General features: G+C 49.0%; 1 protein-coding gene across 1 annotated transcript; it reads right to left on the reverse strand.

Annotated features, from left to right (window-relative positions):
* Nucleotides 1–4,324: 4,324 nt before the first annotated feature.
* On the reverse strand, nucleotides 4,325–51,733 carry LOC131095732 (serine/threonine-protein kinase PAK 3-like). Its single transcript, XM_058043792.1, has 11 exons — nucleotides 51,658–51,733; nucleotides 48,951–49,003; nucleotides 48,522–48,653; nucleotides 13,238–13,372; nucleotides 12,629–12,961; nucleotides 9,553–9,665; nucleotides 8,806–8,923; nucleotides 7,865–7,964; nucleotides 7,226–7,422; nucleotides 5,260–5,397; nucleotides 4,325–4,420 (listed from the first exon to the last, which is right to left on the reverse strand). Exons 1-11 carry the CDS (start codon nucleotides 51,731–51,733, stop codon nucleotides 4,325–4,327), a joined length of 1,491 nt encoding a protein of 496 aa, XP_057899775.1.
* Nucleotides 51,734–71,415: the final 19,682 nt, after the last annotated feature.

Genomic DNA, 71,415 nt, shown 5'->3' on the forward strand with positions numbered 1-71,415 from the left:
GGCATTCGCTGTCTTGGGCATCCCTAGGGCCATTAAAACTGACAACAGCCCAGCATATACCTCTAAGGAACTGCGGAGCTTCCTGCAGCAATGGGGAATAGAACATAAGACTGGCATCCCCTATTCCCTGACAGGCCAGGCCATGGTGCAGAGGGCCCACCAGAGCCTTAAGAAGATCTTATCCTGTCAGCAAGCGGCAGTGAAGGTGGAGACCCCCCACGTCCAGTTGTCGAGAGCACTCTACACTCTTAACTTCTTAAACTGCTCATTCGACAACCAAAATCCTCCAGTGGTCCGGCATTTCGGCAGCCACCAGCAGCTGCAGCCTAAAGCCAGGCCTCCGGTTCTTGTCAAGGATCCGGAGACCTGGTGGATAGAGGGGCCCTTTGACCTGGTGACCTGGGGGAGGGGATATGCTCCCTCATGTGTCCACTCCCTCAGGCCCCCGGTGGATACCATCAAAATGGGTCAGGCCCTTCGTCCCGAAACAGAGGACACAAAAGGAGGTGATACCACAGGTCCGGCAAGCGTGTTGGTGGCGGCGGAGGAAACCCTTTTACCGAACTCCATCTTTCTCTCCAGAACTCCCTACCGTGCCTGAGGAGCCCTCTCCTCCTTCTTCCCCCCTACCTCTCGACTTTCTGTGGCAAGCTCCATCCTATTCCTCCGCTCCAGCTCTCTCTCCCCTAATGTCAAATTTAAGTTGGTTGTTTGGGGCAGAACCATCTGTTGAAGTTTTTCGTGCTTTAACTGTTATCTTTTTGTCTTTTAGTACATCTCCCCAACTCACTTTTGAATTTCACTCCCCTGATCCGTGAGCTGGTACTGAGAAACTGACAGCGCGAAGTGCAAGCGAGTATCACATCGAACCCATGGAGATGAGCGACCCCTCTTCATCGACCTCTCTTCGGAGGCAGAAAGAGCCACGGATGAAGGGGGGCCACCGCTCCACCATCCAGCTACCCATGGGCCGATGGACTCTATCTAGAGAAGGCACTTGGCAAAGACCGGCCGCGGATCCCTGCAGTCTAAGTTTTATATGGACCTTTTCGTTCATTCTAATTTTATTTGGTAAAAAATGGGAAGATGTTGTAGTGTGTTGTTAAGTTTTTTGTATTGCTCCCCCATTTTGTATTGTTCCCCCCTTTCCAATGTAAAATGGTTCTGCCCTCCCCAGTTTTCCCGCCATAGCCCTCCTGACAGTTTTGTTGCTATGGTTACCCCTGCCCCTGGTTTTGTCAGTCAGTTAAGTTATGTGATTTCTCCTCCCTCATTTCTCCTTATAAGTGAACTTTTTCTCCTCCCTGGGCCCAGTCAATCACCCCCCACTCCTCCTAACTTTCCAGAATCTTCTCCTCTTTGGGGGTTGTGGTTGGCTGTGGTCCCAGGGCCCCTCCTTTACTTTGTATGTATTGGTTTCCACTTTATGTCAATTATGTTAAGTTCATCCCTCCACCCTTCATGATTGGTTTAATGTAAATCCCTCCTTTGCACACCCACCCCCTTTATAACCTCGTGTCATTCCCATTTCTTGGTCTCTCCCTGGGGTTCTCCCTTCAGTTCATTCCCCTGTGGACTCCTTGGAGGTCATCCTGACTTCTTCAATAAACCGGATTTAACCCCACCGAGAGTCCAGCTCCTTCATTCGCAGTCACACAGGCGGTGAGACCGGTTCGTAGTGCGAGCACAGCCCGAGGCCCTCAGACGCCAAGGGGTGCTCGCACTGAATTGCAGCAGGGTGTCGGCCTGCCCACTGCTGGCTGGACACTGACCATCCCAGGCCAGATACACCCTCGCCGCATGTTGATTTCCGAGTGGATCCCCTCCCGGATTGTACTGAGTTTCCGAGAACTGGGCCTGTTTTTATCCCTCTTTGGCTGTGGCTCTGGTTTTGGTTCAGTGATTTTTGATTGGTCTCACAAACTCTCAATCCCATTCAGATTGCTGAAATCAGTGGGGCACCTTCCGGCTGGGAAGGGGTCCACGAACCCCAAATTCAAATCACGTTGAGGTCACCAGAATTGTTAAAAATGATCAATTGTGAGCCAAATTTTCAAAAATTGCAAAAAGATTTATTAATCTTTCTGCATGACCGAATTATGGTCTTCAAAACAACCACAGCCAAAGAGGCAGCGTCAAACCTGGATCCGACCTCTGTCACATCGGAATCCCCCCTGTTCATGAGAACTGCTTCTTACGGTGAGGTTTTATACAGTTTATTGTGCCTGAGGCGAAGGAGTCCAAATTTCTTTTGTAACTCTTCACGTTCATCGCTGTTCCTTTCAGTGTGCAGAATGGGACAAAGATCATCTCCAGGTGGATAGTAAGCGTTGATGGGCTCTAGGGGAACCTTGTATTCAGATATATAATTCTGGCATCGCTGGCTATCTTGATTGATGCTATCAGCAGGGCAATGATCGCTCTTAGGCGGTATCCGATGACTCAAGGTACTGGTGATCATCATCCTGGAAGCGTCTATTCTTACACTAAAGCATTGATCATTATCTTAGCTGTGTCTGGCAATTAGTTTGAATCTGAATGGACATCTGCTCTCGGGGCCGTGTGTGGTCAGAGACACATTTTGGATTTTACAATCCTCATAACATACATTCTTTAATAGCATGAATTATTTCTACCATATATTACACTTTCTTTCCCTTGAATGAATTCCAGCTACCTTCTTAGAAGGAAGACTCTCTCTATCCTCAAAGCCAAGATACCCATTTGAACACATTAAGCACTGTAATAGGGGAATACAGGAATAAGTTGCCTGCCAAAGCTAAAGGAATTCACAAGACTAAGCCCCATTTGTTATTATACTTAAATATTTTCCCAGCACTTCTCCTTCCTATTGTGGGTATCAAACACAAACATTTTGTCATAAAGTCCTGCAAGTGCTATTGATGAATGAAGACACATCACAAATTTCTTTCTGAAATTAATGTAGAAAACACAAAATGCCTACTGAAATTATTCTGCTCCCTTTCTAATCACTACTCAGGGAAAACCCTCATGCACATCTCCCAGCAGCTCAGAGCTGCACTGCATAGTGCTTGCTGTGTGCCCGACAGCACAAAGCAGGCTGGCATGGAGGGCCTGAATATTTCTGCCAAACACTCTGCATCTCACACCTTTGCTCTGGCTCAGTGCAGAACTGCAGGATTGCAGGCGCTTCCTCCCAGAGCTGCGTGAGGCGCTGGCTCCTGCAGATGTGCCCTGCCAAGCTGTCCCTGTCTCACGCTGGCCTCGCTTCCCCTGGCACAAGAGCCGGGCCTGAAGGAGGCTGCCCTGTGCTCCAGCCTGCCGAGCAGCCCGGCTCCCTGCCCCGGTGCCCAGAGTGCTGCACACACTGCTGACCTTTGCCAGGAGTTGCAGGGCAGCCGGCAGAAGAGGAGGAATCCTCAGGCAGCCCAGCGGCCCTCGGCTGCCCTGGGCCTTTCTCTGCTCCTGGGCACCCTCCAGACGGCCAATGCCTCCAGGCTGGGCTGTGCCCAGCACGGCTGCGCTTCCCCTCGGCAGCAGCCAGCTGCCATCTGGGCTCTGAGAGCGGAGGATTCACCCGCTGCCAGGAACAGGCACCCAGGGCCCGGCTGCTGCCTCTTGCAGCTCCAAGGGCCTCCTTCCAGCCTGCCTCTGCCGGGGCTCAGCCTGCTCCGGCCTCTGCCGGGGCTCTGCTGGGGCTCCACCCCGGCCAAGGCCGGGCCCGCTCTCACCTCACAGCGCTGACAGCTCTGCACCACAGGAGACCTTCCCAAGCACCCTCTCTGATCTTTCTGCTTTCTCACTTGAGCAAGGCTCTCCTTCTGCCAAAGACATTGCACTTAGGGATACAAATCCAAGCGGCAGGAACCCAAATGCTCTTGAGTCACAACTCAATGCCTGAATCCACGCAGGGTGTTTGGCCTGCCCCTTTCTTCCTTTGCTTTTTCCTGCAAATGCCATTGCCCTTTCTGCCTCAACTAGAAATATCACAGCTAGGCAAAAACTTGCCAGTGGGTCCTATTCCAAAGGCAGTGTGCTCTAGGGAGGATGAATGAAGAAGAACCTTCTCCACTTGCAAACCACACTAAAGAAGCCGTGTGACTTAGCACCAGTAAAAAACAAGTGGTAATTCAGAAGAAAATGCTGAGCTGTCTGAAGGGGTCTGAAGGAGGGGAATCTTCCAAATGAGTTGATGTTTCAGAAACTTTATTTAATAATAATCCTACTCTATAAACCTAAACTATAAACTTACTCTATAAACCAAAACAACTCAACAATCCTACCCTAGAGTCCTACTCTACAATCCTACTCTAAATTGGTTATGGAGATAAGACTTTGATTATTACATTCTTTTTCTCCACTCCTCCTTCTTCTTTTTGATTGCGTTGATGAGCGGTGCTAGGATACATGGTGGCTTGGCTGAACGTATAAATGGATGCTGTCCACAGGAAAAAAAACAAAACAAAGGACATTGAACCATCACTTTCCAAGCTCAGTGCTTTAGAGACTCAGTCAGGGTTCCTCTAGATCCTAAAAAGACCCAGAAAGAGCAGCAATGGGACCATCTCCTCCTCCAGTCATCATGTGCATGACCTTGCCATCACAGGCAAACCTGACCTGCAATCCCACTCATCTGTTTATTATGATGTCTTCATCTTGCTGGGATTTTTGCCCTGCAGGTGCTCTAGAAATGGTGCTTTCTGTCCCTGGGGTTTCTTCCTTGCAGGAAACTCCAATGACTTACATAGGTCCCTGCCTTTGCAAGACAGGCACTGCAAATTTCCACAGGGACAGAAAGCAGTGTCTACCTTTCCATGCCCTGCTCCTCTTGTGCCACTTTCCAAGACTTCAGGGGGGTTTTGAAGAAAGTGAGGACATCTTTTTTAACAGGTCCAGTTACAACAGAATGTGATGAGTATTTTTAATCAAAATGCGGATCGAGTCAGACTAGGTCTAAGGAAGAACTTGTTTACTCAGAGCATAGTGCAATACTGGCACAGGCTGTCCCAAGAGCTTGTAGGTGCCCCATTCCAGATCAGGCGCCAAAGAGCTCTGAGAAACCTGATTGCTTTAAAGATGTCCTTGCTCACTGCACCAGGGAGGACCTCTACAGGGCCCTGCCAGTCCAGCCCAGTCTAGGATTCCTCACCATTTTCATTTGAAGAGCAGAAAGCGTGGAGGTGAGGAGGAAGGGGGCTCAGCTGATGCCTTGGACTTCAGTGGAGGAAGAGCCCATCCCTTAGAGCCTGTTTCACCTGCAGCCCCTTCACATTTTACCTTCAGGAGCTCCTTGGCAGACCAGCGACACCTCACATCTATCTGCAGGCAGCAGCTCAGGAAGTCACGCAGGCAAGACGAGAATCTGTTGGGCTGCCGCAGCTGTGGTCTCTCTCCCCTGGCTGTCAAGAGTTGTGCCTGCAGTAAAAGGAAACACCAGGCTGCACCTGCTACTTTCACATCTCTAGGTGCTCTCCCAGATCCCTTTGTTTAACCTCTGTTCTTCAGTGGCAGTTCCTGCCCTGGCAGAGACCCAGAGATGACTTTCCTTTACCAACCAAAAACACAGACCCCGATGCAGCCACAGCTTTTCCACCATCCTGCAGATCTTGCCTTGGCAGCTGATTTCATTGACTGACCTAGTTAGTGGGAAGTACATCAGCAAAGCATGTTTGCTTCCCTAAGGATTCACACCAGCTTGACAGGCTTTTTGGAAGAGGGACTTTGCTATAATAACTAATTTCAAGGATTAGTACATGAAAGGCATCTCTGCAGTGCTTGTTGGTCCCTGAAGCACAATTACCATAAAACAAATCTCATTGAGCTTCTTTTCCTCTTCTAGAAAACAGTGGTAAGTGGAAGGAAAGAAAGGAAATCCACCAGCTATTCCTCAAGAAAAGAAAACAAACATTTGGAATCTCATATTCAACACAGACACATTAAGATGCCTGCACAAATGTATTGAGATGAAAATGCCTGCTTGGGTGCACAGGAGCCACCTGTAGCTCTTTCTCTCAGCTGCACATTTTTGCTTCTTTATGTGGCAAAAGGAAACCTTTTCATGGTCAAATCAGAAGAAGAAGTGCCATGCCTATGGTCACTCTCTGCTCATTCGGACGCTCAAGTCAATGCATTAAAGGTGTGCCCATCGCAGAAGGTATTGGGTAAGAAATGGGAGGTTTGGCAGCATCTCCATGACCCCAGGCTGCGGCCTGTTATCCATAAAAATGTCCATCACAATGCTAACATCTCTGTGCTGGTGACACTGAAATAGATGGTGACCAAAGAGACTTGTTATTATCCTCTTCAACCCAAAGGAAAATTTCCAAGCCTAAAACAACAAACACATTCTGCTTGAGTATAAATAATTAGGACAGCTTTCTTTCTTTTTCCCACACCACCAGAGGTCGCAAAGGGGGTTTTATCCTGTCCCTCTGAAGCTGTGCTCAGCCACTGGCCATGGTGGGGAGCTGGAGTCCTCACTGTCATTAGAACTGTGCAGGCCAGGGATGGCCCTGCCCCTGTGGTAAAGAAACACAGCACCGGCATCAACTGCCCACGTTGGATCCCAGCCCAGGCACCTGCCTGCAAGCTCATCAACTTGCTAAAGTACCAAGAAACAGCCAAGGGTTTGGTGTACAATTCTAACTGCAGTTGGAGAAAAACGCATCCTAAACATATCCAGGCATCCCACACACATGACTGAACAATGTACAGATGACTTGAAAATCTAAAAGTTTCAAAGACCCACAGGATTTGAAAAACATGCTACAGTATGGAGGAAAATTGATGTGCTGTGGTTCAAAAAGGGAAAAGAAAGCAGAACTGCTTGGGCATTGCTTTGCTGGTTGTTTCTTTTTCACTGTTTCTTTTTCTGTAAAATTGAAACTGGGAAGACTCAACCTCCATTTCAAAGGATATTTATCACACATCCAACCATTCCACTGAAAAATTCTTGTCCTTCAGAGCCAGAGCTCCAACAGGGTTCAAAAAGCAAATGAGAAATGTCAGGCATGGCTGGAGGCCAAAATGGCAACTTTCTGAACTGGTTAGGTTTCTGAACTGCCACTTCCCTTCTGATGCAACCAAATCTATAGTGGGTGCTGATGTGCTGCAGGGACATTTTTAGAAGGGGAAGTTGGTGGAAGTGGGGCCAGCAGATGGCAATGGGATTTTGTCCAATGGCACATGCAGGACATGGGACAGGTGAGAAAGACACTGGGATCAGTCAGTGTTTGTTCCTTACCGAAACAGGAACTGCATTCCTGCAAGGAACTTCTCGTTCCACCATTTCGATGCCCACGATTCCCAAAGACCATATGTCCACTTTGGGGCCATATGGTTGGCCTGTCACCACTTCAGGCGCCAGCCACCCAGAAGTGCCGGCCACAGAGCTCCGTCTGCTCTGCTCAGGGGTGAGCTGAGCAAAGAGGCCAAAGTCAGCTGTGGGGAAAACAACAAACCATGAAAGCCAGCTCCAATTAGGAAACCAAGCAAAAGAATTCCCCATTCTCAGTCTAAGTATGTGCTCTTGAATCTCCCAGAGAACTGTCCACGCTTGATTTCCTTGGGGCTTTAGCCAAGGTAGTATGAAATTGGCCACATCCAAAAAAAACCCAGGTTTTTTAATGCTCCCTCCAGCAGTGGACTTTATTCCCCTGAAGCTTTAGATTGTAGCTCCCTCCCTCTGGAAGAGACACACACAGACCAAGAGCAGTCTTGACTGCTTGTGATTCCTTCTCATACCTCTGTGCACATTGCAACTGTGCCCTCAGCAGGTGTCCCTGCACTGCCACCAGCACCATTTTTGGGGAGCTGGCTGTCACTCAAAGCAGCCCCACACCGACATCCCTGGAATGCTGCACCTGACCAAGAATACACTGACCCAGCTTGACAGAACCATTGGTTCTGAGAAGGATGTTGCAGCTCTTCACATCTCGGTAGATCACATGGTTTGAGTGAAGAAAATACAGTCCTCGCAGGCACTGAGATAGAAAAGAGAAAAAGGAGGGCAAAAACAAGTGATGGGATTTCATCACACAAGAAAGGCAACAAAGAATCTAAAAGATTCCCTCTCCAGGGGAATGGGCAGTAACGGCAGAACACAGTGCCATTGAGAGGAAGAGCTTGCTGCTCCAACACTTGCAGAGCAGGACCTTTCTGAGGAAAGGCACGTCAGCTTTTGAAAGAGCAGCAGCACCTGCTGTTGTAGACTGTCCCCTGCAAACCAGCCAAGATGACTGCTGCTGCAGTGGATGTGCTATCTCCATGCAGAAGACAAATGAGGGTTTTGCTGAGAAAGTAAAAGTCCCTCCCTTTGGTGTGAAGCAGATCACTTTTGGGTGGGAGGCTGCCTGACGAAGGTTTTATTGCTGGCCTCAGCACAGACTTGGAAGTATCACATCAGTCACCTTCCTAAGTAAAGAGCATTTTGGCTGCACTACTATCCTTTTCAGCGGAGGACTGTAAGAAATGAGTCTCTCTTTTTTCTTTGCTGCTTTTTTCAAATCCTGCCACCAGCACCTTTGAATTCACTGGCAAGGAATGCAGTGAAAACAGGCTCCAGGAAAATGTTTAGAGAGGCAAAATGGAGAACAGCAAATACACATACAAGAGGAAGAGTCAGAGTACAACAGCAGGAGAGAAGAGTACTGGACCTGAGTACAGTGAATGCAGGGGCACTGGCAGGCCTTTCACTTGAAGTGCTTTTACTTGCCCATAGCATACCAGCCACACAGAAACAAAGCTTGGCACATGAAAACTCTCCTGTTCTGAGCCCCAGACAATCCTGCCCAAGCCCTCAGAAACACAGATCGGATTTCTGACCTCCTGAAAGATGGCTGCCGTCTGGTCTTCAGACAGGCAAGTCTTGCTGATGATGTCGCTCAGAGTGCCTCCATCCATGAACTCCATTACTAGCCAGAGTTCATCACCCACAAGGTAGCTGGAAGAAGGAAACAAGGGTGTGGAGATGAACATGCATGGCTAGGGTGTCTTCTTGATTGATTCTCATTTCCAGGTTCCTTTGTGACTAGGACAGAATCAAAGGAATAGACATTCCCTCTCAGCTGTGCATTGTTTGCAATCTGTGCAGTCTCAAGAAGAAAGGCACAGCTGTGAAAAAGGAGCTCAAAAGGCCAGCAAGTAAAAAATGCAGTTTATTAAGACATAAAAAACCTGTCACACTGTGTGTTTCTGGAAATAAGCACCTAGTCTTCCTGGCATGCAGAGCAATGGAAAAACAGGGGACACAATCCAAGGGAAATTTATATTAGTCTATCTGGATGGAAAAAGACACTTGATAAAAATCAAGCCCCAAAACAAAGTGGTGGCTGTGAACTTACAGGCTATTGATTTAATAAGATATGACTGATCCAGGTTTTTGAGTAATTTTCAAACTATGTATGCACGAGAAGACTCATGCAGACAAGATGCACTCTCTTCCCATCCATTAGAGATGAGCAGAGCAATAATAATTGGCCAATAATTACAGCTCTATTTTCTGCCACTGACCAAAGTGGGGTTTTAACTTGCATGTTTGCTCTCCGTAAAAAAACATTCACAAAATCTCACCTGTCTAAATAGTTGACCAGGTTGGGATTCCTATTAATTTTCATGACCATGAGTTCATTGACTTTTAATTTCTTCTTCCTCAGTCCTTTTAGATTTATTTTCTTTATGGCCACCTAAAATGACATTGAAAATCAGTAACTTGAGAAGTTGGTGGCACGAGACCACAGCGCACATGGAGCGAGTGATTTTGCAATGACACAGCTGAGCTGTGCTAAACTGCCTTGTGATTAGGCACTGCAGTAATTAGGAACTGACATTCCAACAGCCCATTTCTCTGCTCCCTTGGGGGCCAGTTACAGGACACCTGCAGCCACTGACGTTTTGCCTTGTCCACTTGGTAACAGTGGTTTCTCAACTATCACCTCCAAACCTCTGACCACAATCTCTGCTGCTTTGTTTGGGATTCAGAAGAAGTAATCCATGCCTTAATACTCTGTGGATACATCTTGGGCCACGGGCAGGGCTTAGGGCTTTTGGGGAAACCTTGCAGATCTCTCCCTATGTGCAGTTCCCAAGTGCAGCACTGCAGGTGGCTAAGGAACTACCAGTAACTTTCCGAAATGAGAATTCAGGGCTCTGAAGCTGTAGCCCCAAAGAGCAGGGAGGTGCTCCAAGGCACCACCTTTGTTTTAGCAATGGAGAGCGAGTGAGCGCGTCCTTCTCTGAAAGGAAGCGCTGCCCTCCGTGCCTTCCTCCCAGAAGCTGAGGAGGACAAACACTGGCCCAGATGTATTTTGCAGGCTGGGACCAGTCTGTACTTCTTGTGCCTTTTCAGCACGGCTCTACCCAAAGCTCCAGCCACAGCTCACACCAGAGGGGAAAGCCCCTCAAGAGCAGCAGAGTCTGCGGGGCCTGTGGATATTTACCTCTCCTCCAGTGGCATTGTCAACTGCTCTGCACACATCCCCAAAAGTCCTAGAAACAAAAAAAACCAGCAAGGAAAGTAGAAGCCATTTACATCTTTCAGGGAAAGCCAGCCCACTCAGGAGGTCTCTGGTGTGAGTGCCAAAAACCTTCAGGATGCAGGAGAGCTCTGCCAGAAGACAGATGATGGATTTTCCTCTCAAGTGCAGGCACTGGGCCTGTTCCTGAAGTGCTTGGGTTTACTGCCTCAGCTCAAAAATAGAGCTGCATCTTTCATCTCGGGTTTCAGTTTCTAAACTGTTCAGTTTTTATCCTGACCACAGAGTATTTCCTTCAGCAAACTCTCAGAAAGAAATGTTCCTGAGACCTATTATCTGACAGCTATCAGGGAGTAGGTTTCTCCTTCAGGTAAGCAACTTTCTTCCCTCTTTATTAGGATGGCAGTATGAATTGGAGATATAAAAAATGCTAAGGAAATTAACACAGAAGTGTCTCACACTTGAGAGATGAGATTTTCCAGGTCCTGTTCCCTGCTGCAGGCAAGACTTTGGCAGCATGGAGGTGTCTCTGACAGTGCCTTCTGAGCAGCAAATACACAAATTCTAAGCAGCACTGAGAGATGGGACACTGGGATAGATGGGTCTGTCCCTAGTGTGGGAACAGGGGATAGATGTCTGTTTGCAGCTTGCCTGACTTCATAGTGGATAGACATTCCACCAGAAAAACACCTGGCCCATGGTTATGTAGAAGTCACTGCGGTTGGACTCACCCACTGCCAATATATTCCAGTTTGGTGTATTTCATCCTGGGATTTTCCTTGTTTACTATTTTCCCTGAAGGAAACAAAATGAAGATGCTGACATTAAAGCAGAAACCTCAGCTTCCAGGAGATACAAAAGGCAGCCCCAGTGCTTGGAGCTCTGAGCCCTTTGTGCTCAACTGGGTAACAACAACAACAACCAGGCAGACAGCTCTGCAGCACAGGTGGCCAGCACAGAGACTGATTTTCTACAGCAGTTCCTGTGGGGACTCCTGAATGTGCCCGTGACACCAAACTCAGGAGAAACATTTGGTACGGCTATGCTGGCACCTGCACACAATGCACTGTCCCTCAGACAAGAAATACAGCAGACGTACTCAGTAGCTCCAGAGAATCACCCTCGACCTCCTGTTGCTGAGCAGCAGCTGGGTCAGTGCGGGAGGTGAACAAACTGCCCTGGCTCCACTTCTCAAGTCGGGGAGAAAAGTCTCCTTTAGACGATGCTGCTGCTGCTGCAGCAGGTTTGGTGACAGAGCCCATGTAGGTCTGGGACAAGAAATGAGTTGATGTCAGAAAGGTGGCTGGCAGAGATTACCCTGAGATCCCTTTTTGAAATGCAAGCCCTTAGAAATGTGCTGTCAGCCACATGCAGGGCTCTTAAATGGCTTTTTTCTGATGTCCACTTCTCAAACTGGATGGATCAAAACCATAGGCTAGTTTTACTCGAGTTCATGGCCAGATTCATGTTCCATTTTCATGGATTTTCCAAAGGATGACTGCCACAATCACCATTCTATTTCCTCTCAAGGATTCCCTTCCCCCTCCAAGAGCTGCAGACACACTTGCAACTCCTTGTTTAAGAGTTCTGCCTCCTCCCACTGCGTCCTCTTTTCCTGCACCATCTTCAGCTCATGTCCAACCTGCAGCACTTCTGGTGCGCACTGTTCCTGCGCCTCACTCCTAACTTGAGGCCCTTCAGTGGCAGACATTTGCTGGAAATCTTCACAGGCTGTCCAGTCAGATGTCAACACTTGCACCTCAAATGAAACAGAACAAAGCAGTCAGACACTACAGCTTTTTCCTGTCAGCCAGGAGTCATTGACTGTGAGGAAAGGGAAAGAACAGATTGACAAGAGATACAGACAGCTTGTTTCAATCCTCCATCTGGGTCACCATGTTCCACTGTAAAAACACATCAAGAAACAAGGAGAGCAGGAACAGGCCAACAGGAATCAATTTGGATGACTGCTGGCCAAAAGGCCAAAGGACAAGTTACATTATCCAGGGCAGCAGAAGAGATTGAGCACACCAGGAAATGTCCTTCAGAGTGACTGTGATACACACTTCAGCAGGATGGCATCACCCCACTCCCTGCTGCTCTGAGTGGAAAGGCAAGAAGGGCAGAAACCACCAGTTTGGTGACTGCAGTGACTGCATCTCTCATTCACTCACTTGCTTTTGTAGAGCCTGAGGGAGGGGATTAAGTTTCTTTCTGATGGTTTTCATTTCATCCTCCAGCCTCTTCAGCCTTGCCTTCATCCGAGTTTGAGCTGTCTGAAGCTCTGCATTCAGCTGTGCCTTAATCTTCTCTAAAAAAAAAGAGAGAGGATATTTCATGGGTGGAGTGCCTGCCACTTTTTCACTCACCTGGTTTTGTTGATCGCCCCTCTGCTGCTGGAGATTCTCCTCTTGAATACTTCTCAAGTCTTCCTTGCTCTTTCTCTTCATGTCCATGATGTCACTCTGAGCTTCGGGCAGCTCTGCTTGTGGCTCTGCCTTGATCTTCTGTACACACAAGTGCAGGGCAAGTGACTGGGAGCTGCCATCAGGCTCAGCTATTTCCTCTTGCAGCCCCAAAATCACATTCATTCAGCCACTTCTTTCTGCTTCTCTACCCACATCTGCTTCCAGTGTAACCCTCCTGTCCCAGGGCTGATCTCTGCAGATTCCAAGGCTCTGTGCTTCCAGTGCCTGTGGGATTCCTGGCCTCCTCAGTCTCAAGAGCTCTGGTTTATGCCCTCTCCGTGCCCTTCTCTCTGTGCCCTGGCCAGTCAGGCTTACCTGGCCATTCTCCTGTGGCTCTTCCACCTGCTCCCTGAGCTGCTCTTCCTGCTCTCGGGCTGGGAACAGCTCTCCCTGAGTCTGCCATGGCATCTCAGTTGAAGCAATCTGCTCCTGCTCTTTCTCTAGAAGCACCTGCACAGAAAGCAAGAGAAGATGGGTTTCAGCTGCCCATAGGACCTTTGTGGCCAAGACTCAAAGACTGCTGTGCTCACACGTTCCCAAAGCACTGTGCTGCTGCTCTGCTGGGTCATTCTCTGTTTGAGGGGAGGCACAGATTCCAAAGTGACCCTGGCCCTACAATCAGGGGCCATCTGGGACTGAAGCTCCAACAGCCTCTCAGGCAGCTGACAGGGAAGGTGTGGCATTTCTCAAGGGTCTGATGAGGGCCTCCTTCTGCTTCTGCCATGTCCTGTTTGTCTTTCAGTAGTGAGTGACACCCTGCCCTGTCCCACAGCTCCATCCTGGCTCTGCAGGTGCTTCCTGGGTGAGTTCACTCCTTGTGAGAGACACTTCTAGAGTTCATATTCTCTTCACCACCTAAAACATGGAATACTTCACCACTCTAGGACAGGCAGAAAATCAAAGAATTAACTGGGGGCTTCAGGGAAGAAGAGCCTGAAGGAGAAAAACAGCTCTGAGGGGAAAAAAACCACAATATCTGAAGGGGGAGACATCTCTGCCTGCTCTGAATCGGTCGAGGGAACATGTCTCCAATCCACTCCTGAAAGGGATGCTTTAGGTGACCTTTGCACCTCCAACTGTCTTGGAGCAGAGTCGGCTAAGATTCAATTATGTAAAAGTTACACAGCGTAGATAGATAGACAGACTGACTGATGGATATCACCACTATCATCTCTGTTTACTGTCCTCTGTTGCTACACACATCAACACTCGGTCGCAGAGCCCTGCTCAGCAGCAATCCTGAGATTGCTTTCCTGTTGCTCAAAAACCACATTCTTGTGGAATCTGGAGCATGTAAGTCCTTGTGGAAAAGGATCAGGCTCAGGGCATTGCACTGGGAACTGCACTCTTTGTGCATCTGTGCTCAGGCAAGTTCTTCTCTTGCACTTGACCACACACATGGTGCATAGGGAGCTGTAATCAGCCCCTCCTAGCTGCTCTGATCTCTGAGCACCAGCTGGAATGCAAGGGCATTGATTTCCTGCCCAAATCCAGGCACAACTAAAACTGCATACCTGGCCTGCAAAAAGATAGAGGTACTGTTAATTTGAATGGGAGGTGCAAGGTGTAATTAACTACCCTGGAACAAGAAAAGTTCCATATGCACGAACACGCGTGTCTCAAACTAAGTGTTCTCATGCAAATGTATTGCATCTTGAAGAACTGTCAACAGGCAAAACAGAATTTTAGCAGAATTTCTAATAGTGCTGGAAAATGGAAAAAAAGACACAGGAAAACCAACACAATCAGCACCGTGCACCTTATAAAAACCCAAAAGGCCAGAAGAGCATGTAGAACTGAAGACTTCCTCAAGAAAAGTGCAGAGCAGTTTCACAAGACAAACACACCTTGAAAAAGAGTAAAAAAAAAAACAAACGAAGCCCTCTGACCTGCAGCACTCCAGCACTACTGTGCCCTCGGCCACAGCGCTGCAGAAGCCCAGAGACAGAGCTTCCCTGAGCCAAGCAGCCAGATGTTCCCCCAGAGCCAGCAGCCCTTTGGGGCCTTAACATCACAGGTCAAAGGCCAAGTTTTGCAGTCGCTACCGGCAGGAAACCCCTAGCTCCTGGCAGCACTCCAGCATTCAGCATCCTCAGCCAGCAGCAGGAAGCAATGGCTCCCCTGAAAATTGCACCTCTGCATTGCACTAAAGACAGCACCACCCACAACTGGCACTTACAGGCTCGGAATATTCAGGCTCGGCTGTGACCAGTGATGGAAGCTGGAGCTCATCCGACTCAATTAGCTCCTCTTGGGCTTCTTCTCCAAGAGCAGTGGGAGCTAGGAGAGAGACAGCCGTTGGTTCTGTCAGCTGTGGAGAAGAGAGAAACATGAGGCACAGGCTGTGCCCTGTCATTCAGAACCTCATTTCTTTTCAGATCTACCACCACATCTTCTAAGGAGAAATCAGAACATCCCGTAGCGACATAGAGATTGTAAACGCCATAGATAAAATTTTAATGGGCCAATTCAACAGAATTCTAGATGGATATAGGGCTGCTATTTCTCCCTGGCTGCTAAGAGCAAGCAACAATGTCTCTGTAAAAGGCAGCCTTTAGTTCGCAAAACCTCAGAAAAGGAAAATAAGGAAAGCGACAGCAACGCCTTTGCTACTGCTGCTGCAGACTCGAAAATATCCAAGTGGATCACAATCTCATCCAGGGCTGGAAAGGGGCAGGAAACATTGTGCAGAGTAATCTTTGGTTGCTGGAAAAAGGGAAAATGAACAGGCAAACCTCTCCTAGAGAAACAACAAGCCAACAAGGCACAAGAATGAAGTGTCACCCACTCTAGTGTTGAAAGCACTTGGTTCCACGGAGGGCATGTTTAGTAGGGAAACAGCCCGTGTGGTGAGTAATGTCACATAGGGATTGTTGGAAGTCTGCTGAAGGTCCCTCCTATGCCTCCCATTGTCCAGGCTAAAGCTCCCTCAGCACCTCCTCACTGGGCCTCTGCTCCACACCCTTGCCCAGCTCCTGTGTCCTTCTGTGCACATGCTGAAGCCCATCAGTGACTTTCTGCTTCCCAGGGCCCACAAGTGCACACAGCACTCCAGCTGTGGCCGCAGCCTGTTCCCCAGCACAGGGCCACGCTCACTGCCCTGCTCCTGCTGCCCCACTGATGCTGACACAGGCCACCATGCCCTTGGCCTTCTTGGACATCTGGTGCCAGGTTGGCTCTTCTTCAGCTGATCTTCTACCACATACCTGGGTCTTTTGGACCCACACAGTTCTCCAGTCAAAGAGTTGCACATTTGACTTCAAATACAGCATCAGCCATTTCTAGATGGCCTTCCTCTTCTGAGCAACATAAGGCATCAGTCAAGGACTTGCAGCTTCACCCGCACTCCACCCTCCAAGGCACTTGCTAAAACTCCAGACTTCATTACTAAATACATCAACACAAACTCGTCACTTTTGCTTTTGCCTCACCAGGATGCTTCATAACTACTCACTTGTTTTCTCTGGCAACACAGAAAGAGAATGGCCCCGCATAACTTCATACACATAACAACCATTTCCTTGAGTCTTGTCATAAGATAAAAGACAACTAGGCAATAAGACTCTTTAGAATTGAAGAATAAATCAACAAAACTGCAGAGTACTCTCACAAGCCAAACACATCTTTCCAACAAGGGAAAACAAAGAAAGCCCTCTGACCTCCAGTACTACCACCTCTGACCTCAGCCACAGCACTGCAGAAGCCCAGAGACAGAGCTTCCCTGTGACAAGCAGCCAGATGCTCTCCCACAGGCACCAGCCCTTTGGGGCCTCAACGTCACAGGTCTAAGGCCAAGTATTGCTGTCACTGCCTGCAGGATATCCCTAGCTCCTGGCAGCACTCCAGCACTCTGCATCCTCAGCCGGCAATACGAAGTGCTGGCTGCTCCAATAGTTGCACCTTTGCCTTGCTCTAAACAGCACCACTTACAACTGGCACTTACGGGCTCAGGATATTCAGGCTCTGCTGTGACCACTGATGGAAACTGGAGCTCTTCCGCCTCAATTTGCTCCTCTTGAGCTTCTTCCCCAGGAGCAGAGGGAGCCAGAGGAGAGATGGCTCTTGGTTCTGTCAGCTGTGGCAGGGAGAGAAGCATGAGGGACAAGTTATCAACTATTATTCAGAGCCTCATTTCTTTTCAGATCTACCACCACATCTTCTAAGGAGAAATCAGAACATTCCGTAGCGACATAGGGGATGGAAGTCCCACAGAGCAAGTTAAAACGGGCCCGTTAAAGAGAACTGTGGATGGACATGAGGTTAATATTCCTCCCTGGCTGCTATCAGTAATCAACCTTGATCCTGTAAAACAGAACTTTTAATTCTTGAAAGCTCCGAAATGGAAAAGCAGGGAAACGACAGCCACGCCTTTACTACTGCTGCTGCAGACACGGAAAAATCCAAATGGATCACAATCTCATCCAGGGCTGGAAAGGGGCAGGAAACATTGTGCAGAGTAATCTCTGGTTGCTGGAAAAAGGGAAAATGAACAGGCAAACCTCTCCTAGAGAAACTACAAGCCAACAAGGCACAAGAATGAAGTGTCACCCACTCCAGTGTCGAAAGCACTTGGTTCCACGGAGGGCATGTTTAGTAGGGAAACAGCCCGTGTGGTGAGTAATGTCACATAGGGATTGTTGGAAGTCTGCTGAAGGTCCCTCCTATGCCTCCCATTGTCCAGGCTAAAGCTCCCTCAGCACCTCCTCACTGGGCCTCTGCTCCACACCCTTGCCCAGCTCCTGTGTCCTTCTGTGCACATGCTGAAGCCCATCAGTGACTTTCTGCTTCCCAGGGCCCACAAGTGCACACAGCACTCCAGCTGTGGCCGCAGCCTGTTCCCCAGCACAGGGCCACGCTCACTGCCCTGCTCCTGCTGCCCCACTGATGCTGACACAGGCTACCGTGCCCTTGGCCTTCTTGGACCCTTGGTCCCAGGCTGGCTCTTCTTCAGCTGACCTTCTACCACACCCCTGGGTCTTTTGGACCCACACAGCTCCCCAGCCGCAGAGTTGCACATTTGACTTCAAATACAGCATCAGCCATTTCTAGATGGCCTTCCTCTTCTGAGCAACATAAGGCATCAGTCAAGGACTTGCAGCTTCACCCGCACTCCAGGCTCCAAGGCACTTGCTAAAACTCCAGACTTCATCACTAAATGCATCAACACAAACTTGTCCCCACTGATTTTGTCTCACCAGGAGGGTTCCCTAACCACTCACTTTCTGTGGCAACATGGAATGAGAATTGCACTGCAAAGCTTCATACACTTAACAACCATCTCTTTGAGTTTAATCAAAAGCCAAAAGATAACTGGGCCAAAAAACTCTTTAGAACTGAAGAACAACTCAAGAATACTGCAGAGCACTGTCACAAGCCAAACACATCTTTCCAACAAGGGAAAACAAAGAAAGCCCTCTGACCTCCAGCACTACCACCTCTGCCCTCAGCCATAGCACTACAGAAGCCCAGAGACAGAGCTTCCTGTGACAAGCAGCCAGATGCTCTCCCACAAGCACCAGCCCTTTGGGGCCTCAACGTCACAGGTCTAAGGCCAAGTATTGCTGTCACTGCCTGCAGGATATCCCTAGCTCCTGGCAGCACTCCAGCACTCTGCATCCTCAGCCGGCAATACGAAGTGCTGGCTGCTCCAATAGTTGCACCTTTGCCTTGCTCTAAACAGCACCACTTACAACTGGCACTTACGGGCTCAGGATATTCAGGCTCTGCTGTGACCACTGATGGAAACTGGAGCTCTTCCGCCTCAATTTGCTCCTCTTGGGCTTCTTCCCCAGGAGCAGAGGGAGCCAGAGGAGAGATGGCTCTTGGTTCTGTCAGCTGTGGCAGGGAGAGAAGCATGAGGTACAAGTTATCAACTATTATTCAGAGCCTCATTTCTTTTCAGATCTACCACCACATCTTCTAAGGAGAAATCAGAACATTCCGTAGCGACATAGGGGATGAAAGTCCCACAGAGCAAGTTAAAACGGGCCCGTTAAAGAGAACTGTGGATGGACATGAGGTTAATATTCCTCCCTGGCTGCTATCAGCAATCAACCTTGATCCTGTAAAACAGAACTTAATTCTTGAAAGCTCCGAAATGGAAAAGCAGGGAAACGACAGTAACGCCTTTACTACTGCTGCTGCAGACATCGAAAACTCCAACTGGATCACAATCTCATCCAGGGCTGGAAAGGGGCAGGAAACATTGTGCAGAGTAATCTTTGGTTGCTGGAAAAAGGGAAAATGAACAGGCAAACCTCTCCTAGAGAAACAACAAGCCAACAAGGCACAAGAATGAAGTGTCACCCACTCCAGTGTCGAAAGCACTTGGTTCCACGGAGGGCATGTTTAGTAGGGAAACAGCCCGTGTGGTGAGTAATGTCACATAGGGATTGTTGGAAGTCTGCTGAAGGTCCCTCCTATGCCTCCCATTGTCCAGGCTAAAGCTCCCTCAGCACCTCCTCACTGGGCCTCTGCTCCACACCCTTGCCCAGCTCCTGTGTCCTTCTGTGCACATGCTGAAGCCCATCAGTGACTTTCTGCTTCCCAGGGCCCACAAGTGCACACAGCACTCCAGCTGTGGCTGCAGCCTGTTCCCCAGCACAGGGCCACGCTCACTGCCCTGCTCCTGCTGCCCCACTGATGCTGACACAGGCTACCGTGCCCTTGGCCTTCTTGGACCCTTGGTCCCAGGCTGGCTCTTCTTCAGCTGACCTTCTACCACACCCCTGGGTCTTTTGGACCCACACAGCTCCCCAGCCGCAGAGTTGCACATTTGACTTCAAATACAGCATCAGCCATTTCTAGATGGCCTTCCTCTTCTGAGCAACATAAGGCATCAGTCAAGGACTTGCAGCTTCACCCGCACTCCAGGCTCCAAGGCACTTGCTAAAACTCCAGACTTCATCAATAAATGCATCAACACAAACTTGTCCCCACTGATTTTGTCTCACCAGGAGGGTTCCCTAACCACTCACTTTCTGTGGCAACATGGAATGAGAATTGCACTGCAGAGCTTCATACACTTAACAACCATCTCTTTGAGTTTAATCAAAAGCCAAAAGATAACTGGGCCAAAAAACTCTTTAGAACTGAAGAACAACTCAAGAATACTGCAGAGCACTCTCACAAGCCAAACACATCTTTCCAACAAGGGAAAACAAAGAAAGCCCTCTGACCTCCAGCACTACCACCTGTGCCCTCAGCCATAGCACTACAGAAGCCCAGAGACAGAGCTTCCCTGTGACAAGCAGCCAGATGCTCTCCCACAGGCACCAGCCCTTTGGGGCCTCAACGTCACAGGTCTAAGGCCAAGTATTGCTGTCACTGCCTGCAGGATATCCCTAGCTCCTGGCAGCACTCCAGCACTCTGCATCCTCAGCCGGCAATACGAAGTGCTGGCTGCTCCAATAGTTGCACCTTTGCCTTGCTCTAAACAGCACCACTTACAACTGGCACTTACGGGCTCAGGATATTCAGGCTCTGCTGTGACCACTGATGGAAACTGGAGCTCTTCCGCCTCAATTTGCTCCTCTTGGGCTTCTTCCCCAGGAGCAGAGGGAGCCAGAGGAGAGATGGCTCTTGGTTCTGTCAGCTGTGGCAGGGAGAGAAGCATGAGGGACAAGTTATCAACTATTATTCAGAGCCTCATTTCTTTTCAGATCTACCACCACATCTTCTAAGGAGAAGTCAGAACATTCCGTAGCGACATAGGGGATGGAAGTCCCACAGAGCAAGTTAAAACGGGCCCGTTAAAGAGAACTGTGGATGGACATGAGGTTAATATTCCTCCCTGGCTGCTATCAGTAATCAACCTTGATCCTGTAAAACAGAACTTTTAATTCTTGAAACCTCCGAAATGGAAAAGCAGGGAAACGACAGCCACGCCTTTACTACTGCTGCTGCAGACACGGAAAAATCCAAATGGATCACAATCTCATCCAGGGCTGGAAAGGGGCAGGAAACATTGTGCAGAGTAATCTCTGGTTGCTGGAAAAAGGGAAAATGAACAGGCAAACCTCTCCTAGAGAAACAACAAGCCAACAAGGCACAAGAATGAAGTGTCACCCACTCCAGTGTCGAAAGCACTTGGTTCCACGGAGGGCATGTTTAGTAGGGAAACAGCCCGTGTGGTGAGTAATGTCACATAGGGATTGTTGGAAGTCTGCTGAAGGTCCCTCCTATGCCTCCCATTGTCCAGGCTAAAGCTCCCTCAGCACCTCCTCACTGGGCCTCTGCTCCACACCCTTGCCCAGCTCCTGTGTCCTTCTGTGCACATGCTGAAGCCCATCAGTGACTTTCTGCTTCCCAGGGCCCACAAGTGCACACAGCACTCCAGCTGTGGCCGCAGCCTGTTCCCCAGCACAGGGCCACGCTCACTGCCCTGCTCCTGCTGCCCCACTGATGCTGACACAGGCTACCGTGCCCTTGGCCTTCTTGGACCCTTGGTCCCAGGCTGGCTCTTCTTCAGCTGACCTTCTACCACACCCCTGGGTCTTTTGGACCCACACAGCTCCCCAGCCGCAGAGTTGCACATTTGACTTCAAATACAGCATCAGCCATTTCTAGATGGCCTTCCTCTTCTGAGCAACATAAGGCATCAGTCAAGGACTTGCAGCTTCACCCGCACTCCAGGCTCCAAGGCACTTGCTAAAACTCCAGACTTCATCAATAAATGCATCAACACAAACTTGTCCCCACTGATTTTGTCTCACCAGGAGGGTTCCCTAACCACTCACTTTCTGTGGCAACATGGAATGAGAATTGCACTGCAGAGCTTCATACACTTTACAACCATCTCTTTGAGTTTAATCAAAAGCCAAAAGATAACTGGGCCAAAAAACTCTTTAGAACTGAAGAACAACTCAAGAATACTGCAGAGCACTCTCACAAGCCAAACACATCTTTCCAACAAGGGAAAACAAAGAAAGCCCTCTGACCTCCAGCACTACCACCTGTGCCCTCAGCCATAGCACTACAGAAGCCCAGAGAACAGAGCTTCCCTGTGACAAGCAGCCAGATGCTCTCCCACAGGCACCAGCCCTTTGGGGCCTCAACGTCACAGGTCTAAGGCCAAGTATTGCTGTCACTGCCTGCAGGATATCCCTAGCTCCTGGCAGCACTCCAGCACTCTGCATCCTCAGCCGGCAATACGAAGTGCTGGCTGCTCCAATAGTTGCACCTTTGCCTTGCTCTAAACAGCACCACTTACAACTGGCACTTACGGGCTCAGGATATTCAGGCTCTGCTGTGACCACTGATGGAAACTGGAGCTCTTCCGCCTCAATTTGCTCCTCTTGGGCTTCTTCCCCAGGAGCAGAGGGAGCCAGAGGAGAGATGGCTCTTGGTTCTGTCAGCTGTGGCAGGGAGAGAAGCAGGAGGGACAAGTTATCAACTATTATTCAGAGCCTCATTTCTTTTCAGATCTACCACCACATCTTCTAAGGAGAAATCAGAACATTCCGTAGCGACATAGGGGATGGAAGTCCCACAGAGCAAGTTAAAACGGGCCCGTTAAAGAGAACTGTGGATGGACATGAGGTTAATATTCCTCCCTGGCTGCTATCAGCAATCAACCTTGATCCTGTAAAACAGAACTTAATTCTTGAAAGCTCCGAAATGGAAAAGCAGGGAAACGACAGCAACGCCTTTACTACTGCTGCTGCAGACATCGAAAACTCCAACTGGATCACAATCTCATCCAGGGCTGGAAAGGGGCAGGAAACATTGTGCAGAGTAATCTCTGGTTGCTGGAAAAAGGGAAAATGAACAGGCAAATCTGTCCTAGAGAAATAACAAGCCAACAAGGCACAAGAATGAAGTGTCACCCACTCCAGTGTCGAAAGCACTTGGTTCCACGGAGGGCATGTTTAGTAGGGAAACAGCCCGTGTGGTGAGTAATGTCACATAGGGATTGTTGGAAGTCTGCTGAAGGTCCCTCCTATGCCTCCCATTGTCCAGGCTAAAGCTCCCTCAGCACCTCCTCACTGGGCCTCTGCTCCACACCCTTGCCCAGCTCCTGTGTCCTTCTGTGCACATGCTGAAGCCCATCAGTGACTTTCTGCTTCCCAGGGCCCACAAGTGCACACAGCACTCCAGCTGTGGCTGCAGCCTGTTCCCCAGCACAGGGCCACGCTCACTGCCCTGCTCCTGCTGCCCCACTGATGCTGACAGGCTACCGTGCCCTTGGCCTTCTTGGACCCTTGGTCCCAGGCTGGCTCTTCTTCAGCTGACCTTCTACCACACCCCTGGGTCTTTTGGACCCACACAGCTCCCCAGCCGCAGAGTTGCACATTTGACTTCAAATACAGCATCAGCCATTTCTAGATGGCCTTCCTCTTCTGAGCAACATAAGGCATCAGTCAAGGACTTGCAGCTTCACCCGCACTCCAGGCTCCAAGGCACTTGCTAAAACTCCAGACTTCATCAATAAATGCATCAACACAAACTTGTCCCCACTGATTTTGTCTCACCAGGAGGGTTCCCTAACCACTCACTTTCTGTGGCAACATGGAATGAGAATTGCACTGCAAAGCTTCATACACTTAACAACCATCTCTTTGAGTTTAATCAAAAGCCAAAAGATAACTGGGCCAAAAAACTCTTTAGAACTGAAGAACAACTCAAGAATACTGCAGAGCACTGTCACAAGCCAAACACATCTTTCCAACAAGGGAAAACAAAGAAAGCCCTCTGACCTCCAGCACTACCACCTGTGCCCTCAGCCATAGCACTACAGAAGCCCAGAGACAGAGCTTCCCTGTGACAAGCAGCCAGATGCTCTCCCACAGGCACCAGCCCTTTGGGGCCTCAACGTCACAGGTCTAAGGCCAAGTATTGCTGTCACTGCCTGCAGGATATCCCTAGCTCCTGGCAGCACTCCAGCACTCTGCATCCTCAGCCGGCAATACGAAGTGCTGGCTGCTCCAATAGTTGCACCTTTGCCTTGCTCTAAACAGCACCACTTACAACTGGCACTTACGGGCTCAGGATATTCAGGCTCTGCTGTGACCACTGATGGAAACTGGAGCTCTTCCGCCTCAATTTGCTCCTCTTGGGCTTCTTCCCCAGGAGCAGAGGGAGCCAGAGGAGAGATGGCTCTTGGTTCTGTCAGCTGTGGCAGGGAGAGAAGCATGAGGGACAAGTTATCAACTATTATTCAGAGCCTCATTTCTTTTCAGATCTACCAACACATCTTCTAAGGAGAAATCAGAACATTCCGTAGCGACATAGGGGATGGAAGTCCCACAGAGCAAGTTAAAACGGGCCCGTTAAAGAGAACTGTGGATGGACATGAGGTTAATATTCCTCCCTGGCTGCTATCAGCAATCAACCTTGATCCTGTAAAACAGAACTTAATTCTTGAAAGCTCCGAAATGGAAAAGCAGGGAAACGACAGCAACGCCTTTACTACTGCTGCTGCAGACATCGAAAACTCCAACTGGATCACAATCTCATCCAGGGCTGGAAAGGGGCAGGAAACATTGTGCAGAGTAATCTTTGGTTGCTGGAAAAAGGGAAAATGAACAGGCAAACCTCTCCTAGAGAAACAACAAGCCAACAAGGCACAAGAATGAAGTGTCACCCACTCCAGTGTCGAAAGCACTTGGTTCCACGGAGGGCATGTTTAGTAGGGAAACAGCCCGTGTGGTGAGTAATGTCACATAGGGATTGTTGGAAGTCTGCTGAAGGTCCCTCCTATGCCTCCCATTGTCCAGGCTAAAGCTCCCTCAGCACCTCCTCAATGGGCTTCTGCTCCACACCCTTGCCCAGCTCCTGTGTCCTTCTGTGCACATGCTGAAGCCCATCAGTGACTTTCTGCTTCCCAGGGCCCACAAGAGTACACAGCACTCCAGCTGTGGCCGCAGCCTGTTCCCCAGCACAGGGCCACGCTCACTGCCCTGCTCCTGCTGCCCCCCTGCTGCTGACACAGGCTACCGTGCCCTTGGCCTTCTTGGACCCTTGGTCCCAGGCTGGCTCTTCTTCAGCTGATCTTCTACCACACCCCTGGGTCTTTTGGACCCACACAGCTCCCTAGCCGCAGAGTTGCACATTTGACTTCAAATACAGCATCAGCCATTTCTAGATGGCCTTCCTCTTCTGAGCAACATAAGGCATCAGTCAAGGACTTGCAGCTTCACCCGCACTCCAGGCTCCAAGGCACTTGCTAAAACTCCAGACTTCATCACTAAATGCATCAACACAAACTTGTCCCCACTGATTTTGTCTCACCAGGAGGGTTCCCTAACCACTCACTTTCTGTGGCAACATGGAATGAGAATTGCACTGCAAAGCTTCATACACTTAACAACCATCTCTTTGAGTTTAATCAAAAGCCAAAAGATAACTGGGCCAAAAAACTCTTTAGAACTGAAGAACAACTCAAGAATACTGCAGAGCGCTCTCACAAGCCAAACACATCTTTCCAACCAGGGAAATCAAAGAAAGCCCTCTGACCTCCAGCACTACCACCTGTGCCCTCAGCCATAGAACTACAGAAGCCCAGAGACAGTTTCCCTGTGACAAGCAGCCAGATGCTCTCCCACAGGCACCAGCCCTTTGGGGCCTCAACGTCACAGGTCTAAGGCCAAGTATTGCTGTCACTGCCTGCAGGATATCCCTAGCTCCTGGCAGCACTCCAGCACTCTGCATCCTCAGCCGGCAATACGAAGTGCTGGCTGCTCCAACAGTTGCACCTTTGCCTTGCTCTAAACAGCACCACCTACAACTGGCACTTACGGGCTCAGGATATTCAGGCTCTGCTGTGACCACTGATGGAAACTGGAGCTCTTCCGCCTCAATTTGCTCCTCTTGGGCTTCTTCCCCAGGAGCAGAGGGAGCCAGAGGAGAGATGGCTCTTGGTTCTGTCAGCTGTGGCAGGGAGAGAAGCATGAGGGACAAGTTATCAACTATTATTCAGAGCCTCATTTCTTTTCAGATCTACCAACACATCTTCTAAGGAGAAATCAGAACATTCCGTAGCGACATAGGGGATGGAAGTCCCACAGACCAAGTTAAAACGGGCCCGTTAAAGAGAACTGTGGATGGACATGAGGTTAATATTCCTCCCTGGCTGCTATCAGCAATCAACCTTGATCCTGTAAAACAGAACTTAATTCTTGAAAGCTCCGAAATGGAAAAGCAGGGAAACGACAGCAACGCCTTTACTACTGCTGCTGCAGACATCGAAAACTCCAACTGGATCACAATCTCATCCAGGGCTGGAAAGGGGCAGGAAACATTGTGCAGAGTAATCTTTGGTTGCTGGAAAAAGGGAAAATGAACAGGCAAACCTCTCCTAGAGAAATAACAAGCCAACAACAACAACAAGAATGAAGTGTTACCCACTCCAGTGTCGAAAGCACTTGGTTCCACGGAGGGCATGTTTAGTAGGGAAACAGCCCGTGTGGTGAGTAATGTCACATAGGGATTGTTGGAAGTCTGCTGAAGGTCCCTCCTATGCCTCCCATTGTCCAGGCTAAAGCTCCCTCAGCACCTCCTCAATGGGCCTCTGCTCCACACCCTTGCCCAGCTCCTGTGTCCTTCTGTGCACATGCTGAAGCCCATCAGTGACTTTCTGCTTCCCAGGGCCCACAAGTGCACACAGCACTCCAGCTGTGGCTGCAGCCTGTTCCCCAGCACAGGGCCACGCTCACTGCCCTGCTCCTGCTGCCCCTCTGCTGCTGACACAGGCTACCGTGCCCTTGGCCTTCTTGGACCCTTGGTCCCAGGCTGGCTCTTCTTCAGCTGATCTTCTACCACACCCCTGGGTCTTTTGGACCCACACAGCTCCCCAGCCGCAGAGTTGCACATTTGACTTCAAATACAGCATCAGCCATTTCTAGATGGCCTTCCTCTTCTGAGCAACATAAGGCATCAGTCAAGGACTTGCAGCTTCACCCGCACTCCAGGCTCCAAGGCACTTGCTAAAACTCCAGACTTCATCCCTAATGCATCAACACAAACTTGTCCCCACTGATTTTGTCTCACCAGGAGGGTTCCCTAACCACTCACTTTCTGTGGCAACATGGAATGAGAATTGCACTGCAAAGCTTCATACACTTAACAACCATCTCTTTGAGTTTAATCAAAAGCCAAAAGATAACTGGGCCAAAAAACTCTTTAGAACTGAAGAACAACTCAAGAATACTGCAGAGCACTGTCACAAGCCAAACACATCTTTCCAACAAGGGAAAACAAAGAAAGCCCTCTGACCTCCAGCACTACCACCTGTGCCCTCAGCCATAGAACTACAGAAGCCCAGAGACAGAGCTTCCCTGTGACAAGCAGCCAGATGCTCTCCCACAGGCACCAGCCCTTTGGGGCCTCAACGTCACAGGTCTAAGGCCAAGTATTGCTGTCACTGCCTGCAGGATATCCCTAGCTCCTGGCAGCACTCCAGCACTCTGCATCCTCAGCCGGCAATACGAAGTGCTGGCTGCTCCAATAGTTGCACCTTTGCCTTGCTCTAAACAGCACCACTTACAACTGGCACTTACGGGCTCAGGATATTCAGGCTCTGCTGTGACCACTGATGGAAACTGGAGCTCTTCCGCCTCAATTTGCTCCTCTTGGGCTTCTTCCCCAGGAGCAGAGGGAGCCAGAGGAGAGATGGCTCTTGGTTCTGTCAGCTGTGGCAGGGAGAGAAGCATGAGGGACAAGTTATCAACTATTATTCAGAGCCTCATTTCTTTTCAGATCTACCAACACATCTTCTAAGGAGAAATCAGAACATTCCGTAGCGACATAGGGGATGGAAGTCCCACAGAGCAAGTTAAAACGGGCCCGTTAAAGAGAACTGTGGATGGACATGAGGTTAATATTCCTCCCTGGCTGCTATCAGCAATCAACCTTGATCCTGTAAAACAGAACTTAATTCTTGAAAGCTCCGAAATGGAAAAGCAGGGAAACGACAGCAACGCCTTTACTACTGCTGCTGCAGACATCGAAAACTCCAACTGGATCACAATCTCATCCAGGGCTGGAAAGGGGCAGGAAACATTGTGCAGAGTAATCTCTGGTTGCTGGAAAAAGGGAAAATGAACAGGCAAATCTCTCCTAGAGAAATAACAAGCCAACAAGGCACAAGAATGAAGTGTCACCCACTCCAGTGTCGAAAGCACTTGGTTCCACGGAGGGCATGTTTAGTAGGGAAACAGCCCGTGTGGTGAGTAATGTCACATAGGGATTGTTGGAAGTCTGCTGAAGGTCCCTCCTATGCCTCCCATTGTCCAGGCTAAAGCTCCCTCAGCACCTCCTCACTGGGCCTCTGCTCCACACCCTTGCCCAGCTCCTGTGTCCTTCTGTGCACATGCTGAAGCCCATCAGTGACTTTCTGCTTCCCAGGGCCCACAAGTGCACACAGCACTCCAGCTGTGGCTGCAGCCTGTTCCCCAGCACAGGGCCACGCTCACTGCCCTGCTCCTGCTGCCCCACTGATGCTGACAGGCTACCGTGCCCTTGGCCTTCTTGGACCCTTGGTCCCAGGCTGGCTCTTCTTCAGCTGACCTTCTACCACACCCCTGGGTCTTTTGGACCCACACAGCTCCCCAGCCGCAGAGTTGCACATTTGACTTCAAATACAGCATCAGCCATTTCTAGATGGCCTTCCTCTTCTGAGCAACATAAGGCATCAGTCAAGGACTTGCAGCTTCACCCGCACTCCAGGCTCCAAGGCACTTGCTAAAACTCCAGACTTCATCAATAAATGCATCAACACAAACTTGTCCCCACTGATTTTGTCTCACCAGGAGGGTTCCCTAACCACTCACTTTCTGTGGCAACATGGAATGAGAATTGCACTGCAAAGCTTCATACACTTAACAACCATCTCTTTGAGTTTAATCAAAAGCCAAAAGATAACTGGGCCAAAAAACTCTTTAGAACTGAAGAACAACTCAAGAATACTGCAGAGCACTGTCACAAGCCAAACACATCTTTCCAACAAGGGAAAACAAAGAAAGCCCTCTGACCTCCAGCACTACCACCTGTGCCCTCAGCCATAGCACTACAGAAGCCCAGAGACAGAGCTTCCCTGTGACAAGCAGCCAGATGCTCTCCCACAGGCACCAGCCCTTTGGGGCCTCAACGTCACAGGTCTAAGGCCAAGTATTGCTGTCACTGCCTGCAGGATATCCCTAGCTCCTGGCAGCACTCCAGCACTCTGCATCCTCAGCCGGCAATACGAAGTGCTGGCTGCTCCAATAGTTGCACCTTTGCCTTGCTCTAAACAGCACCACTTACAACTGGCACTTACGGGCTCAGGATATTCAGGCTCTGCTGTGACCACTGATGGAAACTGGAGCTCTTCCGCCTCAATTTGCTCCTCTTGGGCTTCTTCCCCAGGAGCAGAGGGAGCCAGAGGAGAGATGGCTCTTGGTTCTGTCAGCTGTGGCAGGGAGAGAAGCATGAGGGACAAGTTATCAACTATTATTCAGAGCCTCATTTCTTTTCAGATCTACCAACACATCTTCTAAGGAGAAATCAGAACATTCCGTAGCGACATAGGGGATGGAAGTCCCACAGAGCAAGTTAAAACGGGCCCGTTAAAGAGAACTGTGGATGGACATGAGGTTAATATTCCTCCCTGGCTGCTATCAGCAATCAACCTTGATCCTGTAAAACAGAACTTAATTCTTGAAAGCTCCGAAATGGAAAAGCAGGGAAATGACAGCAACGCCTTTACTACTGCTGCTGCAGACATCGAAAACTCCAACTGGATCACAATCTCATCCAGGGCTGGAAAGGGGCAGGAAACATTGTGCAGAGTAATCTTTGGTTGCTGGAAAAAGGGAAAATGAACAGGCAAACCTCTCCTAGAGAAATAACAAGCCAACAACAACAACAAGAATGAAGTGTTACCCACTCCAGTGTCGAAAGCACTTGGTTCCACGGAGGGCATGTTTAGTAGGGAAACAGCCCGTGTGGTGAGTAATGTCACATAGGGATTGTTGGAAGTCTGCTGAAGGTCCCTCCTATGCCTCCCATTGTCCAGGCTAAAGCTCCCTCAGCACCTCCTCAATGGGCCTCTGCTCCACACCCTTGCCCAGCTCCTGTGTCCTTCTGTGCACATGCTGAAGCCCATCAGTGACTTTCTGCTTCCCAGGGCCCACAAGTGCACACAGCACTCCAGCTGTGGCCGCAGCCTGTTCCCCAGCACAGGGCCACGCTCACTGCCCTGCTCCTGCTGCCCCTCTGCTGCTGACACAGGCTACCATGCCCTTGGCCTTCTTGGACCCTTGGTCCCAGGCTGGCTCTTCTTCAGCTGACCTTCTACCACACCCCTGGGTCTTTTGGACCCACACAGCTCCCCAGCCGCAGAGTTGCACATTTGACTTCAAATACAGCATCAGCCATTTCTAGATGGCCTTCCTCTTCTGAGCAACATAAGGCATCAGTCAAGGACTTGCAGCTTCACCCGCACTCCAGGCTCCAAGGCACTTGCTAAAACTCCAGACTTCATCCCTAATGCATCAACACAAACTTGTCCCCACTGATTTTGTCTCACCAGGACGGTTCCCTAACCACTCACTTTTTGCGGCAACACGGAATGAGAATTGCACTGCAAAGCTTCATACACATAACAACCATCTCTTTGAGTTTAATCAAAAGTCAAAAGATAACTGGGCCAAAAAACTCTTTAGAACTGAAGAATAACTCAAGAAAACTGCAGAGCACTCTCACAAGCCAAACACATCTTTCCAACAAGGGAAAACAAAGAAAGCCCTCTGACCTCCAGCACTACCACCTGTGCCCTCAGCCATAGCACTGCAGAAGCCCAGAGACAGAGCTTCCCTGTGACAAGCAGCCAGATGCTCTCCCACAGGCACCAGCCCTTTGGGGCCTCAACGTCACAGGTCTAAGGCCAAGTATTGCTGTCACTGCCTGCAGGATATCCCTAGCTCCTGGCAGCACTCCAGCACTCTGCATCCTCAGCCGGCAATACGAAGTGCTGGCTGCTCCAACAGTTGCACCTTTGCCTTGCTCTAAACAGCACCACTTACAACTGGCACTTACGGGCTCAGGATATTCAGGCTCTGCTGTGACCACTGATGGAAACTGGAGCTCTTCCGCCTCAATTTGCTCCTCTTGGGCTTCTTCCCCAGGAGCAGAGGGAGCCAGAGGAGAGATGGCTCTTGGTTCTGTCAGCTGTGGCAGGGAGAGAAGCATGAGGGACAAGTTATCAACTATTATTCAGAGCCTCATTTCTTTTCAGATCTACCAACACATCTTCTAAGGAGAAATCAGAACATTCCGTAGCGACATAGGGGATGGAAGTCCCACAGAGCAAGTTAAAACGGGCCCGTTAAAGAGAACTGTGGATGGACATGAGGTTAATATTCCTCCCTGGCTGCTATCAGCAATCAACCTTGATCCTGTAAAACAGAACTTAATTCTTGAAAGCTCCGAAATGGAAAAGCAGGGAAACGACAGCAACGCCTTTACTACTGCTGCTGCAGACATCGAAAACTCCAACTGGATCACAATCTCATCCAGGGCTGGAAAGGGGCAGGAAACATTGTGCAGAGTAATCTTTGGTTGCTGGAAAAAGGGAAAATGAACAGGCAAACCTCTCCTAGAGAAACAACAAGCCAACAAGGCACAAGAATGAAGTGTCACCCACTCCAGTGTCGAAAGCACTTGGTTCCACGGAGGGCATGTTTAGTAGGGAAACAGCCCGTGTGGTGAGTAATGTCACATAGGGATTGTTGGAAGTCTGCTGAAGGTCCCTCCTATGCCTCCCATTGTCCAGGCTAAAGCTCCCTCAGCACCTCCTCAATGGGCTTCTGCTCCACACCCTTGCCCAGCTCCTGTGTCCTTCTGTGCACATGCTGAAGCCCATCAGTGACTTTCTGCTTCCCAGGGCCCACAAGTGCACACAGCACTCCAGCTGTGGCTGCAGCCTGTTCCCCAGCACAGGGCCACGCTCACTGCCCTGCTCCTGCTGCCCCCCTGCTGCTGACACAGGCTACCGTGCCCTTGGCCTTCTTGGACCCTTGGTCCCAGGCTGGCTCTTCTTCAGCTGACCTTCTACCACACCCCTGGGTCTTTTGGACCCACACAGCTCCCTAGCCGCAGAGTTGCACATTTGACTTCAAAAACAGCATCAGCCATTTCTAGATGGCCTTCCTCTTCTGAGCAACATAAGGCATCAGTCAAGGACTTGCAGCTTCACCCGCACTCCAGGCTCCAAGGCACTTGCTAAAACTCCAGACTTCATCACTAAATGCATCAACACAAACTTGTCCCCACTGATTTTGTCTCACCAGGAGGGTTCCCTAACCACTCACTTTCTGTGGCAACAAGGAATGAGAATTGCACTGCAAAGCTTCATACACATAACAACCATCTCTTTGAGTTTAATCAAAAGCCAAAAGATAACTGGGCCAAAAAACTCTTTAGAACTGAAGAACAACTCAAGAATACTGCAGAGCGCTCTCACAAGCCAAACACATCTTTCCAACCAGGGAAATCAAAGAAAGCCCTCTGACCTCCAGCACTACCACCTGTGCCCTCAGCCATAGAACTACAGAAGCCCAGAGACAGTTTCCCTGTGACAAGCAGCCAGATGCTCTCCCACAGGCACCAGCCCTTTGGGGCCTCAACGTCACAGGTCTAAGGCCAAGTATTGCTGTCACTGCCTGCAGGATATCCCTAGCTCCTGGCAGCACTCCAGCACTCTGCATCCTCAGCCGGCAATACGAAGTGCTGGCTGCTCCAACAGTTGCACCTTTGCCTTGCTCTAAACAGCACCACCTACAACTGGCACTTACGGGCTCAGGATATTCAGGCTCTGCTGTGACCACTGATGGAAACTGGAGCTCTTCCGCCTCAATTTGCTCCTCTTGGGCTTCTTCCCCAGGAGCAGAGGGAGCCAGAGGAGAGATGGCTCTTGGTTCTGTCAGCTGTGGCAGGGAGAGAAGCATGAGGGACAAGTTATCAACTATTATTCAGAGCCTCATTTCTTTTCAGATCTACCACCACATCTTCTAAGGAGAAATCAGAACATTCCGTAGCGACATAGGGGATGGAAGTCCCACAGACCAAGTTAAAACGGGCCCGTTAAAGAGAACTGTGGATGGACATGAGGTTAATATTCCTCCCTGGCTGCTATCAGCAATCAACCTTGATCCTGTAAAACAGAACTTAATTCTTGAAAGCTCCGAAATGGAAAAGCAGGGAAACGACAGCAACGCCTTTACTACTGCTGCTGCAGACATCGAAAACTCCAACTGGATCACAATCTCATCCAGGGCTGGAAAGGGGCAGGAAACATTGTGCAGAGTAATCTTTGGTTGCTGGAAAAAGGGAAAATGAACAGGCAAACCTCTCCTAGAGAAATAACAAGCCAACAACAACAACAAGAATGAAGTGTTACCCACTCCAGTGTCGAAAGCACTTGGTTCCACGGAGGGCATGTTTAGTAGGGAAACAGCCCGTGTGGTGAGTAATGTCACATAGGGATTGTTGGAAGTCTGCTGAAGGTCCCTCCTATGCCTCCCATTGTCCAGGCTAAAGCTCCCTCAGCACCTCCTCAATGGGCCTCTGCTCCACACCCTTGCCCAGCTCCTGTGTCCTTCTGTGCACATGCTGAAGCCCATCAGTGACTTTCTGCTTCCCAGGGCCCACAAGTGCACACAGCACTCCAGCTGTGGCTGCAGCCTGTTCCCCAGCACAGGGCCACGCTCACTGCCCTGCTCCTGCTGCCCCTCTGCTGCTGACACAGGCTACCGTGCCCTTGGCCTTCTTGGACCCTTGGTCCCAGGCTGGCTCTTCTTCAGCTGATCTTCTACCACACCCCTGGGTCTTTTGGACCCACACAGCTCCCCAGCCGCAGAGTTGCACATTTGACTTCAAATACAGCATCAGCCATTTCTAGATGGCCTTCCTCTTCTGAGCAACATAAGGCATCAGTCAAGGACTTGCAGCTTCACCCGCACTCCAGGCTCCAAGGCACTTGCTAAAACTCCAGACTTCATCCCTAATGCATCAACACAAACTTGTCCCCACTGATTTTGTCTCACCAGGAGGGTTCCCTAACCACTCACTTTCTGTGGCAACATGGAATGAGAATTGCACTGCAAAGCTTCATACACTTAACAACCATCTCTTTGAGTTTAATCAAAAGCCAAAAGATAACTGGGCCAAAAAACTCTTTAGAACTGAAGAACAACTCAAGAATACTGCAGAGCACTGTCACAAGCCAAACACATCTTTCCAACAAGGGAAAACAAAGAAAGCCCTCTGACCTCCAGCACTACCACCTGTGCCCTCAGCCATAGAACTACAGAAGCCCAGAGACAGAGCTTCCCTGTGACAAGCAGCCAGATGCTCTCCCACAGGCACCAGCCCTTTGGGGCCTCAACGTCACAGGTCTAAGGCCAAGTATTGCTGTCACTGCCTGCAGGATATCCCTAGCTCCTGGCAGCACTCCAGCACTCTGCATCCTCAGCCGGCAATACGAAGTGCTGGCTGCTCCAATAGTTGCACCTTTGCCTTGCTCTAAACAGCACCACTTACAACTGGCACTTACGGGCTCAGGATATTCAGGCTCTGCTGTGACCACTGATGGAAACTGGAGCTCTTCCGCCTCAATTTGCTCCTCTTGGGCTTCTTCCCCAGGAGCAGAGGGAGCCAGAGGAGAGATGGCTCTTGGTTCTGTCAGCTGTGGCAGGGAGAGAAGCATGAGGGACAAGTTATCAACTATTATTCAGAGCCTCATTTCTTTTCAGATCTACCAACACATCTTCTAAGGAGAAATCAGAACATTCCGTAGCGACATAGGGGATGGAAGTCCCACAGAGCAAGTTAAAACGGGCCCGTTAAAGAGAACTGTGGATGGACATGAGGTTAATATTCCTCCCTGGCTGCTATCAGCAATCAACCTTGATCCTGTAAAACAGAACTTAATTCTTGAAAGCTCCGAAATGGAAAAGCAGGGAAACGACAGCAACGCCTTTACTACTGCTGCTGCAGACATCGAAAACTCCAACTGGATCACAATCTCATCCAGGGCTGGAAAGGGGCAGGAAACATTGTGCAGAGTAATCTCTGGTTGCTGGAAAAAGGGAAAATGAACAGGCAAATCTCTCCTAGAGAAATAACAAGCCAACAAGGCACAAGAATGAAGTGTCACCCACTCCAGTGTCGAAAGCACTTGGTTCCACGGAGGGCATGTTTAGTAGGGAAACAGCCCGTGTGGTGAGTAATGTCACATAGGGATTGTTGGAAGTCTGCTGAAGGTCCCTCCTATGCCTCCCATTGTCCAGGCTAAAGCTCCCTCAGCACCTCCTCACTGGGCCTCTGCTCCACACCCTTGCCCAGCTCCTGTGTCCTTCTGTGCACATGCTGAAGCCCATCAGTGACTTTCTGCTTCCCAGGGCCCACAAGTGCACACAGCACTCCAGCTGTGGCTGCAGCCTGTTCCCCAGCACAGGGCCACGCTCACTGCCCTGCTCCTGCTGCCCCACTGATGCTGACAGGCTACCGTGCCCTTGGCCTTCTTGGACCCTTGGTCCCAGGCTGGCTCTTCTTCAGCTGACCTTCTACCACACCCCTGGGTCTTTTGGACCCACACAGCTCCCCAGCCGCAGAGTTGCACATTTGACTTCAAATACAGCATCAGCCATTTCTAGATGGCCTTCCTCTTCTGAGCAACATAAGGCATCAGTCAAGGACTTGCAGCTTCACCCGCACTCCAGGCTCCAAGGCACTTGCTAAAACTCCAGACTTCATCAATAAATGCATCAACACAAACTTGTCCCCACTGATTTTGTCTCACCAGGAGGGTTCCCTAACCACTCACTTTCTGTGGCAACATGGAATGAGAATTGCACTGCAAAGCTTCATACACTTAACAACCATCTCTTTGAGTTTAATCAAAAGCCAAAAGATAACTGGGCCAAAAAACTCTTTAGAACTGAAGAACAACTCAAGAATACTGCAGAGCACTGTCACAAGCCAAACACATCTTTCCAACAAGGGAAAACAAAGAAAGCCCTCTGACCTCCAGCACTACCACCTGTGCCCTCAGCCATAGCACTACAGAAGCCCAGAGACAGAGCTTCCCTGTGACAAGCAGCCAGATGCTCTCCCACAGGCACCAGCCCTTTGGGGCCTCAACGTCACAGGTCTAAGGCCAAGTATTGCTGTCACTGCCTGCAGGATATCCCTAGCTCCTGGCAGCACTCCAGCACTCTGCATCCTCAGCCGGCAATACGAAGTGCTGGCTGCTCCAATAGTTGCACCTTTGCCTTGCTCTAAACAGCACCACTTACAACTGGCACTTACGGGCTCAGGATATTCAGGCTCTGCTGTGACCACTGATGGAAACTGGAGCTCTTCCGCCTCAATTTGCTCCTCTTGGGCTTCTTCCCCAGGAGCAGAGGGAGCCAGAGGAGAGATGGCTCTTGGTTCTGTCAGCTGTGGCAGGGAGAGAAGCATGAGGGACAAGTTATCAACTATTATTCAGAGCCTCATTTCTTTTCAGATCTACCAACACATCTTCTAAGGAGAAATCAGAACATTCCGTAGCGACATAGGGGATGGAAGTCCCACAGAGCAAGTTAAAACGGGCCCGTTAAAGAGAACTGTGGATGGACATGAGGTTAATATTCCTCCCTGGCTGCTATCAGCAATCAACCTTGATCCTGTAAAACAGAACTTAATTCTTGAAAGCTCCGAAATGGAAAAGCAGGGAAATGACAGCAACGCCTTTACTACTGCTGCTGCAGACATCGAAAACTCCAACTGGATCACAATCTCATCCAGGGCTGGAAAGGGGCAGGAAACATTGTGCAGAGTAATCTTTGGTTGCTGGAAAAAGGGAAAATGAACAGGCAAACCTCTCCTAGAGAAACAACAAGCCAACAAGGCACAAGAATGAAGTGTTACCCACTCCAGTGTCGAAAGCACTTGGTTCCACGGAGGGCATGTTTAGTAGGGAAACAGCCCGTGTGGTGAGTAATGTCACATAGGGATTGTTGGAAGTCTGCTGAAGGTCCCTCCTATGCCTCCCATTGTCCAGGCTAAAGCTCCCTCAGCACCTCCTCAATGGGCTTCTGCTCCACACCCTTGCCCAGCTCCTGTGTCCTTCTGTGCACATGCTGAAGCCCATCAGTGACTTTCTGCTTCCCAGGGCCCACAAGAGTACACAGCACTCCAGCTGTGGCTGCAGCCTGTTCCCCAGCACAGGGCCACGCTCACTGCCCTGCTCCTGCTGCCCCCCTGCTGCTGACACAGCCCACCATGCCCTTGGCCTTCTTGGACCCTTGGTCCCAGGCTGGCTCTTCTTCAGCTGACCTTCTACCACACCCCTGGGTCTTTTGGACCCACACAGCTCCCCAGCCGCAGAGTTGCACATTTGACTTCAAATACAGCATCAGCCATTTCTAGATGGCCTTCCTCTTCTGAGCAACATAAGGCATCAGTCAAGGACTTGCAGCTTCACCCGCACTCCAGGCTCCAAGGCACTTGCTAAAACTCCAGACTTCATCACTAAATGCATCAACACAAACTTGTCCCCACTGATTTTGTCTCACCAGGAGGGTTCCCTAACCACTCACTTTCTGTGGCAACATGGAATGAGAATTGCACTGCAAAGCTTCATACACTTAACAACCATCTCTTTGAGTTTAATCAAAAGCCAAAAGATAACTGGGCCAAAAAACTCTTTAGAACTGAAGAACAACTCAAGAATACTGCAGAGCACTCTCACAAGCCAAACACATCTTTCCAACAAGGGAAAACAAAGAAAGCCCTCTGACCTCCAGCACTACCACCTGTGCCCTCAGCCATAGCACTGCAGAAGCCCAGGGACAGAGCTTGCCTGTGACAAGCAGCCAGATGCTCTCCCACAGGCACCAGCCCTTTGGGGCCTCAACGTCACAGGTCTAAGGCCAAGTATTGCTGTCACTGCCTGCAGGATATCCCTAGCTCCTGGCAGCACTCCAGCACTCTGCATCCTCAGCCGGCAATACGAAGTGCTGGCTGCTCCAATAGTTGCACCTTTGCCTTGCTCTAAACAGCACCACCTACAACTGGCACTTACGGGCTCAGGATATTCAGGCTCTGCTGTGACCACTGATGGAAACTGGAGCTCTTCCGCCTCAATTTGCTCCTCTTGGGCTTCTTCCCCAGGAGCAGAGGGAGCCAGAGGAGAGATGGCTCTTGGTTCTGTCAGCTGTGGCAGGGAGAGAAGCATGAGGGACAAGTTATCAACTATTATTCAGAGCCTCATTTCTTTTCAGATCTACCACCACATCTTCTAAGGAGAAATCAGAACATTCCGTAGCGACATAGGGGATGGAAGTCCCACAGACCAAGTTAAAACGGGCCCGTTAAAGAGAACTGTGGATGGACATGAGGTTAATATTCCTCCCTGGCTGCTATCAGCAATCAACCTTGATCCTGTAAAACAGAACTTAATTCTTGAAAGCTCCGAAATGGAAAAGCAGGGAAACGACAGCAACGCCTTTACTACTGCTGCTGCAGACATCGAAAACTCCAACTGGATCACAATCTCATCCAGGGCTGGAAAGGGGCAGGAAACATTGTGCAGAGTAATCTTTGGTTGCTGGAAAAAGGGAAAATGAACAGGCAAACCTCTCCTAGAGAAATAACAAGCCAACAACAACAACAAGAATGAAGTGTTACCCACTCCAGTGTCGAAAGCACTTGGTTCCACGGAGGGCATGTTTAGTAGGGAAACAGCCCGTGTGGTGAGTAATGTCACATAGGGATTGTTGGAAGTCTGCTGAAGGTCCCTCCTATGCCTCCCATTGTCCAGGCTAAAGCTCCCTCAGCACCTCCTCAATGGGCCTCTGCTCCACACCCTTGCCCAGCTCCTGTGTCCTTCTGTGCACATGCTGAAGCCCATCAGTGACTTTCTGCTTCCCAGGGCCCACAAGTGCACACAGCACTCCAGCTGTGGCCGCAGCCTGTTCCCCAGCACAGGGCCACGCTCACTGCCCTGCTCCTGCTGCCCCTCTGCTGCTGACACAGGCTACCATGCCCTTGGCCTTCTTGGACCCTTGGTCCCAGGCTGGCTCTTCTTCAGCTGACCTTCTACCACACCCCTGGGTCTTTTGGACCCACACAGCTCCCCAGCCGCAGAGTTGCACATTTGACTTCAAATACAGCATCAGCCATTTCTAGATGGCCTTCCTCTTCTGAGCAACATAAGGCATCAGTCAAGGACTTGCAGCTTCACCCGCACTCCAGGCTCCAAGGCACTTGCTAAAACTCCAGACTTCATCCCTAATGCATCAACACAAACTTGTCCCCACTGATTTTGTCTCACCAGGACGGTTCCCTAACCACTCACTTTTTGCGGCAACACGGAATGAGAATTGCACTGCAAAGCTTCATACACATAACAACCATCTCTTTGAGTTTAATCAAAAGTCAAAAGATAACTGGGCCAAAAAACTCTTTAGAACTGAAGAATAACTCAAGAAAACTGCAGAGCACTCTCACAAGCCAAACACATCTTTCCAACAAGGGAAAACAAAGAAAGCCCTCTGACCTCCAGCACTACCACCTGTGCCCTCAGCCATAGCACTGCAGAAGCCCAGAGACAGAGCTTCCCTGTGACAAGCAGCCAGATGCTCTCCCACAGGCACCAGCCCTTTGGGGCCTCAACGTCACAGGTCTAAGGCCAAGTATTGCTGTCACTGCCTGCAGGATATCCCTAGCTCCTGGCAGCACTCCAGCACTCTGCATCCTCAGCCGGCAATACGAAGTGCTGGCTGCTCCAACAGTTGCACCTTTGCCTTGCTCTAAACAGCACCACTTACAACTGGCACTTACGGGCTCAGGATATTCAGGCTCTGCTGTGACCACTGATGGAAACTGGAGCTCTTCCGCCTCAATTTGCTCCTCTTGGGCTTCTTCCCCAGGAGCAGAGGGAGCCAGAGGAGAGATGGCTCTTGGTTCTGTCAGCTGTGGCAGGGAGAGAAGCATGAGGGACAAGTTATCAACTATTATTCAGAGCCTCATTTCTTTTCAGATCTACCAACACATCTTCTAAGGAGAAATCAGAACATTCCGTAGCGACATAGGGGATGGAAGTCCCACAGAGCAAGTTAAAACGGGCCCGTTAAAGAGAACTGTGGATGGACATGAGGTTAATATTCCTCCCTGGCTGCTATCAGCAATCAACCTTGATCCTGTAAAACAGAACTTAATTCTTGAAAGCTCCGAAATGGAAAAGCAGGGAAACGACAGCAACGCCTTTACTACTGCTGCTGCAGACATCGAAAACTCCAACTGGATCACAATCTCATCCAGGGCTGGAAAGGGGCAGGAAACATTGTGCAGAGTAATCTTTGGTTGCTGGAAAAAGGGAAAATGAACAGGCAAACCTCTCCTAGAGAAACAACAAGCCAACAAGGCACAAGAATGAAGTGTCACCCACTCCAGTGTCGAAAGCACTTGGTTCCACGGAGGGCATGTTTAGTAGGGAAACAGCCCGTGTGGTGAGTAATGTCACATAGGGATTGTTGGAAGTCTGCTGAAGGTCCCTCCTATGCCTCCCATTGTCCAGGCTAAAGCTCCCTCAGCACCTCCTCAATGGGCTTCTGCTCCACACCCTTGCCCAGCTCCTGTGTCCTTCTGTGCACATGCTGAAGCCCATCAGTGACTTTCTGCTTCCCAGGGCCCACAAGTGCACACAGCACTCCAGCTGTGGCTGCAGCCTGTTCCCCAGCACAGGGCCACGCTCACTGCCCTGCTCCTGCTGCCCCCCTGCTGCTGACACAGGCTACCGTGCCCTTGGCCTTCTTGGACCCTTGGTCCCAGGCTGGCTCTTCTTCAGCTGACCTTCTACCACACCCCTGGGTCTTTTGGACCCACACAGCTCCCTAGCCGCAGAGTTGCACATTTGACTTCAAAAACAGCATCAGCCATTTCTAGATGGCCTTCCTCTTCTGAGCAACATAAGGCATCAGTCAAGGACTTGCAGCTTCACCCGCACTCCAGGCTCCAAGGCACTTGCTAAAACTCCAGACTTCATCACTAAATGCATCAACACAAACTTGTCCCCACTGATTTTGTCTCACCAGGAGGGTTCCCTAACCACTCACTTTCTGTGGCAACAAGGAATGAGAATTGCACTGCAAAGCTTCATACACATAACAACCATCTCTTTGAGTTTAATCAAAAGCCAAAAGATAACTGGGCCAAAAAACTCTTTAGAACTGAAGAACAACTCAAGAATACTGCAGAGCGCTCTCACAAGCCAAACACATCTTTCCAACCAGGGAAATCAAAGAAAGCCCTCTGACCTCCAGCACTACCACCTGTGCCCTCAGCCATAGAACTACAGAAGCCCAGAGACAGTTTCCCTGTGACAAGCAGCCAGATGCTCTCCCACAGGCACCAGCCCTTTGGGGCCTCAACGTCACAGGTCTAAGGCCAAGTATTGCTGTCACTGCCTGCAGGATATCCCTAGCTCCTGGCAGCACTCCAGCACTCTGCATCCTCAGCCGGCAATACGAAGTGCTGGCTGCTCCAACAGTTGCACCTTTGCCTTGCTCTAAACAGCACCACCTACAACTGGCACTTACGGGCTCAGGATATTCAGGCTCTGCTGTGACCACTGATGGAAACTGGAGCTCTTCCGCCTCAATTTGCTCCTCTTGGGCTTCTTCCCCAGGAGCAGAGGGAGCCAGAGGAGAGATGGCTCTTGGTTCTGTCAGCTGTGGCAGGGAGAGAAGCATGAGGGACAAGTTATCAACTATTATTCAGAGCCTCATTTCTTTTCAGATCTACCACCACATCTTCTAAGGAGAAATCAGAACATTCCGTAGCGACATAGGGGATGGAAGTCCCACAGACCAAGTTAAAACGGGCCCGTTAAAGAGAACTGTGGATGGACATGAGGTTAATATTCCTCCCTGGCTGCTATCAGCAATCAACCTTGATCCTGTAAAACAGAACTTAATTCTTGAAAGCTCCGAAATGGAAAAGCAGGGAAACGACAGCAACGCCTTTACTACTGCTGCTGCAGACATCGAAAACTCCAACTGGATCACAATCTCATCCAGGGCTGGAAAGGGGCAGGAAACATTGTGCAGAGTAATCTTTGGTTGCTGGAAAAAGGGAAAATGAACAGGCAAACCTCTCCTAGAGAAATAACAAGCCAACAACAACAACAAGAATGAAGTGTTACCCACTCCAGTGTCGAAAGCACTTGGTTCCACGGAGGGCATGTTTAGTAGGGAAACAGCCCGTGTGGTGAGTAATGTCACATAGGGATTGTTGGAAGTCTGCTGAAGGTCCCTCCTATGCCTCCCATTGTCCAGGCTAAAGCTCCCTCAGCACCTCCTCAATGGGCCTCTGCTCCACACCCTTGCCCAGCTCCTGTGTCCTTCTGTGCACATGCTGAAGCCCATCAGTGACTTTCTGCTTCCCAGGGCCCACAAGTGCACACAGCACTCCAGCTGTGGCTGCAGCCTGTTCCCCAGCACAGGGCCACGCTCACTGCCCTGCTCCTGCTGCCCCTCTGCTGCTGACACAGGCTACCGTGCCCTTGGCCTTCTTGGACCCTTGGTCCCAGGCTGGCTCTTCTTCAGCTGATCTTCTACCACACCCCTGGGTCTTTTGGACCCACACAGCTCCCCAGCCGCAGAGTTGCACATTTGACTTCAAATACAGCATCAGCCATTTCTAGATGGCCTTCCTCTTCTGAGCAACATAAGGCATCAGTCAAGGACTTGCAGCTTCACCCGCACTCCAGGCTCCAAGGCACTTGCTAAAACTCCAGACTTCATCACTAAATGCATCAACACAAACTTGTCCCCACTGATTTTGTCTCACCAGGAGGGTTCCCTAACCACTCACTTTCTGTGGCAACAAGGAATGAGAATTGCACTGCAAAGCTTCATACACATAACAACCATCTCTTTGAGTTTAATCAAAAGCCAAAAGATAACTGGGCCAAAAGACTCTTTAGAACTGAAGAACAACTCAAGAATACTGCAGAGCACTGTCACAAGCCAAACACATCTTTCCAACCAGGGAAATCAAAGAAAGCCCTCTGACCTCCAGCACTACCACCTGTGCCCTCAGCCATAGAACTACAGAAGCCCAGAGACAGTTTCCCTGTGACAAGCAGCCAGATGCTCTCCCACAGGCACCAGCCCTTTGGGGCCTCAACGTCACAGGTCTAAGGCCAAGTATTGCTGTCACTGCCTGCAGGATATCCCTAGCTCCTGGCAGCACTCCAGCACTCTGCATCCTCAGCCGGCAATACGAAGTGCTGGCTGCTCCAACAGTTGCACCTCTGCCTTGCTCTAAACAGCACCACTTACAACTGGCACTTACGGGCTCAGGATATTCAGGCTCTGCTGTGACCACTGATGGAAACTGGAGCTCTTCCGCCTCAATTTGCTCCTCTTGGGCTTCTTCCCCAGGAGCAGAGGGAGCCAGAGGAGAGATGGCTCTTGGTTCTGTCAGCTGTGGCAGGGAGAGAAGCATGAGGGACAAGTTATCAACTATTATTCAGAGCCTCATTTCTTTTCAGATCTACCAACACATCTTCTAAGGAGAAATCAGAACATTCCGTAGCGACATAGGGGATGGAAGTCCCACAGAACAAGTTAAAACGGGCCCGTTAAAGAGAACTGTGGATGGACATGAGGTTAATATTCCTCCCTGGCTGCTATCAGCAATCAACCTTGATCCTGTAAAACAGAACTTAATTCTTGAAAGCTCCGAAATGGAAAAGCAGGGAAACGACAGCAACGCCTTTACTACTGCTGCTGCAGACATCGAAAACTCCAACTGGATCACAATCTCATCCAGGGCTGGAAAGGGGCAGGAAACATTGTGCAGAGTAATCTTTGGTTGCTGGAAAAAGGGAAAATGAACAGGCAAACCTCTCCTAGAGAAACAACAAGCCAACAAGGCACAAGAATGAAGTGTCACCCACTCCAGTGTCGAAAGCACTTGGTTCCACGGAGGGCATGTTTAGTAGGGAAACAGCCCGTGTGGTGAGTAATGTCACATAGGGATTGTTGGAAGTCTGCTGAAGGTCCCTCCTATGCCTCCCATTGTCCAGGCTAAAGCTCCCTCAGCACCTCCTCAATGGGCTTCTGCTCCACACCCTTGCCCAGCTCCTGTGTCCTTCTGTGCACATGCTGAAGCCCATCAGTGACTTTCTGCTTCCCAGGGCCCACAAGAGTACACAGCACTCCAGCTGTGGCTGCAGCCTGTTCCCCAGCACAGGGCCACGCTCACTGCCCTGCTCCTGCTGCCCCCCTGCTGCTGACACAGGCTACCGTGCCCTTGGCCTTCTTGGACCCTTGGTCCCAGGCTGGCTCTTCTTCAGCTGATCTTCTACCACACCCCTGGGTCTTTTGGACCCACACAGCTCCCTGGCCGCAGAGTTGCACATTTGACTTCAAAAACAGCATCAGCCATTTCTAGATGGCCTTCCTCTTCTGAGCAACATAAGGCATCAGTCAAGGACTTGCAGCTTCACCCGCACTCCAGGCTCCAAGGCACTTGCTAAAACTCCAGACTTCATCACTAAATGCATCAACACAAACTTGTCCCCACTGATTTTGTCTCACCAGGAGGGTTCCCTAACCACTCACTTTCTGTGGCAACAAGGAATGAGAATTGCACTGCAAAGCTTCATAGACATAACAACCATCTCTTTGAGTTTAATCAAAAGCCAAAAGATAACTGGGCCAAAAAATTCTTTAGAACTGAAGAATAACTCAAGAATACTGCAGAGCACTCTCACAAGCCAAACACATCTTTCCAACCAGGGAAATCAAAGAAAGCCCTCTGACCTCCAGCACTACCACCTGTGCCCTCAGGCACAGCACTGCAGAAGCCCAGAGACAGTTTCCCTGTGACAAGCAGCCAGATGCTCTCCCACAGGCACCAGCCCTTTGGGGCCTCAACGTCACAGGTCTAAGGCCAAGTATTGCTGTCACTGCCTGCAGGATATCCCTAGCTCCTGGCAGCACTCCAGCACTCTGCATCCTCAGCCGGCAATACGAAGTGCTGGCTGCTCCAACAGTTGCACCTCTGCCTTGCTCTAAACAGCACCACTTACAACTGGCACTTACGGGCTCAGGATATTCAGGCTCTGCTGTGACCACTGATGGAAACTGGAGCTCTTCCGCCTCAATTTGCTCCTCTTGGGCTTCTTCCCCAGGAGCAGAGGGAGCCAGAGGAGAGATGGCTCTTGGTTCTGTCAGCTGTGGCAGGGAGAGAAGCATGAGGGACAAGTTATCAACTATTATTCAGAGCCTCATTTCTTTTCAGATCTACCAACACATCTTCTAAGGAGAAATCAGAACATTCCGTAGCGACATAGGGGATGGAAGTCCCACAGAACAAGTTAAAACGGGCCCGTTAAAGAGAACTGTGGATGGACATGAGGTTAATATTCCTCCCTGGCTGCTATCAGCAATCAACCTTGATCCTGTAAAACAGAACTTAATTCTTGAAAGCTCCGAAATGGAAAAGCAGGGAAACGACAGCAACGCCTTTACTACTGCTGCTGCAGACATCGAAAACTCCAACTGGATCACAATCTCATCCAGGGCTGGAAAGGGGCAGGAAACATTGTGCAGAGTAATCTTTGGTTGCTGGAAAAAGGGAAAATGAACAGGCAAACCTCTCCTAGAGAAACAACAAGCCAACAAGGCACAAGAATGAAGTGTCACCCACTCCAGTGTCGAAAGCACTTGGTTCCACGGAGGGCATGTTTAGTAGGGAAACAGCCCGTGTGGTGAGTAATGTCACATAGGGATTGTTGGAAGTCTGCTGAAGGTCCCTCCTATGCCTCCCATTGTCCAGGCTAAAGCTCCCTCAGCACCTCCTCAATGGGCTTCTGCTCCACACCCTTGCCCAGCTCCTGTGTCCTTCTGTGCACATGCTGAAGCCCATCAGTGACTTTCTGCTTCCCAGGGCCCACAAGTGCACACAGCACTCCAGCTGTGGCTGCAGCCTGTTCCCCAGCACAGGGCCACGCTCACTGCCCTGCTCCTGCTGCCCCCCTGCTGCTGACACAGGCTACCGTGCCCTTGGCCTTCTTGGACCCTTGGTCCCAGGCTGGCTCTTCTTCAGCTGATCTTCTACCACACCCCTGGGTCTTTTGGACCCACACAGCTCCCTGGCCGCAGAGTTGCACATTTGACTTCAAAAACAGCATCAGCCATTTCTAGATGGCCTTCCTCTTCTGAGCAACATAAGGCATCAGTCAAGGACTTGCAGCTTCACCCGCACTCCAGGCTCCAAGGCACTTGCTAAAACTCCAGACTTCATCACTAAATGCATCAACACAAACTTGTCCCCACTGATTTTGTCTCACCAGGAGGGTTCCCTAACCACTCACTTTCTGTGGCAACAAGGAATGAGAATTGCACTGCAAAGCTTCATACACATAACAACCATCTCTTTGAGTTTAATCAAAAGCCAAAAGATAACTGGGCCAAAAAACTCTTTAGAACTGAAGAACAACTCAAGAATACTGCAGAGCGCTCTCACAAGCCAAACACATCTTTCCAACCAGGGAAATCAAAGAAAGCCCTCTGACCTCCAGCACTACCACCTGTGCCCTCAGCCATAGCACTGCAGAAGCCCAGAGACAGAGCTTCCCTGTGACAAGCAGCCAGATGCTCTCCCACAGGCACCAGCCCTTTGGGGCCTCAACGTCACAGGTCTAAGGCCAAGTATTGCTGTCACTGCCTGCAGGATATCCCTAGCTCCTGGCAGCACTCCAGCACTCTGCATCCTCAGCCGGCAATACGAAGTGCTGGCTGCTCCAACAGTTGCACCTCTGCCTTGCTCTAAACAGCACCACTTACAACTGGCACTTACGGGCTCAGGATATTCAGGCTCTGCTGTGACCACTGATGGAAACTGGAGCTCTTCCGCCTCAATTTGCTCCTCTTGGGCTTCTTCCCCAGGAGCAGAGGGAGCCAGAGGAGAGATGGCTCTTGGTTCTGTCAGCTGTGGCAGGGAGAGAAGCATGAGGGACAAGTTATCAACTATTATTCAGAGCCTCATTTCTTTTCAGATCTACCAACACATCTTCTAAGGAGAAATCAGAACATTCCGTAGCGACATAGGGGATGGAAGTCCCACAGAGCAAGTTAAAACGGGCCCGTTAAAGAGAACTGTGGATGGACATGAGGTTAATATTCCTCCCTGGCTGCTATCAGCAATCAACCTTGATCCTGTAAAACAGAACTTAATTCTTGAAAGCTCCGAAATGGAAAAGCAGGGAAACGACAGCAACGCCTTTACTACTGCTGCTGCAGACATCGAAAACTCCAACTGGATCACAATCTCATCCAGGGCTGGAAAGGGGCAGGAAACATTGTGCAGAGTAATCTTTGGTTGCTGGAAAAAGGGAAAATGAACAGGCAAACCTCTCCTAGAGAAACAACAAGCCAACAAGGCACAAGAATGAAGTGTCACCCACTCCAGTGTCGAAAGCACTTGGTTCCACGGAGGGCATGTTTAGTAGGGAAACAGCCCGTGTGGTGAGTAATGTCACATAGGGATTGTTGGAAGTCTGCTGAAGGTCCCTCCTATGCCTCCCATTGTCCAGGCTAAAGCTCCCTCAGCACCTCCTCAATGGGCCTCTGCTCCACACCCTTGCCCAGCTCCTGTGTCCTTCTGTGCACATGCTGAAGCCCATCAGTGACTTTCTGCTTCCCAGGGCCCACAAGTGCACACAGCACTCCAGCTGTGGCCGCAGCCTGTTCCCCAGCACAGGGCCACGCTCACTTCCCTGCTCCTGCTGCCCCTCTGCTGCTGACACAGGCTACCGTGCCCTTGGCCTTCTTGGACCCTTGGTCCCAGTCTGGCTCTTCTTCAGCTGATCTTCTACCACACCCCTGGGTCTTTTGGACCCACACAGCTCCCTAGCCGCAGAGTTGCACATTTGACTTCAAATACAGCATCAGCCATTTCTAGATGGCCTTCCTCTTCTGAGCAACATAAGGCATCAGTCAAGGACTTGCAGCTTCACCCGCACTCCAGGCTCCAAGGCACTTGCTAAAACTCCAGACTTCATCACTAAATGTATCAACACAAACTTGTCCCCACTGATTTTGTCTCACCAGGAGGGTTCCCTAACCACTCACTTTCTGTGGCAACATGGAATGAGAATTGCACTGCAAAGCTTCATACACATAACAACCATCTCTTTGAGTTTAATCAAAAGCCAAAAGATAACTGGGCCAAAAAACTCTTTAGAACTGAAGAATAACTCAAGAATACTGCAGAGCACTCTCACAAGCCAAACACATCTTTCCAACAAGGGAAAACAAAGAAAGCCCTCTGACCTCCAGTACTACCACCTCTGCCCTCAGCCATAGCACTGCAGAAGCCCAGAGACAGAGCTTCCCTGTGACAAGCAGCCAGATGCTCTCCCACAGGCACCAGCCCTTTGGGGCCTCAACGTCACAGGTCTAAGGCCAAGTATTGCTGTCACTGCCTGCAGGATATCCCTAGCTCCTGGCAGCACTCCAGCACTCTGCATCCTCAGCCGGCAATACGAAGTGCTGGCTGCTCCAACAGTTGCACCTCTGCCTTGCTCTAAACAGCACCACTTACAACTGGCACTTACGGGCTCAGGATATTCAGGCTCTGCTGTGACCACTGATGGAAACTGGAGCTCTTCCGCCTCAATTTGCTCCTCTTGGGCTTCTTCCCCAGGAGCAGAGGGAGCCAGAGGAGAGATGGCTCTTGGTTCTGTCAGCTGTGGCAGGGAGAGAAGCATGAGGGACAAGTTATCAACTATTATTCAGAGCCTCATTTCTTTTCAGATCTACCAACACATCTTCTAAGGAGAAATCAGAACATTCCGTAGCGACATAGGGGATGAAAGTCCCACAGAGCAAGTTAAAACGGGCCCGTTAAAGAGAACTGTGGATGGACATGAGGTTAATATTCCTCCCTGGCTGCTATCAGCAATCAACCTTGATCCTGTAAAACAGAACTTAATTCTTGAAAGCTCCGAAATGGAAAAGCAGGGAAACGACAGTAACGCCTTTACTACTGCTGCTGCAGACACGGAATACTCCAACTGGATCACAATCTCATCCAGGGCTGGAAAGGGGCACGAAACATTGTGCAGAGTAATCTTTGGTTGCTGGAAAAAGGGTAAATGAACAGGGAAACCTCTCTTAAAGAAACAACAAGCCAACAAGGCACAAGAATGAAGTGTCACCCACTCCAGTGTCGAAACCACTTGGTTCCACCGAGGGCATGTTTAGTACGGAAACAGCCCGTGTGGTGAGTAATGTCACATAGGGATTGTTGGAAGTCTGCTGAAGGTCCCTCCTATGCCTCCCATTGTCCAGGCTAAAGCTCCCTCAGCACCTCCTCACTGGGCCTCTGCTCCACACCCTTGCCCAGCTCCTGTGTCCTTCTGTGCACATGCTGAAGCCCATCAGTGACTTTCTGCTTCCCAGGGCCCACAAGAGTACACAGCACTCCAGCTGTGGCCGCAGCCTGTTCCCCAGCACAGGGCCACGCTCACTGCCCTGCTCCTGCTGCCCCCCGGCTGCTGACACAGGCTACCGTGCCCTTGGCCTTCTTGGACCCTTGGTCCCAGGCTGGCTCTTCTTCAGCTGACCTTCTACCACACCCCTGGGTCTTTTGGACCCACACAGCTCCCCAGCCGCAGAGTTGCACATTTGACTTCAAATACAGCATCAGCCATTTCTAGATGGCCTTCCTCTTCTGAGCAACATAAGGCATCAGTCAAGGACTTGCAGCTTCACCCGCACTCCAGGCTCCAAGGCACTTGCTAAAACTTCAGTCTTCATCACTAAATGCATCAACACAAACTTGCCCCCACTGATTTTGTCTCACCAGGACGGTTCATAACTACTCACTTGTTTTCTTTGGCAACATGGAAAGTGAATGGCCCCGCACAGCTTCATACACATAGCAACCATCTCCTCGAGTCTAATCAAAAGCCAAAAGATAACTGGGCCAAAAGACTCTTTAGAACTGAAGAATAACTCAAGAATACTGCAGACCACTCTCACAAGTCAAACACATCTTTCCAACAAGGGAAAACAAAGAAAGCCCTCTGACCTCCAGCACTACCACCTGTGCCCTCAGCCACAGCACTGCAGAAGCCCAGAGACAGAGCTTCCCTGTGACAAGCAGCCAGATGCTCTCCCACAGGCACCAGCCCTTTGGGGCCTCAACATCAGAGGTCAAAGCTCAAATTTTGCTGTCGCTGAACTTGTGCCACAACTGGCCTTTACGGGCTTAGGATTTTGAAGCTCTTCTGTGACCAATGATGGAAAGTGGCGCTCATTCACCTCATTTTCCTCCTCTTGGGATTCTTCTCCAGGAGCAGTAGGAGCCAGGGGAGAGACGGCTGTTGGTTTTGTCAGCTGTGGCAAGAGAGAAACATGAGGGACGGGCTGTCACCTATCATTCACAAGCTGATTTCTGGTCACATTTACCACCTCCCTTTTTAAGGAGAAATCAGGAACTTTGATAGGAATGGAATTTTAATAGCCCTGACTGATGTATAATTGTCTGATTCAAACGCACTGTAAATTACTCTGATTTAAATCTTCCACCCTGCCTACTATCAGATAGTAATGTTGTATTTTTAAAACAGTGCTTCTAATTCTTTGAAGTTCTAAAATGGAAAAGCAGGAATTAGGCAGTGATGCCTTTGTTTTTGCTTCTGCAGTCATCGAAATAGAATTTTTTCTGGCCTTCCCAACTTGCCCTCTACGCTCTATTGCCACTAGCCAAGCTCTCAGCTTGTTTTCCAATTCCTAAAGACCATGAACATGAAATCTCCATTTCTCACTCACTTCACGATCAGCATCTCTGAATACACGCTTCAGGTGACCTGTAGTGGGGAAGGGAAAATGAACAAGATGCTATGAGAAACCTGCTGAATCCCACAGAATGAGTCAACCCAAACAGAGATTACCCATTTCACAACTTCCCTCCAGGAGACATATTTCATTCAGAGCCAGCAAGAGATCAGGAGAATATTCTTGGTTGTGCCTACACTTTGTCCTTTTTTGCCAGTAAATGAATACAAACACACAATGTTCCTGTTCTACTAAACACATCAAGCAGCTTCTTATCCTCTCCCTCAGGTACTTTTTAAAAAAAATTAGTTGCATGCACTAATTCTCATTAATTCTCTTGCTGGAAACAGTGTCTCAGAAAAGCTTCCCCAAAATCCCTCTGAGCTGTAGCAGCTCTATTGTGAAACAGCACAGCAGCAGCTCCGGGGTTCTGCAGCAGACACTCACTGCTTTGGAATTTGCATTTCCTTGCAAAGGGAATCACTGTTTTAGCACTCAGTAAAAGATCAAGTTAGACAGTCAAATCCTTTCAGGAGAAAATTTAGAAAAAAAGAAGCGTTCCCTGAATTCTGGGATCAACTGCAGAGTTTTTAGAAGGCCCTCCGAGAAGGTCTCCCATTCTACATTTCCAAAGGTGTCTTGCTATCCCAGTAAACTGAGGAAATGACAGACTCTGCTGCCACAAACTCTCCTGTGGAGGGAACAGAAGCCCTGCAGGTTTCCTTGCAAATGATGCCCCTGTGGCTACAGACACCCCCTTTTTAGCTGAACGACTTGAAAGGACGTTCACCAAACGAGTGGCATTCTAATGTTCTTCCTGTTTCAGAATCAGAAACTCGGTCACTGAGAAAGAGCAGGAAGATATACAAAAGCCAAGTTAGGTTACACCCAGGGAAAACCTCTGCTTACGTGCCAGCCGAGTCAGGTAATATGCAGAATAATAAAGTGCATAAGCAGCGAAAATTGCAGCAGTGACTTTCTCCATCCCTGGGGCACTCGTCTACAACTCTGCCGGCTGTGCTCACACAGTAGAAGAAACAATACTTTTGTCAGTGCACAGCTGTCCAATGACAAATGGCTTAACCAAGAGGATGCTCCTGCTCTCAGCAAGACCTATGGCTGCTCCCCTGTGCACCAAGGCAACCTTCTGATGTCACTATGACAACATGGAAACCATGCCCTGACATCACAAAGCAATGTTCTATGTTTCTCTGTGAATTTATGCCAAACAATAACCAACCTTCACTACAGCAAACTCAAAGTAGTCTACAAAGATCTCCTCTGTCAAAAAGCAGCACAAATTCCCCTCACAAGCCAAACCCTGTTGTTCAAGGGATCCAAGAGGAATTCCAAGAGTGCACAAAGCACCTACAGCCTGGACCCCATCTGAACACTCAGATGGGACCCAAGCAAGGGAAACCAGACCAAGAAAATGGCCCACAGCATTGCACAGAACCAGGAGAGAAGCCACTGCTCGCATAACAGCTGAAATCATTCCTAAAAAAATCTCCCCACATATTTGCACATCATTGGACATGCCCAGGGCTCTGGTGCATGTACATCTCTGCCTTTATTCCCCTTTGGAAGCAGTCGAACTGGCAGCATCTGCCCGCCCACAGGAGCTGCTCCAGGCTGGGAATGTGATTGGTAGTGCTGATTTCCAGAGGCTTCTGTGTGCCAGGGGAAGCCAAGGCAGGAGCGGGTTGAACGGTGCTGCTGCTGCTGCTGCTGTTCTGTGCCAGAGAGCCCCGGCTGGGCAGGGCACGGTGCCCACTGCGCTGCGGGCTCTTTCTCCTGCCAGAGCTGGGCACACCTGGCAGCAAGGCATGACAACTTGTGGGCAAACCAAGGGGTTTCTGGGGCTGCTCTGCTCTGCACACACCTAGGACACCTTGGCTCCCAAAAAGGTCCACCAGAGGAAAATATAAGGTGAAAATGTTTCATTTTGACATTTCTTACCTGCTAACAGAAGTTGCCAAAATGAAAGTTCCCAAGCAGGGCCCCATCCCTGCTGCCAGCTCAGGGTTAGAAAGGAGGCATTACTGTATTTTAGTACTCGGTGCCTAGGGAATCACTTCTCTTACATATGTACACCCAGCAATCTCGCTTACTACTTTGTAACCATGGAATTAAGACATATTCAATACTTTGTGGAAACTCACAGGCTAAACAGTACCCCAATTTATCAAAAACATTTTTATCACTTCTCAGAATTTATTGACATCAGAGCAGGAGCGTTCTCTAGCTCCTTGATAGTCACTGTCACAGGTTCAGGAGGAGACCCATGCACAAAAGAACCTAAGCCACAACCGGGCCTGCAAAGCAAATAATACATTCCAACCCCTGGATTCCCAAAATCTGCTGAGCAGGAAGAGATGGATTGTGGTGCTCGGCACCAGGGGCAGGTAGGCAGTGCACTTCCAGGACATCCCCTGGATCAAAACACTGTGCATCTCATCCTTCTCACCCCTCCACCCCAGAACCAGGCCCTGTATCTCCGGTTCAGGAGTGGAATTTTCCCAGTTACAGCATCGGCCCACACATGGCCGGTGTGTGAGATGAGGCCATGATAGCTCACGATACCGACTCCCTGCCACCAAGGGCTCCGTTATGCACTGCTCCCCTTTCAAAGCCTGACTGCCCACCGATTGACCAATACATTGTTTCTCTTTCAAGGGTGTCCTGGCTTGACTATATCATGCTTGTATCCCCAGTCATCTGTCCTGGTTTTGCTGAATAATAAGTTTTGCACCTTTAAGACTTGTTCCAAGAGTGAAGGGGAGGAAGAGAAGAAGCAAGGAGTTTCTTTTCAGAAACTGCACTCACTCCTCCACATTCCTGCTCCTGCACTGTGATGTCTGCAGATGGACAGACAGCAGGACAGAGTTCTCCTTTGCTTTTAGGACGTTTTGGCTAGCTGAAGTAAAGAACTTCTCTGGACGGTGGGGTTTTTTTCCGTTTTCTTTGGACCTGTTTAGACCTTCTCCAGACTGAACACCAGAAGAGCACTGGCAGCTCACACCTTTGACCCACCAAGCCGGGCCTGTGCCGCAGCATTTCCAGCACTACAGGGACTGACAGGAGACTGAGTGAGCTGAGCCACAGCCCACGGAGGAGACTTGCTGAGTTTGTCTTTCTTTTGGAGTGGCAAGAGGTTTTATTGTTTAATATTGTTTAGGTTTTATTGCTTAATAAACATTTTTTTCCACTCTCCTCCAAGGAGGTATTTTTTCCCAAACCGGTTGCGAGAGGTGCCAATTGCATCTGCTTTCTAGAGGAACCCCTTCGGGGGTTCTCTCCCAAATTTGCCCTCAACCAGGACAAAGGGTCAAGTTCCCACCCATTAAACAAGATACTTTTCTTCATTACCTCGTCAACCTGCTCAAACATTAAATATGGCAGGGCCTTGGACACAGTTGTTTGAGAAATATTGCCATTCCTCAAATTCTCCCTTACTAATCAAGAGCATCCTAAAAACAGTTTATTCCCTTGAATGCATTCCAGCTACCTTCTTCAGAAGGATCATTCTTTTTATTCTCAAGGTTAAGATAGCCATTTGCAAACATTAAGCACTGCAATGGGGGAACACGGGGTTCAGCACTGCCGGTTAAAGTCCAAGGAATTCACAAGAATAGGCCCCATATGTTACACTTTAACATCTTCCCAACGCCTCTCCTTCCTACTCTTCGAATCAAAACACAAGCATTTCTTCAAAAAGTCCTGCAAGTGCTTTAGCTGACTCAGGAAACATTGCATCTTTCTTTCTGAAACGAACAAAAAAACCCACAAATTGTCTACTGCAACCCTTCTGCTCCCTTCCTAATCAGTTCACTACTCAAGCAAAACCCTCAGGCACATCCCTGATTCCCTCTCTCCCAGCAGCTCAGAGCTGCATTGCACAGCACTTGCTGTGTGCCAGAGAGCACAAAGCAGGCTGGCCTGGTGGGCCTGAATATTCCTGCCAAACACTCTGCATCTCACACCTTTGCTCGGGCTCAGTGCAGAGCTGCAGGATTGCGGGCGCTTCCTCCCAGAGCTGCGTGAGGCGCTGGCTCCTGCAGATGTGCCCTGCCAAGCTGTCCCTGCCTCACGCTGGCCTCGCTTCCCCTGGCACAAGAGCCGGGCCTGAAGGAGGCTGCCCTGTGCTCCAGCCTGCCGAGCAGCCCGGCTCCCTGCCCCGGTGCCCAGAGTGCTGCACACACTGCTGACCTTTGCCAGGAGTTGCAGGGCAGCCGGCAGAAGAGGAGGAATCCTCAGGCAGCCCAGTGGCCCTCGGCTGCCCTGGGCCTTTCTCTGCTCCTGGGCACACTCCAGACGGCCAATGCCTCCAGGCTGGGCTGTGCTCAGCACGGCTGCGCTTCCCCTCGGCAGCAGCCAGCTGCCACCTGGGCTCTGAGAGCGGAGGATTCGCCCGCTGCCGGGAACAGGCACCCAGGGCCCGGCTGCTGCCTCTTGCAGCTCCAAGGGCCTCCTTCCAGCCTGCCTCTGCCAGGTCTCAGCCGGCTCTGGCCTCTGCTGGGGCTCTGCTGGGGCTCCACCCCGGCCAAGGCCGGGCCCGCTCTCACCTCACAGCGCTGACAGCTCTGCACCACAGGAGACCTTCCCGAGCACCCTCTCTGATCTTTCTGCTTTCTCACTTGAGCAAGGCTCTCCTTCTGCCAAAGTCATTGCACTTAGGGATACAAATCCAAGCGGCAGGAACCCAAATGCTCTTGAGTCAAAACTCAATGCCTGAATCCACGCAGGGTGTTTGGCCTGCCCCTTTCTTCCTTTGCTTTATCCTGCAAATGCCATTGCCCTTTCTGCCTCAACTAGAAATATCACAGCTAGGCAAAAACCTGCCAGTGGGTCCTATTCCAAAGGCATTGGGCTCTGGGGAGGATGAATGAAAAAGATCCTTCCCCACTTTCAAGACACACCAAAGAAAGCCATAAATGTCACTTTGCACATTTAAGAGACAACTGATAGCTCAGAAGGAAATGCTGAGCTTATTCACAGGGTGAGAAATAATGGAATCTTCCAGATGAGTTGAAGTTCCTGACAATTTATTGATTTACAGTCCTACTCTATAATCCTACTCTAAGCTAGTTATGGAGTAAATGGTCCTGATGTCATTATCACAGTGTTAACGTCTCCTTCCTCCTCTTCACTGAAATGATGAGTGGCACCAGGAATGAAGCAGGCTCAGCTGATGTTACAAATGGATGCTGCTCACAAATAAAAACGAAAACAATAAAAACCAGTGAAGCATGATTTTCAAAGCTCAAGTGCTTCACAGGCAGGCTCCATCAGGATTCCTCTAGTTCCTAGAAAGATGTAGAATAAGCATCGACAGGACAATCTGCACCTCCATCTTCATGTGCAGGATCTTGCCATCACAGGTAAACCTGGCCCAGAAACACACTCATCCATTTGTTCTGGTTGCTTCATCTTGCTGGGATTTTTGCCCTGCCAGTGCTCTAGAAATTGTGCTTTCTGTCCCTGGGGTTTCTTCCTCTCAGGAAACTCAGGGCAACAAAAACAAAACAAGGTAACAGAAACAGTCAGAAAACAGGGTACCTCTCTGTGGGAATTGTCAAAACATAGGGTTTTGGGGTACCTGGTGATGTATCTTCCTTAATAACCAGAAGCAACTTTTTGTAATAATGCTGAGATGCACTGCTTAGCTTATCCTTTCCTGACTCTTTTATACAGTTTTGTATTACAGTAAATTACACTGTTCCTTCAGTTGGTGTCTGTATCTGCATCTCTGATCCTCCCCACCATGTAAACAAACACACAGCCAGTTTAGCATGAGACCTGCCTCTCTCCCAGCCCATCTCTTGGCAAACACCACTGGCGGCCATCTCCACAAATGAAATTCCCACTTTGCAACTTCCTTTTCTGCAGGCAGGTGAGAAAAGGAGCCACTCCCAGTTCTGGCCACCACCAGAAACCAGCTGCTTTCAGCATTCACAACCCTGAAATATCAACCTCCTTCCTTAACCTGCCTACAAGGAGCCCCCACAAAGAGGCCTTTTGTCCAACAATACCCACAGAAGAGCTCGAGGAGGGAGCAGATTGAAATACAACTGCTGCAGAGTTTATACCTGCCTTTATCAAATGAGCACACACCAACTTGTCCCAAAGGGAAAGCAGGCAGGAAAGAAAAGCTCCTCTCCCACAACAGCAAACTCTGTGCTTTCTTTCTGTTCCGGCTGGAGAGTGGAGGCCATGGGCTACACCTCACTCTGGGAAGGAGCCCTGGAAATTGGCCCAGTCTGGGAGAGCAGCAAAAGGAATTCCCCAAAAAAGTAGGAAAAGATTCTCTGGAAGCAAAAGATGATGACAATATTTCTGCAGAAAAGAAAGAAAAACAAAAAAAAAAAAAGAATACTTGAAGCATTTCAAAAAGTCCCCAGACTGCTGAAATTTCTTTGCCAATACGACAACTTCAAAGTGTCTGTGGTGTGTCAGGAAGCTCAGCAGTGAACCTGCAAGGCTTGGATAAACATCATTGGTTTCCGTCCCTCAGACCACAAGCAGCTCCCAACAAGACTTCAAGATGAAGGGACAAAGCTTCCCCCTTCACCTCTCCACAGCAGCTCTAGGGAGTCTCTCTCCACTGCAAGATCTCCTTTGTCAGTCTACAGTGACAAGAGTTAGCTGCAGGAGGCATTTGCATGGGAACTCTCTCCAGATGGGAAGAAGAAGAAGTGGTGATTCCTGAGAAAAGAAAAAGGCAACGCTGTTTGGGAAGACACCAGCATGAGTTTCCCATAGTTCTAGGCCAAAAATCTCTTGAATAAAGCAACATCCCTCAATGGGGCAGCACTTCAGCTTTGATATGAATGCTGAAAAACTTCCTGCCCCTTTCTGCTACCGTAGCTGACTCGAAATCACAAGAAATGTGCCAACTCTGCCAAAGAGATGCAGACATGGTGAGATAAAAAGACCTACTCGGCTGAAAAGGGGACCAAATGAATATTTTCTAACCTCCCCCCTTTTTATCCTTTCCCCAGCCAAGCCAGAGCAATGTCCTTCCTCTCAGTCACTGATGGTGACCCAGGCATGGCATGCAGCGTGGGGACAGAGCCTGTCACTGCTCCCAGTGCCCTCGCCAAGGGCTTCCACTGCCCTGCTCTGCCATACCAGGCCCTGCCCTTCCCTTCCCTGCCCTGCGGAGGCCAGTCAGCCGTGGGAGCCGCCCTGCCCGCGCTGTGCCCGCAGCCCCGGCTCTGCCGTGCTCGTCCCCGCCAAGTCTGGCCCGGGCTGGGGCCACGCTGCCGCTGCCCGCCGGGCTCAGCGTCAGCACCTTCCCTGCCAAGCCGAGCACCTGGTGAACAGCCCCCGTGTCCGCTCCGTGCGCTGGGACAGCCGGGCCCAGGGGCTGCTCATTGACCTCTCCCTCTTCCAGTGGGCGCTGCTCAGCCTGTGTGATGCTCTGTACTCCTTCCAAGCCACACAGTTCTGCAGCTTCGTGCTCCAGCTCCACCGCTTCAGCTTCCACAGGGTGCCGGGCTGGGTTGGCTCAGCTGTGCTGGGCAATGCCGGGGCCTGGCCCCACTACAGCATGGCCACGACCGCCCCAACTTCCGTGTCCGCACCAAGAGCTGGAGCGCGGCCAACAGGCAGCAGCAGGGCAAGAAGGTCACAGCTGCTTCCAGCAGCTCCACAATGAGCAGGCAGTGCCCTCTTCCCCACCGGGCAGCCACCCAGAGCCGGAGACACAGGCTGGGATTTGCGGGCAGTGTGGGCTGTGGCCGTGGGCGCTGCCCGGTGGGGCAGGAGCGGGCCCTGCCCGTGCTGTGGCTGCTCAGCGCAGCTCTCCCGGCCGGCACAGGGGCTGTCCTTGGGCAAGGCAGCTGTGCCGGCAGGGCCCGGGAGCTGTGCCGGCTCTGCCGGGCTGCCGGAGCTGCGGGACGGTCCCGCTGCGACTGCTCTCACCACAGCCTGGCCCACTCGGTTGCAGCTGGCCCAGCCGTGCACCGTGGCTGGCGCTGCTCCTTGCCCTGCCCTGGGATGCTTGGGGAGCTCTCCATGAGTGCGTGTGAGCCTAGGGCTTGGTCCTGGTCACGCCCAGCTGGAGGGAGCCTCCTGTCCCTCTGGGGCACTGGGGAAAAGACCTGCCAGTTGGCTTTCTGGCAGCTGCCTCCTGCCAAGGAACAACAGCAGGACAGTTTTCCCAGACAGTTGAACTAATAGGGGAGACTTAAATGGACAAGGCATTGCTAGCTGAATAGCCCCAGAATATACGGGGGTCTTTGTGTTCTGCTTTTTTGCCCCGTTTGGGATGTTGGGAGCTTTTGTTTTCCCTGACAGAAGTACAGTTGCTGCCAAGGGAAACACAAGAAACCAAGAGTGACCCAGCCCTCCCTTTGCTTCCTTTCTTCTTCCCTTACTGCTATACAGCATTCTCATACCAGGACCTCACTGCTGCCTCACCTGAGGATTTAGAGCTGCCACCAGATCTGGACATGGTGCTTGAGACACCGGAGGAGATGTTTTCTCCCTCTGCTCAGGTAACTGCATTCAACAGGGAAGTAAGGGGCTGGACTGGGAGCTTCTGAATGTTGTTGCATGGCTGAGGAGCAAAGGCTTCTTGAGTTCAGCTGTGAATGGACAAAGAAGGCTTTGTCTGGTAAAATAAGACTTCCTAAAGAAGAGGGAATGAAAATGTCATCCATGAGTAAGGATGGAAAGGTGTGAGCCTGTGTTGGCCAAGTTTGGGTGCTCCTTTTCCTGGGAAGTACCCCTGATGCAGGGGCATTTGTGGTGAGGAAGTGGAAGCTCTGCAGGTTCTAAGAGGCTTTGTTTGATGGGAAAGAAGAGCAGAGTGTTTGGAGAAGTGGCACTGAAGGCCCAGTGTCCCGTGCAGGGAGGGGCATGCCAGAGGTGCCTCTGTTGCAGCAGCAGACGTGGGCTGTGCCTCTTTTGGGTGGGAAGGCCAAGGCAAAGCAAGGGCTGGGCTGCAGCTGCTGCTGCTGTGTGAGCCCTGCCGTGCGTGTGGGCACTCCCAGAGCCGTGGCTGGGGCTGGGCTGCAGCTGCAGCTTTCTTGTCTTCTCAGTAAGCTGCTGCCTGCAGTCCAGTTTCCATCTGGGAAATCCTCAGCTGGGCAAACTGGCCAGTCTTGCTGTCCATGTTGCAGAGCTCAGTCCCCTTGCTCTTGGGCATCTCTGTGGGAAGAGATGTGTGTTCCCATGCTGTCCCTGCCAAGCAGCAGCCTGGATGAGACTGCTGTGCTCAGGGCTGTTGAGGAAGGAGCACATCCCTTTGCCAGGAGCTGGCAGGACTCCTCCTTCGCAGCCATTCCATGTTTTCAGTGTCACCCCAGGTCAACACTGTCAGCTTTGACAGCTTTTGGACTGTGTTTGAGAAGTCAAATCTTTTTAACTGTTGAATGCCTTTGCGGCCCAGAGCTGTTGTTAGGAACAAGAGATTATGAACTGTGAGCCATGAAGTTGTTGGACCAGGTGTTTTGTGTAAGTGGTGGGAAGGGTTTCTCCCTTTCTGTTTCTCTTTCAAGGGCAATAATACTGCTGCCCCTGAGTCTTCAGGAGGGGAGCCTGTGGGCAGAGCTGCAGCAGAGGGAGCTTTGCCTGACACCGAGAGCCGCAGGAACAATTCCCAGGAGCCCGAGGAGCTTGGTAAGGACAGAGCCCCCACTGGTTTAGAGAGGGGTGAGATGGCTGCTCTGAGCCTGCCTCTGGCAGGAAGGGAGATTAGAAGACTTGAGTTCCTGTCTGCAGGCTTGGTGCTTTCTGGTGCCTTGAGTTCAAATCCTGCATGGGCACAACCTGCCTGAGCCCTGCCCTCCACGCTTCTCCAGAGGCTCTGACACTGAGTCCTCTGCTGGGGCAAGAGAGCAGGGAATAAACCTGACCTTGTGGCAGTTGTGTCACCAAGCCAGGTGTCCCAGTTTTGTGCTGATGTCCGTGGATAAGTTTGCTGCAGGATGTCAGTGCCCTGGAGGCAACCCTGAGTGACTCTTGAAGCAAGAGAGGAAAAGCCCAGCAAAAGGTCAGTGTAGAAGTCTGAGCTTTTTGTCTCCAAGCATTAAATCAATGTAGTGCCACTGTGCTGATAGGTGTAGTGAGATACATTAAAAATACAAGCAGCATTCTGAGGCCAAGGAAATCATTAGTCACAAATACAGTACCTCAAGGAAAAACTGAAATTACCCCTTTAAATTAGAGAGAACTAAAGTAGAGAGAGAGAGCACTTTGGGTCTGCATTCTTGAGCAAAACTGGTACAGCCTGCAGGCCTGGTAGGGAGCTCTTTCCCTCCCAGATGTGAAAAACAGAATTCACTGCTTAGAATTTTTAAAAGTTTAATACTAATAGGATAAAAAAAAGACAATATTTGCAGCACTGGGGTGCTCCTGGCCAACAGGCAAAGAACACTGGGTGTATAGAGAGTATCTTATTGCTGAGATGCAAGCATATTCATGTGTTTCATGCTGTATTCAAACATTCTTAGGAACTTTCTGATGTTTTGGGAACTCATTTGTTTGACTTCTTCAAACTCACTCAGGCTTACTGCATGACGTCCTGTGCATCAGGTCAATGTATTTTATTTCTTCTTGTGTCTCCTTCCTGCTGTTTCACATCCTCTGAAAAGGGTTTAGTATGTCCTCCTTAAATTTAACATGGTATTCTAGTATTGTCCTCTGGTGCTCTGGTTGGTGTCAGGGTTTTCTTATCACTTGGACAGGTTGGTCAGTGGATGGCCTTACACTGTTTTCAGTTACACACAAGCCTTTTTTTCCTCCTTATGATTTGCTAGGGTCTCTAACACAATACACTTATCACACGATTGTTTTCCATAAGTGATCCATAGATATTATATTCATTACACTACTGTTTCTATGAGCAGCACAGTGCACACTTAAGCTGATAGATTCTATTAGTTTTACAAGCAGCTAAAAAAAGTTATAACTGATGCTATTTCTAAATACTCATAATCACTAACAACATGCATAAGCTAATACATAAATGCCAAAGCCAATATTACCTGGTCATTTGTCACAGAGCTGTTCATCCCAGAGCTGGTGGTTGTTTTGGAGGAGCTGTGGCTCACTGCAGAGGGCAGGCTGTAGATGGCAGGGAACGGTGCTAGTTCATAACTCAGCTCCCAGCACCTTCAGCTTCAGCCATTTCAGTGAGGACTGAGGTCTCTCTGTCAGCACAGAGAAAGAACCAGGCTGGGCTCCTTTGTGGCAGCTGGCACTGTCTGAGTTTCAAGCTCTTATGGGGGCTCTTTGCACTGAGAGGGCTTTGAGTTTATTGGGATACTTCAAAACTTAAGAAGTTCTGGACACTTGGGAGGTGAACACTTTGAAAACTTACAGTTTTGAACACTTGGAAGGAGTCTGGCTATTTGAAGAGCAGGCTTCAAATTATCAAGTGAGAGTCTGCCTTTCCAGCCATCTTTTACTGTCTTTGATAGAAGGACAGTTACTTCCAAACAGGACAGATGCACAGAGGCCAATATTGACCCAGTGTTCCCTTTGCTTCCCAGATTTCCACCTGATCTGCCTTGCCAGGAGGGCTATCCTGCGTGGGAAGAAGGATCAGAGGGAGAGCCTGTGACCATCGGGCAGGTGGAATCCTTAAGTGTACACATAGATTTATAGATTTCTACAATTCTATTTCTATATCCATATAGTACAGATTTATAGAGGTGTGTTTGTATGTGCATATATATACATCTATACAATTAAATTGATCTATATTGTTATAGATGGGACAGAATTAGTTACATTTCCAGATTTTGAGATTTACATTTATATATTTATAGAGTTACATTTAGACGCTTACATGTAGATGCTTACATTTGGGTGCTTAGATATACATTTAGAAATGTGCATAGGTTTTTAGTTCAAGGTATGTGGAAGTTTAGATGCATAGATTGACCCGTGTAGGCCTAGGCTGCATTTTTAGCTCTTTTCCCTCTCAGCTGCCTTTTTCACCTCTTGCTTTTCACAGAATCACAGAATTTCTAGGTTGGAAGACACCTTTAAGATCATCGAGTCCAACCCATGTTCTAACACCTCAACTACATCATGGCACGAAGTGCCACATCCAGTCGTTTTTTAAACACACTTTTTCTCCCACGGTGCCCCCTGTGTCCCCTGTCCCTGTGCTGGGTCCGAGCTGGCGGCCGGGCCGGGCGGAGCAGCACTTCCAGCCCCGGCTGTCCCTGGAGCGGTGGGAGCTGCCGCTGGCCCCAGGCACTGTCCCCTGAGGAGCTGCTGAAGGACGGTGAGACAGAGGGGGCTGAAGGGGCTCAGGGGGTGGTGGCGCCGAAGGGACGCTGACCCTGAGCTGCTGCTGGGGCTGAGGGCTGTGGGGCAGCCGAGGCCCATGGTGGCACTGAGGTGACAGGGAAGTGGCACAGGCTGAGGGCTGGCGGGTCTCAGGGGACGGGATGACTCAGAAGGGACTGAGGAGGGTGAGAGGACTGTGAGGGGCTGAAGAAACTGAAGGGGGCTGGGGCTTCACCGAGAGCATGGCGGGGCTGAGGGGATGGAGCGGGCCAGCAGGGAGCACAGCAGGGACTGCAGCTCTGCCAGGCCTTGGAAGAAATTCCAGAGCCTCCACTTTTGCCACAGCTGCAAGGAAGACCTTGAGGACAGCCGGAGACTGACGGGAGGCAGCAGGGAGGAGCTGAAGGCCAGCAGCAAGAGCAGTGAACGGGGACCTGCTGCTGCCAGCCTGCAGAGAGACCGGCTGAGGCCACAGGCCCGGGGAGGCAGGCTGGGGCTGAGGCTGCCGTGGGCTGTGGCCATGGGCGCTGCCCGGCGGGGCAGGAGCGGGCCCTGCCTGTGCTGGGAGTGCTCAGCGCAGCTGCCCCGGCTGGCACAGGGGCTGTCCTTGGGCAAGGCAGCTGTGCCGGCAGGGCCCGGGAGCTGTGCCGGCTCTGCCGGGCTGCCGGAGCTGCGGGACAGTCCCGCCGCGACTGCGCTCACCACAGCCTGGCCCGCTGGGCTGCTCTCTCTTTCCCACCCTCCTGGGGAGGCTCTGACATTTCCTCTTCCCCGATGGAAGTGCAGCTGCTGCCAAGGGAAACGTCCCCATACTCACTCAGTGTTCCCTTTGCTTGCCGGATGCCCCATCTGCTGTCGCTGTCCAGGATAGCTGCTCTGCACGGGAGGAGGAGCCCGAGGGAGAGGCTTTGAAGATGGGGCAGCTGGGATCCCTCTGCTTGGAGTTCTGTTTAAAGAAACAGGGACTTACATGTGGACAGAGATTATTATATGGATATGTACATATGTAGCCTGCTATTTGTACAGGCATATTTCTATATCTCATATTTATGGATGTATGCTATGTATATGTTTATATATGTTTGTTATTACATATATGTTTATATATGTATCTAAGTGTACATATACACACATATATGTAATAACAAACATATATAAACATATACATAGCATATCGAAGTTGATATATCTGTCTTTAGTTCTACTTCCTATGTATACAGTTTTGTTTCTATCTATGTCTCTTGATGCAGTCATAGATATATGGCCCTTTAAATAGATATATTGGTATTTGTATAGGTATACATGCCTATTTTTATGTTTTTACATGTATATTGATCCATTTCTATGTGTAATTATTTTTACCTATGTATCCAGATGTATAGCTGTATATTTGTATTGATGCATTTGTGTAGATATTTAGTTTAGCATAGTGATATTTGTATATTTCTAGATAGGTTTGTGTTATATACATATTTATATATTTTTTCTATATATATATACATTTAGTACTATTTTAACATGCATGGAGTGGGATAGTTGTATAATTCTATCCATAGAGTTCTTGGTACAAGGTTACTTGGGGAGGGAATGCATATTTTTGAATTTCTATATGGGCTGTATACTTGTAGTAATATGCAATAAATTAAGTTGTTAAACACCTAATTGATCTTTCTGTTTAGTGAGTTGTAGAGGTTGGCAATAACTTAGGTTTTGTTAGCTGAAGTTGGTATTTGTATATTTTTACATGGACTGGTTGTAATAATGTAATAAATTCCTGTTTTTAACCTAAATTGAGATTTCTATAGAGCTATAGTTCTATAGTTCTCAATTTCTATATAGAAATTGAGATTTCTATTTTGTCAGCATGGGTGTAGCAATTTGTAAAAAAAGGACATTTTTCAACTGAAATTGATTCTTGTGAGTTGTAGCCACACCTCTCTTCACAGAGAGCAGCAGCTACAGCGTGTATTTGTCAATCAGCAGTGTGGCTGTAGCAGTCTGCAAGAAATATCACATTTGTCAAGTGAGATGGATGTTCTGTGATTTGTGCTACCCAAAGCCATGGGGGAGATGTAAATGCTGAAGGATTTTGGCCATGAAAATCTCCAGCCATGCCCAGCACGTGCCCCACCTGCACTCAGGCTGGGCAAGGGAAGTGCAGATTTGGGATGGCAGCAGAGCCCCACGTTGGCTCAGAACTCACTGGAAAGGCCTGCTGAGAAAACTCCGGGACTCCACTGAGGCCTGCTGAGAAAACTCTGGGAGCACAGAACTCCTGCTCTGTGGATATGCAGATAAGTCAGTCCATGTTTGGTTCTTTACATACATACACACACACAGATATATGTAGGCAGCACTTAGTAACCTGTACCATACTTGTGGGATTGTGTGAACTGAAATGGATTCTTCTCTGTTTATATATAGGGTCAGCAGAGTTGTGCCATTCTGTAGCCATCCTGTAACAGTGGTCACTCTGTCTAAGCAGCGCAGTTGTAGCAATCTGTAATAAAGTTCCCTTTTAAACTGGCATTGGCTTTGGGGCACTTCTCATTTTCATGACGAGTGACCACACCAGTGTTTGTGCCTATTTCTTCACTGATCCTGAAGCTCTGATGAGTGTATGACAAGCCGTGGCACCCAATTGCTCACAGGTCTGTCCAGCTGTGGGTAATAAACATGTCTTCTCTGTGAAACATCCTTCTCAGGTTATTTGTCTAAGAGTTGTGGTCTATCTCTAGAACCCCTTCAGGCAGCACCCTCTCTGGGGAGGAGAGGGGAAAATGTATGGGGATTATGGCATTTATTCTCCTTTAACACATATTTTCACTAAGCTATAGCCTAAACTCAGTAAGGAAAAAGATAGATTTTCTTTAGTCATGCAGTGTAGAATAAATGGTGTGGGAATAGGCACAAACCAAGCTGCAGGAGCAGCCTGTTCTTGGTCTTAACAGGAAATTGTATACAGGAAAGCACCACAATCTTAATGATTCACCTCTTAGGTAAAGACACAATGGTCCACCATGTAAACCTACCTGGGGGTGGAAACAACAAACGTCCCTGGGCTGGGGCAGAAGGCTGGGAGTCAAACACTTGGAAAAAGAGGTGTGGCAAAGCCAGCCCAAGGCACAGGCACGCATTTGGCTGCAGGCAAGAGGGAGCTTGTACTGCCAGCAGGGGAAGGGACTCCAGGCAGAAGAGCTGGCCAGCGGCAGGGAGCAGCTCCTGCTGCCAGGACTCGCAGGACGCAGCAGCAGCGGGCACATCGCGGATGGACAGCGGAGCCGCTCCTGAGCCGCCAAGGTGACGCCTCCTGGGGCTGCAGTCACAGTGCAGTCACCTGTCCTGCAGGCTCTCTTTGGCTTCTTGAGCTCCAACCACAGCAGGAAGCAAACCTGAGCATAAATCATAGAAATTATAAGACGTCAGGACTGGTTGGCCCACTGCAAATACGGGATTTTTAATTTCTTAGACTGTCTCTGCATTTAGTACCATCTGTGTTTCAAAAGGAAGTGCTCAGCATTTAGAAGCATGCATTCTCTCCTTTAGCAGATACATATATATATATACATATATATATATATATATACACACATATATTTTTGTAATTTTATATGTTTGTAACATCCATCTGTGTGAAGAAAGGGCAAACTTAAGAAAGTGTAGTTGTTTTACAACATCATGCTTTCATAGAAATATATTTCAAATTATTTTCTAAGGTACCTATAGTATAAAGACACTTTGCTAAAACTAGTAAGGATGAGAATTGGAGGGCTGTATTTTGGATTAAAATCTTATCCAACTTCTATTTAATTCTGTGCAATATTTCCATTAAATCTGATTAATGCTCAGGAATAAAAATGAAGATTTCTCTTCTGTTCTCTTTTTCTGGGAAACAAGGCATGTATCTACTTTTGATTTTTATTTTAAAGGCAGTAAACCATTGGACTAATTGATACCTTGGAACATTTTTATCACTTACAACTACTCATGGCTCTCAGGAATGGAAAGGTTAAAGGAAAGGAAGAGAGGAAATCATTTAAAGCAATGACCCGAGAATTATTTTACATCACTTTGTAAACTTGGTTAATTACACTATTATCTAAAAATAATGTATATATGTACTTGGTATGAAGTATTAGCTGAGTAAATGCTATACAGAAACAAGTTCTCATCTGTGTTTTTGCTATCCTCGTGTTCTCTTCTTTCTTAGAAAAATCATTAAGAAAAACACTGCTGTCCTTTGAAAAATGAACCAGTTAAAATATTGAAAAGTCGGAAATTTGATTTAGGAATGTACAAACAATAATTTTAATTGTTGCCAAAGAAAAATAAAATTGTCATGTTATCTCTGGTAAACATCAGACATTGTTAACAGTAGGGTTGCACAAAGTATCTCCTGGATACAGTAAAGAACCTAACATGAAGGTCTCATAAATGATGGAGACAAGAGACACTGACCCTTGAAGATTCCAAGAATCATTTGATAAAAATAAAAAGAGCTTATCTAGCTCATCTTAGTTATACTTAAAATGTATTTTATATGGATTAGATTTATAGTGTTTGAAAACTCATCACTTCTTTTATGTTGCTGAATAATTAATGCTGATTATTTTAGTCACAGCCTACAGATTTAAAAGACAAACACACAGCTACAGCTTGCAGAACAGAACCAGTATCACTTGATTTGTCAGTGAAGTATCAGAAAGTGTTGTAAATTACATAGACTGCCATCATGAGGTATTCCCAGGAGCTGTTCAACATTGCAAGTAAACTGAAGTTTAGGTAAACTGAAATCCTCATAGGTCCGATTTGCAGTCTGTCAGCAAATTTGCTGAGGGCAAAACAAATTTCTGAATTGCCATGGCTATAAAGGAGAAAAATGTGCCAGTAGAAAAAAGCTGATTAACAAATACTGTAAGAAATCATGAAATTACAATTAAACAACATGATGCAGAATTGTAAACACAAGGGGCCAGTATCATCATATCCTGTTTAGAAAGGCAGAAAAATTCAGTCAATTATATAGTTAAATGTGGATATTCTTAGTTCAGTCGAAGAAAGAACAGACATAATTTCTCCCAAGCCAAGCCTGGGAAACTTAGAGGAAAGAATTAAAACAATGATTATTTCTCTTTCTGTAAGCATTGTTTATAGATATGGTTCTAAAGAGTGTGCTATTCATAGTTCACCAATATTGTGAGAGAAGATTCCTAAAGGCAAGTCAGGTCTTAGGTCCACCATTGTTTATATAAGAACTGTAGATTTCTAAAACCCAAAACTTTTCATGCCTTCTGATGATGGAGTATCTGTATCACCTTTGTCTGTCTCCCATACCCCTTCAGTGATAGACATGTTTTCCTTTCCTCTCCCAAATTTAACACAGCTCTTTGAGAAAATTGACTGATGTAGCTTCTGCTGCTGGTGGTGGTGCTTTTGTCTGCAGGTGAGGGCAGGTGATTTGAACCAAGGATGGAGTCCACTGTAAAGACACCAGTTTTTGCCAAGCCAAGGAAATCAATCACAATTGGGCTACTGGTGCTGAGCACTAGGTTTTTTCCCCTAGTTTTTGGAAAGCTATGACCTTAAGAAACCCAACAGATTTTCCTCCAGGAGGATACAAGCAGTAGTATGATGCCAATTTTTCCCACTTCTTTTGTGTGTCTGTGGTGCTTTTAAGAGTTCCTCAGTGCCCAACAGGAATGAAAGAGCATGTGGTAGTGTGATTTGTGAGCTCTGTTTCGTGCCTTGCCACATGAGTGTTCATGACAAGCCGGACACCCCACTCATGGCTCTGTTGAGTTAAATTCATCCCAATTCTGTGCAAACAGCAGCCCCGAGATGCCGAGAAGAGCAAGCACAGTGCGTGGGTGTGCATGCACACACTCGGGGCTGACTGCTGTGTGGGCAGAAGGTTTTGGACTGCTGTACATCTTCACTCTGTACATCTTCACACAAGCTGGAGGAATTTATCAAATCTATATGAAATGAAAATATATCAAAATGAACGAAATAATGCATATTCATTTATCATAGATGCAATTTAACATCTATACCCTATTGCTGGCCAGGGGTCTGTGTCCAAATCAGGAACAGGACGGGACTGCTGAGGAACGCGCCTCGAGCTGTTTGTTTTCTAGCATCAGTCTCATTCCATGGTTATGACAATGGGAAGATGCCAGCAGCTCTTATCCCCAGCAGCAGACAAAGAACTTAATGTTATAACTTACTTCAAAAGTTTTTTGACCAATCACACAAAGCAAAAGCATTTTGACAGTAGATCTATCCAACCACTACAAGCACACATCCCTTTTGTTAAAACAATGCTTGCTTATTTCTGTGACGGTTCCAGTTGTTGGTTTCTCTGGGTCTGGATTGAAGGCACTTGAGACAGTAGCTCATGTTCGCACTCAGGTGTTTATTATTTCTTATCAGTAAAACAGTCTCACTACTGTGAGTTTGGCAGCTTTTCTTCAGAAGGCAAATATGGCTAACAATCTCTTATTATAAAGTCTTTTAAGACTAAACTATCCAATTAAGAACTGACACCTAGATTATTTTCCCTTTCAACCCAATAACTGATCCCAAAGACCTTGCAATGCGGACTTTTCTGCCCCCAATTACAAAATGCCACCCAAACCCATGAAGAAGAAGGAAGAAGAAACACGAAGAAGAAACCCAGGATGACACCCTGTGCCCTCCATCTTGCCTCCATCCACAACATCCTAAAAATCCCAAATCTAAATTTCTCACCTAGACTGCTCTCTAGAATCTATTCCACACTTTTGTTGATTCTAGTCTATCTTGAAATCTTGGCAACTTTCTCCATGAATGAGGGTCAAAGTCAGTGCTCCTCTGGGGATCAGGGCACCCCAGAGCTGACAGAGAAATATTCCTGGTGCCCTGGGTTTCCACATCTTTGAATACAATACCTCCTTGTAAGCCTTAAAACACAATGCGCAGAGCTCCATTATTAAGCTTAGAATTCCTCATATCTTGCTAGATACACTTTTCTGAAGCTTAAGGAATTATTCTAGCCAAGTGTAATACACAAACCATTGTTTTATTTGCCATTTCTTTTCTACTTTTTATATAGGTTTCTGCTGACAAATCTGATGGCTACTGCTTTGTGGGAATCCACAAAATTAGAGGGTTTTGGGAAAGCTGCAAAAGGCAGGCCTTAGATACAGTAGAACTGTGATTAGAGCTAAGCAGCAGCCATGAGATAGGTCAGCAGAAAAATTATTTAAACTGTAGAAAAACAAGGACAAACAATGGTCTGTGTATTAATGCTTGTCTAGAATAACTCTCTAAGCTACTGAAAAGTTTATCTAGCAAGATATTAGGAAGGTTGAAGCTTAATAATAGAGCTCTGTGCATTGCGTTTTAGGGCTTACAAGTAGGTGTTGTATTCGAAATAAGCAAGCATTGTTTTAACCAAAAGTATACGTGCTTATGGTGATTGGATAGAACTACTGTCAGTATGCTTTTGCTTTGTGTGATTGGTCAAGAAACTTATAAAGTAAGATGTAACATGAAATTCTTCGTCTGCTGCCTGGGATGAGAGCTGATGGCATCTTCCCATTGCAATAATCATGTAATGGGACTGATGCTGAAAAATAAAACAGGGCACATTCCACAGCAGTCTCCTTCTGTTTGTGATTTGTAAATAGCGCCCTGCAGGCGACACTGGTTAGCTCTACTCAGAGTTCTGCTGTCTCTGAGGCCTGCCTTTTGCAGCTTTCTCAAAACTCTCTGATTTGACAATTCCCACAGAGAGGTACTCTTTTCTGACTGTTTCTGTTACCTTGTTTTGTTTTTGTTGCCCTGAGTTTCCTGAGAGGAAGAAACCCCAGGGACAGAAAGCACAATTTCTAGAGCAGGGCAAAAATCCCAGCAAGATGAAGCAACCAGAACAAATGGATGAGTGTATTTCTGGGCCAGGTTTACCTGTGATGGCAAGATCCTGCACATGAAGATGGAGGTGCAGATTGTACTGTCGATGCTTATTCTACATCTTTCTAGGAACTAGAGGAATCCTGATGGAGCCTGCCTGTGAAGCACTTGAGCTTTGAAAATCATGCTTCACTGGTTTTTATTGTTTTCGTTTTTATTTGTGAGCAGCATCCATTTGTAACATCAGCTGAGCCTGCTTCATTCCTGGTGCCACTCATCATTTCAGTGAAGAGGAGGAAGGAGACGTTAACACTGTGATAATGACATCAGGACCATTTACTCCATAACTAGCTTAGAGTAGGATTATAGAGTAGGACTGTAAATCAATAAATTGTCAGGAACTTCAACTCATCTGGAAGATTCCATTATTTCTCACCCTGTGAATAAGCTCAGCATTTCCTTCTGAGCTATCAGTTGTCTCTTAAATGTGCAAAGTGACATTTATGGCTTTCTTTGGTGTGTCTT

The sequence above is a fragment of the Melospiza georgiana genome, chromosome Z, assembly GCF_028018845.1.
Source record: "Melospiza georgiana isolate bMelGeo1 chromosome Z, bMelGeo1.pri, whole genome shotgun sequence".
Classification (NCBI taxonomy): domain Eukaryota; kingdom Metazoa; phylum Chordata; class Aves; order Passeriformes; family Passerellidae; genus Melospiza; species Melospiza georgiana.

What these genes read in the sequence shown, in the direction of transcription:
- LOC131095732 (XM_058043792.1), bottom strand. Translation starts at nt 51,733, where the DNA reads ATGGAGAAAGTCACTGCTGCAATTTTCGCTGCTTATGCACTTTATTAT. An exon ending in CAATGGTTCTGTCAAGCTGG is followed by an intron (nt 7,423 to 7,864) that starts GTCAGTGTATTC and finishes TTTTCCCCACAG; the next exon opens with CTGACTTTGGCCTCTTTGCT. An exon ending in GGAATGCAGTTCCTGTTTCG is followed by an intron (nt 5,398 to 7,225) that starts GTAAGGAACAAA and finishes CTTTTACTGCAG; the next exon opens with GCACAACTCTTGACAGCCAG.